At 46.1% G+C, this 61,799-nt stretch overlaps 1 protein-coding gene across 1 annotated transcript; it reads left to right on the top strand.

Annotated features, from left to right (window-relative positions):
• The first annotated feature begins 14,156 nt into the window (after positions 1 to 14,156).
• LOC142741672 (speriolin-like) lies at positions 14,157 to 24,750 on the top strand. Its single transcript, XM_075851016.1, has 3 exons — positions 14,157 to 14,457; positions 22,432 to 22,574; positions 24,360 to 24,750. Exons 1-3 carry the CDS (start codon positions 14,166 to 14,168, stop codon positions 24,687 to 24,689), a joined length of 765 nt encoding a protein of 254 aa, XP_075707131.1. The 5' UTR covers positions 14,157 to 14,165; the 3' UTR covers positions 24,690 to 24,750.
• Positions 24,751 to 61,799: the final 37,049 nt, after the last annotated feature.

The raw sequence follows: 61,799 nt of genomic DNA, 5'->3' as shown, positions 1-61,799 counted from the left end.
ACCCTCAAGAAAACTATACAGATACGGTGCGCACCCTCAAGAAAACTATACAGACATGGTGCGCACCCTCAAGAAAACTATACAGACACGGTGCGCACCCTCAAGAAAACTATACAGACACGGTGCGCACCCTCAAGAAAACTATACAGATACGGTGCGCACCCTCAAGAAAACTATACAGACATGGTGCGCACCCTCAAGAAAACTATACAGACACGGTGCGCACCCTCAAGAAAACTATACAGACAGACACGGTGCGCACGCTCAAGAAAACTATACAGACACGGTGCGCACCCTCAAGAAAACTATACAGATACGGTGCGCACCCTCAAGAAAACTATACAGACATGGTGCGCACCCTCAAGAAAACTATACAGACACGGTGCGCACCCTCAAGAAAACTATACAGACACGGTGCGCACCCTCAAGAAAACTATACAGATACGGTGTGCGCGCTCAAGAAAACTATACAGACACGGTGCGCACGCTCAAGAAAACTATACAGATACGGTGCGCACGCTCAAGAAAACTGTACAGACACGGTGCGCACGCTCAAGAAAACTATACAGACACGGTGCGCACCCTCAAGAAAACTATACAGACACGGTAGCACCCTCAAGAAAACTATACAGACACGGCGCGCACCCTCAAGAAAACTATACAGACACGGTGCGCACGATCAAGAAAATTCCCTCATGAGTTTCGCCAGAACATAATAAATGCTTTGATAGTATTTCCTATCTCCATAAAATAATCCACTAACGTATGAAGTATTAATCTCAATTTAACCCACTTGTACCTATCACTAATCCTCCCTTTGATGACCATCCCCAATACTTTCAATAGAAGGGAGTGTGAAAGAAGACACTATCGCCTATGTAAAACTCAGAGTGACAGGATAATGGAACCCCACATCTCTATGTGACTTTTTTTAAATTTATTTTTCATTTTTTTTTTTTCTTCTCCTTCCCCTTCTTTTATCTCCTTTCTCATAAATTGGACGTTGTTAGTTTCAGACCTAATATAAGTTCATTTGGGAGACTATGTACCTATGGAATAGATACACACTACATAAGTGTAGACGGGCATCCTCCACAGGGCACGCCCGTCACCTCCCTCGCCATTTAGGAAAGGGAAAAGTATTTAAGCGTAGAACAGAAAGTCGCCATCATTCACTCCGGCCCCCCCATTCACGCTCCTATACTCACTGCCACCTCTTCCTCCCTTCTCCCCCCGGTCCCGTGAGCAACGAGGAGCAACGCAATAAAAACCAAAACAAACAAAAACAAACAATTTTACAAAAAAATATTTTTTAATTTTTGAATTTATTTTTCCCCTATTTTTTTATTTTTTTTTTTCTCTTTTTACAGAGGGGACTCATTACTCATCCTTTATCCCAAACTTCTATCAACACTTTTAATTAGGACTCAAACTTATCAACGCAAGGTTTCCATGAAGCAAAAAAATCGATCATCTTTGCCTTTTTTTAAGCCATAAGTAATCGCCTACTGAGCTTTCCACATTGCAAAACAGATCGGGGGGACCTTTAACATCCACAATTATGTAAAAAAAATTTTGCCACAAAAATAATTTTCATTGTTGCCGAGTTATAAATACATCGATGTGGAAGCAGAGATTGGTCATGTGGACAAATTCTAGAATCTAGGGGAATTTCAACCTTAAAAATAGACCCTATCGAGTTCAAAAAGTTCCTCTAAAATTGTAATAAATGTCATGTCATATGAAGCTAGCCGCCGGGCACTCATCGGAAGGTGTTCTACCTCTTTTTTTTTTTTTTTAATTCAGGAGTTAGATATTTCCCATGTATAATCAAATCATTTGGTTATTATGATAAAAAAAAAATTAGGAATAGAATTCGATTTTTTTCTGATAAGAAATATGACCAATGAAAGTGAAGAGAATTCGATTCAGAATCCAATAGAGCTTGATATAAAGTAGACGTAACACCCTTTACTCTATTGGGGGTCGTTATCAATATAACGGGGGTCTCATCTGTTACTGAGAAGCGAGTTTTGTCCTGTTTTTATTTCTAGTAATCATAAATACATGTTTGAGTTGATAATAAAAAAATATAAAATTTTCTGGAAAAATTTAATAATTCACGATTTTTGGAAGAAGCGTCATTTTAATAAGTGGATCCAGGGGGAAGAGGATCTGAATTAATATCAATTTGTACTATGAGCGTGTGTTAAGATTTTCTTTCTCTTTTCATTTTTTTTAGGTTAGACATTATTGTAGTTTATGTTTATATTCTATCAAGTAATAAAAATGTAAAATTCTACAAACAAACAAACAAACAAACAAACAAACAAACAAACAAACAATTCAGTTGGAATGTCACAAAAAAAAAAGTTCCATATCGTGCAACACAATGCCGATGAAGTAGAGCTGTGTTTGTCATTGCGCACAAGTCATGGGGATATCATGATACGTTACGTTCAAGTTAAACCTACTTTGTTAAATTTGCTACGTTAGTTATCAAAGTGCACAAACTATGCAGAGGGAAATGATAAATCCAGCCCTGCTACATCTGCACCAGCTAAACGGTACAAACATTCTGTGGAATTAAAGTTTGGCAACTCGGTCCGTGGGGAGCACAGCATTGCTGACAGTCTCCTTACCTGTGACTAGCAGAATACACAGGAGCGTGCTTATCCGGAGGGCAGGCGCGGGTGGCATGCTGCCGCATTGCTCGGTGACACGGAGCACAGTACAGAGGACGCTCACACTATCACAATCTCTACACAGATAAGAGAGGAAGTGGTTTTGTGTCAAAAACATTTTCTCCGCTACCTACACGTTATCGAGAAATTGAAGGGCGGTTGTTCTAGATTTGCTTTTGCAACTATTTCCACAGGGGAATTGAAGACAGCACCAACCAGTGTCTCCCAGCTCCCGGGTGATTGTGGATCGTTATGATTCCCGTTGGGCAGTCCGACAATGTTCTACTATAGAAAGGTCACGTCGCTGCTCTGGGGCCCATTGTTAGGGGGGCCCAGCACTGAATGCTCCTTCTGCATACCCTCAGATAGTCACAGTGTTACAGAGGACCTCTTCTCCTGACTTGTCTGGTTTAGTTTATACTTGTATTCTTCATGAAATAACTATTCTGGAACATTTTTTCTTAGAACTCTGCGTTGTGTCGTTCCCCTGTTATTCCTCCTAGAAATGTCTTAATAAATTGACAACTGGGTGTTACAAATTGGGGGTGTGTCCCTACACAGACTGACACTGTCCAATCAGTAAGAGAATAGAAACACCCAGTAGGTCCCTCTACTGGTGGCTGCAGGTAGCAGAATCTTATAATGTAACTTTATGGGAGCTGTATATATCTGTATGTAGTGAGCTCCCTCTAGTGGTGGCTACAGGTAGCAGAATCTTATAATGTAACTTTATGGGAGCTGTATATATCTGTATGTAGTGAGCTCCCTCTAGTGGTGGCTAAAGGCAGCAGAATCTTATAATGTAACTCTATAGGAGCTGTATATATCTGTATGTAGTGAGCTCCCTCTAGTGGTAGCTGTAGGAAGCAGAATCTTATAATGTAACTCTATGGGAGCTGTATATACAGTGAAGGAAATAAGTATTTGATCCCTTGCTGATTTTGTAAGTTTGCCCACTGTCAAAGACATGAACAGTCTAGAATTTTTAGACTAGGTTAATTTTACCAGTGAGAGATCGATTATATAAAAAAAAACTGAAAATCACAGTGTCAAAATGATATATATTTATTTGCATTGTGCACAGAGAAATAAGTATGTGACCCCCTACCAACCATTAAGAGTTCAGCCTCCTCCAGACCAGTTACACGCTCCAAATCAACTTGGTGCCTGCATTATAGACAGCTCTTACATGGTCACCTGTATAAAAGACTCCTGTCCACAGACTCAATGAATCAGTCTGACTCTAACCTCTACAACATGGGCAAGACCAAAGAGCTTTCTAAGGATGTCAGGGACAAGATCATAGACCGGCACAAGGCTGGAATGGGCTACAAAACCATAAGTAAGACGCTGGGTGAGAAGGAGACAACTGTTGGTGCAATAGTAAGAAAATGGAAGACATACAAAATGACTGTCAATCGACATCGATCTGGGGCTCCATGCAAAATCTCACCTCGTGGGGTATCCTTGATCCTGAGGAAGGTGAGAGCTCAGCCGAAAACTACACGGGGGAACTTGTTAATGATCTCAAGGCAGCTGGGACCACAGTCACCAAGAAAACCATTGGTAACACATTACGCCGTAATGGATTAAAATCCTGCAGTGCCCGCAAGGTCCCCCTGCTCAAGAAGGCACATGTACAGGCCCGTCTGAAGTTTGCAAATGAACATCTGGATGATTCTGAGAGTGATTGGGAGAAGGTGCTGTGGTCAGATGAGACAAAAATTGAGCTCTTTGGAATTAACTCAACTCGCCGTGTTTGGAGGAAGAGAAATGCTGCCTATGACCCAAAGAACACCGTCCCCACTGTCAAGCATGGAGGTGGAAACATTATGTTTTGGGGGTGTTTCTCTGCTAAGGGCACAGGACTACTTCACCGCATCAATGGGAGAATGGATGGAGCAATGTACCGTCAAATCCTGAGTGACAACCTCCTTCCCTCCACCAGGACATTAAAAATGGCTCGTGGCTGGGTCTTCCAGCACGACAATGACCCGAAACATACAGCCAAGGCAACAAAGGAGTGGCTCAAAAAGAAGCACATTAAGGTCATGGAGTGGCCTAGCCAGTCTCCAGACCTTAATCCCATCGAAAACTTATGGAGGGAGCTGAAGATCCGAGTTGCCAAGCGACAGCCTCGAAATCTTAATGATTTACAGAAGATCTGCAAAGAGGACTGGGCCAAAATTCCATCTAACATGTGTGCAAACCTCATCATCAACTACAAAAAACGTCTGACTGCTGTGCTTGCCAACAAGGGTTTTGCCACCAAGTATTAAGTCTTGTTTGCCAAAGGGATCAAATACTTATTTCTCTGTGCACAATGCAAATACATATATATAATTTTGACAATGTGATTTTCTGTTTTTTTAAAAAATATAATCAATCTCTCACTGGTAAAATTAACCTAGCCTAAAAATTCTAGACTGTTCATGTCTTTGACAGTGGGCAAACTTACAAAATCAGCAAGGGATCAAATACTTATTTCCTTCACTGTATATACAGCTCCCATAGAGTTACATTATAAGATTCTGCTGCCTACAGCTACCACTAGAGGGAGCTCAGTACATACAGATATATACAGCTCTCATAGAGTTACATTATAAGATTCTGCTACCTGCTGCTACCACTAGAGGGAGCTCACTACATACAGATATATACAGCTCCCCATAGACTTACATTATAAGATTCTGCTGCCTTTAGCCACCACTAGAGGGAGCTCACTATATACAGATATATACAGCTCCCATAGAGTTACATTATAAGATTCTGCTGCCTTTAGCCACCACTAGAGGGAGCTCACTACATACAGATATATACAGCTCCCATAAAGTTACATTATAAGATTCTGCTACCTGCAGCCACCAGTAGAGGGAGCTCACTACATACAGATATATACAGCTCCCATAAAGTTACATTATAAGATTCTGCTACCTGCAGCCACCAGTAGAGGGACCTCACTACATACAGATATATACAGCTCCTCCAGATTTATAAAGGTCCTCAAGAATTCTGATGTGCTGGATTGTTAAAGGAACAGTGTCATCACAATTTTTTTTTTAATATGTTAAAGATGTTAGTGCTTTATTAAAAACGTTTATATTTATTTGTGTGTTTGTGTTTTACTTTTTCTTATTTTTACACTTTTTCTTCCCTATGGGGGCTGCCATTTTTTTTTCCATTTCTGTATGTGTCGATTAACGACGCATACAGACATGGAATACGGCAGCCACAGTCCCATAGGGACTGCGAATGGGGCCCGTTCCATCCACTAACATGTACGCTGTCTGTGTGGGAACTGCGCATGCGCCGCTCCCACACAGTCCAATTTGAAATGCGCGCCGTCCGGCGCCATTTTCCTGTGGACCGGAAGTCGCGGCCGGACAGTAAGATTACTACTTCCGGTCGCGGCTTCCGGACTTGTGCACTTGGACCAGCGGCAGCAGACGGAGCGGACGGGCCGGAGGGAGCCGCGGCGGCAGGAGCAGGTAAGAGATTTCTATGTATGTTCGTGTTTGTGTACGTTTACTACTGTATGTAAACCTACTACACTGTGTGTTAGCTCAAAAAATGGCGACACACAGTGTAGGAGGTTAGACCGTTCAAACCCCTCGTTTATCCCGGCACTAGCCAGGATAAAGGAGGGGGGGATGCTGAGAGCTCACTTTTGCAATTTTGGGAATAGCTCCATCTAGTGACCAGCAATGGGAAATATTATAAATTAGAATTAATTTATAATATTTCCTGACTCGTGAAAAAAATAAAAAAAATTTGAACAATGTTTAATCACCCACACACTAAATGTTTAATTAAAAAAAAAAACACATGTTTTTCTGGCAACACAATGCCTTTAAGTAAACATATATAAATAGTCATCCAAACATATACAGACACATTACAATCAATGTCCCATGTCCGCTGTTTACAGCAGAGAAATGTTCGCACATGCACGGCCACCCCTCAGTATAGTATTTGGAAGTACAGTATAGTCTATGGTAGTACAGCAAACATAGAATGGTGACAGCACCCTGCGACACTAATGCCACCTAAACCACTAAATATAAATAAATATGCACTAAAGCTAAATCTACTTACAAATAGGGAGGTTCTTAGTGCACATTTTGATCAAAAAGTGTTAGCCCACCTGCCACGACAAGGCGACCTCTGTAAGGTGGGAACCTACGCTGCACATACACCCAGAACTGGGACTAAGCCTACATATATACCTGGGGATGGTAGGATCCAGCATTGAACTGATTAAAATCACCCAGGGCAGAATGGGAGGAGTGCAAGAACAACAAGTGGAGGCAGTCACTAACCCCACATATATGGATCACATAAACACAACAAAAAGTTGAACAGCACATTCCAACTAAATGATACAAAATGTATGCAGGTGCAAGAACACCCATGACTGCAGATATACAGCAAACATAGAATGGTGACAGCACCCTGCGACACTAATGCCACCTAAACCACTAAATATAAATAAATATGCACTAAAGCTAAATCTACTTACAAATAGGGAGGTTCTTAGTGCACATTTTGATCAAAAAGTGTTAGCCCACCTGCCACGACAAGGCGACCTCTGTAAGGTGGGAACCTACGCTGCACATACACCCAGAACTGGGACTAAGCCTACATATATACCTGGGGATGGTAGGATCCAGCATTGAACTGATTAAAATCACCCAGGGCAGAATGGGAGGAGTGCAAGAACAACAAGTGGAGGCAGTCACTAACCCCACATATATGGATCACATAAACACAACAAAAAGTTGAACAGCACATTCCAACTAAATGATACAAAATGTATGCAGGTGCAAGAACACCCATGACTGCAGATATACAGCAAACATAGAATGGTGACAGCACCCTGCGACACTAATGCCACCTAAACCACTAAATATAAATAAATATGCACTAAAGCTAAATCTACTTACAAATAGGGAGGTTCTTAGTGCACATTTTGATCAAAAAGTGTTAGCCCACCTGCCACGACAAGGCGACCTCTGTAAGGTGGGAACCTACGCTGCACATACACCCAGAACTGGGACTAAGCCTACATATATACCTGGGGATGGTAGGATCCAGCATTGAACTGATTAAAATCACCCAGGGCAGAATGGGAGGAGTGCAAGAACAACAAGTGGAGGCAGTCACTAACCCCACATATATGGATCACATAAACACAACAAAAAGTTGAACAGCACATTCCAACTAAATGATACAAAATGTATGCAGGTGCAAGAACACCCATGACTGCAGATATACAGTCTATGGTAGTACAGTGTAATATATGAGAAGGCAGTATATGGAAGGACAGTATAGTTTATGGAAGGACAGTATATGTTTTTTTCCCACTGTTAAAAATGATTGAAGTTCTACAACTCATTACATGCATCCCAAAACACCAGTGAAAAATTCAACTCGCCCAGCAAAAAACACCGACAGAAAATGAAAAAAGTTATGACTCTCTGGGAGGAAAAAACAAAAAATATCCCCGCGTCATTACGGCCAAAGCTGCCAATGGGTTAAATATGCTGTGAATTTATGCATTACTAAAATCAGAACCTAAAATCCCAGGAAAAACATTCAATGAACCTCTTAGTGACCACCAATACGCCTTTTCACGGCGGCCCAGTCTAAGCCCTGCTCGGGTGTCCCGTGCAGGCTGGATAGGGTGCTCGGACTTCTGCTCCAACGGTAGCGATCAAAGTTTACTTCGATCGCGGCCGTTTAACACGTTAAATGGCGCAGTCAATAGCGACCGCGGCATTTAACTTGTTTATAGAGGGAGGGAGCGCCCTCTGTTACCCATCGGTGGCCCGCAAATGCAATCGCGGGACTCCGATGGGGTGTCATGGCATCTGAAGATCACAGTGAAGTCCCCGAGTGGGACTATTAAAACAAGTAACAAATGTCAAATAAAAATTATTAATAAAAATGACAATAAAAAAATAAATAAAACTATTTTTTCCATAAATACACATATAAGGTATCGACCCAAACAATAAATTAAATATGGCAAAGAAGAAAATTGGGTCCAGCGCTGGTATGGATAAAATAGAAACTTTTTCCAAGTTTTATTGAGTCATAGTTAAAAAGGATCAATAGAATGATATCCTGGCGTGCAAGGAGAGGGTTCAACCCCATGGGGAGCCCACGCGTTTCAGACGTGCCGCAGAAATACTCTCGTCATTCTAGTTATGCTGGATGTTGCGGTGAATTAGGCAGTCAGTATTGCGTTTTGGGTTGAGGCCTAGTAAAAGTAAAGAGTGCAAGAAAGGAAAGATAGATGGCTAAAAGACTTATACATGTCAAAAAACATATAGTATACATGTCATCTTGGTTTAAAATTGGTGATAAAGCATGGAGAAACTATTTCTGTGGATATAAACATTGATGATACTATTTGTATGAGGATGTCCTAGAATTTCCTATGACAGGAGAAAGAAAACGATATTGAATGTATTTCTTTTTGGCTGCATATGTTAGTACGCTGGGAAGAATGTTTGTCATATTTTATTAGTTATTTTGATACATCTTGGACGTACTCATGTTCCTAATGACACACAATCACTTTCAGTTTGATGGAAAATTCTACTTGCAGTTGAAAAGTGTCTCGATGGGAGCCAAATTCTCCCCCTCGATAGCAAATCTAGTCATGGCATGGTGGGAGGAATCTTTTATTTTCTCCACCAACAATCCCTTCGGAGATGACATAGAATGGTACGGGAGATATATCGATGACCTCTTACTTATATGGAGTGGAGACATCTCGACCATCCCCACATTTGCAGAATTCTTGAATCATAATCCATATCGTCTCAAATTTACATACAGTTTTGATAGAACTAATATCATATTCCTTGACTTAGAATTGAAAGGAATAGAAGGGACAATCATAGAAACGAAAACACATCGTAAACCCAAAACTGTAAATACTATACTACATCATGTCCATCCCCATCGGGGAAATGTACCGAGCCAAAAGAAACTGTAACTCACATAACCAATACACCATAGAGCAAAAACAAATACAAACAAGGCTCCAAAATAGAGGATACCCTAATCGGTCACTCAACAGAGCAAATAACATCACTGCTAAGACATCCGGAGCTAATTTACTCAAAAAATCGAACAAGGTGAATAAATCTGATCCCAACCAACCCACTTTGGTTCTACAACAAAGTAACCAATTTTCTGAAATCAAACAAATTGTAAATAAATACTTACCCATCCTAATGGAAGATGATAGTTTACGATCCATTCTTAAGGGGGGGGTGCAGAGTAGTGGCCCGGAAGGCACCCTCACTCGGTAGTCTCCTTTCTCCGTCCTTCTTCACCTCAAATGAAATCAAAACTACCTGGTTAGAAAACAAAAGGTTTCTTCAAATGCGGACAACACCCATGCAAAGTCTGTTCCTACGCCTATCCCACAAAAACTTTTTCTAACTCAACCAATTCCGATACATTTACAATACAAAACTATATAAACTGTAACACCGAATCCGTCATCGACATAATTGAATGCACAGAATGTTATCTAAAATATGTGGGGTGTACTAGTCGAAAACTTAAGACCGGAATATTAGAACATCTGAGTTATATCAGAAACCCCAATATTAGTAACATCTCAAACGCGGCCAAACATTTCATTCATCACCACAACAGAACCGTAAAAAGACAAAAATGTTATGCCATAGAAAAAAATGCAAAACACAAGATCCATCTACGAGAAGCGTACTGGATCTACAGACTCAAAACTCGAGTCCCCGATGGTCTCAACTTAAAAAAGGAACTGATGTTCCAGTATTAAATACATTAACTGTCGGTTCTCCTCCTTCTCATCTATATAATGAAATAGTTCAAACATATTTGCCGCAATAAACACATCATACAAATCGCAAATGTTACCAGACATTTTGTGTCAAAAGTCTTCTTGTTTTCACTCTTCCCCCCCCTTTTTTACGGTATCAAAATAACGAATAAAATATGACAAACATTCTTCCCAGCGTACTAACATATGCAGCCAAAAAGACATACATACAATATCGTTTTCTTTCTCCTGTCATAGGAAATTCTAGGACATCCTCATACAAATAGTATCATCAATGTTTATATCCACAGAAATTGTCTCTCCACGCTTTATCACCAATTTTAAACCAAGATGACATGTATACTGTAATGATGGGGGTAGGGAAACGGACAAGTGAGCCCTAATCTACCCGCCACTCTGTCCCTGCCTACTTGCAACGACCCGTCCTAGGCGACGGGGTACAACTGGTCGGCGGTCCCTACGCTCAGTAAGTGCACGACAGACAAACAGACAAGGGTACACAGAAGCAAGGGAAATGGGGCAGTTGCCCACGGCAACACCGTGAGCAACAAGAGTAGTGAACGAGCCGAGTCAAACCAGGAGTGTACGAGGTACCAAACGCAGAGCAGGAGAGTAGTCAGTAAGCCAGGGTCAGTATGAAGCAAGGACAATAGTACAAGAAGCTGCAGCAGGGCCAGGAAACCAACAGAGAAGAATCACAAGCAAAGGAGGAACAGGAAAGGCAGGTATAAATAGACAGAGGGCGGGAGCTAGCTGAGTCTGGCCAGGCTGCGATAGGCTCTCCCACTCCTAAGCCTGCCATCCTGAGTGGTGGAAGATGGAGTCAGTCTCACAGACATAGAAGCAGGTGCAGACTGATTACCTATGGGCGTGGATACAGAAGCTGTGCCTGGCAGATCCTTTACACATACTATATGTTTTTTGACATGTATAAGTCTTTTAGCCATCTATCTTTCCTTTCTTGCACTCTTTACTTTTACTAGGCCTCAACCCCAAAACGCAATACTGACTGCCTAATTCACCGCAACATCCAGCATAACTAGAATGACGAGAGTATATCTGCGGCACGTGTAAAATGGTCCGTCGAAAAATAACAATAATATTTACTCTTTTCCAAATATATTAACCCCTTAATGACCAGGCTATTTTTTACGTTTTTTCATCGTCTCATTCCAAGAGCTATAACTCTTTTATTTTTGCGTGGACATAGCTGTATAAGGTCTTGTTTTTTGCGGGACAAGTTGTATTTTTTAATAGCACCGTTTTGGGGGACATATTATTTATTGATTAACTTTTATTAACTTTTTTTTGGGGGGAATAGAAAAAAATCTGACATTTCGCCACTCTTTTTTGCACCCTAAATCTACGCCGTTTACCATGTGGTATATATAACACAATAACTTTATTCAGCGGGTTGTTATGATTGCAACGATACCAAATTTGTATCGTTTTTGTATGTTTTACTACTTTTACACAGTAAAAACGCTTTTTTTTCAAAATTATTTGTTTTTGTGTCTCCATATTTGAAGAGCCGTAACGTTTTTATTTTTTCGCCGATGCAGTTGTATGAGGGCTTTTTTTTGCGGGACGACTTGTAGTTTTTATTGGTACCATTTTGGAGTAGATGCGACTTTTTGATCACATTTTTTTAAAGTCAGGATTCACAGAAGAGTTTTTTATTTAATTTTTTACGGCGTTCACCGTGCGGGTTAAATAATGTAATAGCTTTATGGTCGGGGTCGTTACGGACGCGGCGATACCAAATATGTGTAACTTTTTTACTTTATTTTGTTTTTTTAATAGTAAAGCATTGTGTAAGGGGAAAAAGTGGGTTTTTCTTATTTTTTTCACATTTTTTTTTAATTAACTTTATTAAACTTTTTTTTCACTTTTTTACTAGTCCCACTAGGGGACTATAATATGCGATTCTGCAATCGCTATTATAATACATTGCAATACTTTTGTATTGCAGTGTATTACTGCCTGTCCGTTTAACACGGACAGGCATCTGCTAGGTCATGCCTGCGGCATGATCTAGCAGCCATTCACTCCAGGCAGACCTGGGGGCCTTTATTAGGCCCCCGGCTGCCATTAGAGACACAGACACTCGGCGATCTTATCGCCGGGTGTCGGTGGGAGAGAGAGGGAGCTCCCTCCCTCTCTCCAAAACCACTCAGATGCGGTGCTCGCTATTGAGCACCGCATCTGAGGGGTTAAACGGGTGAGTTCGATACTAATATCGATCTCACCCGGCAGAGCAGGGACGCCCCCAGCCCTCAGCTACGTCTAGCAGCCAAGAGCAGGGAGATTTGACAGCTCCCTGCTGTTTACTTATTCCGATGCCGCGACGTAAAAAGTCTATTGCATCGGAATAAGGCCCGTTAGTGACCGACGTAGAAACACGATGGGCTGGTCACTAACGGGTTAAAAAACACAATTCTGTCATTCAAAATGACCTGACAATCGCTGTCACACAAAATAATATCATTTTACTTACCAACTATATCAGGACGCATCACACGTTCACAGCACAGCTCACATCGGACTTCATTTCCTGTTTGCGTTCCAGGGGATTACACGTGTTATATCGGATATAAAATCCAGAAAGGCATGTCAGTCAATCAGCATAAGCCATGACTAAGGACGCAGGAGGCGTCTGAAACGCGTGGGCTCCCCATGGGGTTGAACCCTCTCCTTGCACCCCAGGATATCATTCTATTGATCCTTTTTAACTATGACTCAATAGAACTTGGAAAAAGTTTCTATTTTATCCATACCAGCGCTGGACCCAATTTTCTTCTTTGCTGTCTACCAATCGTGTGCCGACACGAGGATCCGTGAGCGGTCAACGGTACAAAACTACATACAAGGTGAGCTGGAGGTTTCCTCTTTTTTCTCCAATAAATTGAATATGTAATTTAAACCGCAAAGGTGAAAACAAAAAAAAACACAAAAAACAATGGCGAAATTGCTATTTTTTTCCATTGCCCCCAAAATAAGTCATAATAAAAGTTAATCAATAAGTCCCAGGTACCCAAGAACAGCACCAATCAAAACTACGTCTCGTCCCGCAAAAAATAAGCCCAAAAAATCACCACATTGACGGAAAAATAAAAAAATGGCGGCTCTTGTAAAGCGACGATGCAAAAACAAATATTTTAGTAAAAAAGTGATTTTATTGTACAGAAGTCGTAAAACATAAAAAACGAAACATATGGGGTATCGCCGTAATCGTACCGACCCATAGAATTAGGGAACGGCGTGAATTAAAAACGCCCAGAACAATGGCAGAATTTCAGGGTCAGTTAATAGAAGTTAATTTAAAAAAATTATATGTACCCCAAAATTGTGCCATTAAAAAGTACAACTACAAAGTCCTCATACAGCGATGTCAACAGACAAATAAGAAAGTTATAGCTCTTTGAATGCGACTATAGAAAAACAACAAAAAAATTGCTTGGTCATTAGGGTCTAAAATAGGCCGGTCATGAAGGGGTTAACTTCTTACATTTCTGAGCCACGTAGACAGGAGATGCTTCCAAACGGGGAACTGCCACTGGCTGCCAGTTGTGACCAGGTGATTGTGACGGTCGATGACATCACGGAGTCTAGAACCTCAGGTTGATGAATGTTCCAGCATGGGCAGTAGATGTTTGCACCAGGCAGGGGAGGTTCAACCACAGCCTGGTAAGATGTCTACAGGAGGGTCCGCAAATAAAACCGCCGACAAAACCCTTCATGATCTGAATGCAAGTGACGATAAAGACGCCTTAACTGCCGAGAGTGCGCGGCTACTGACGGAGAACGCCGAACTGCGCAAACTCATGGGTCTAATGCAGGAGAACCTGGAGCTTCGCAGAACCTTAGGAGACCATGAGAAGAGGACTCGAAACCTGTCCCCCCCACGACAACCAAGGAAAGACTCAAAGGGTAAGACCCAGAACACACACAATGTATACACACCCCGTCCAGCCGGAGCGTTAACCCCTTCAGGACCCAGGATTCCCCTTCGTTTTTGCGTTGCGGCTTCCGTCAGATACAGCTGTTTTGTTTTTCCATCCCTGGAGCAGGATGAGGATTTGATATTTGCGGGACAAGTATTTATAATTTATTGATTAACTTTTGTTAACTTTTCTGGGGTGATGGAAAAATGACAGCGATTCTTCATTGTATTTTTTATGTTATAAATTTTCCGCTGTTCACGGTGTAAGACAAATAACATGATCCTTTATTCTATGGGTCGGTACGATTACAAATATCCTATAAGATCCTGTCAGTTCTGTAAGGTGTGAGGTGCGGCCTCCGGGGATAGGCCTTGTTTCTCCAGCGCATCCCACAGATGATCGGATTTTGGAGACATCTTGAAGTCTTCATCATGTTCCTCATCATCATTCCTGGACAATGTCCTGCAGTGTGGCGGGGGCATTATCCTGCAGTGTGGCGGGGGTGTTATCCTGCAGTGTGGCGGGGGCGTTATCCTGCAGTGTGGCGGGGGTGTTATCCTGCAGTGTGGCGGGGGCGTTATCCTGCAGTGTGGCGGGGGCCTTATCCTGCAGTGTGGCGGGGGGCATTATCCTGCAGTGTGGCGGGGGCATTATCCTGCAGTGTGGCGGGGGCATTATCCTGCAGTGTGGTAGGGGCATTATCCTGCAGTGTGGCGGGGGCATTATCCTGCAGTGTGGCGGGGGCATTATCCTGCAGTGTGGTGGGGGCATTATCCTGCAGTGTGGCGGGGGCGTTATCCTGCAGTGTGGCGGGGGCGTTATCCTGCAGTGTGGCGGGGGCATTATCCTGCAGTGTGGCGGGGGCGTTATCCTGCAGTGTGGCGGGGGCATTATCCTGCAGTGTGGCGGGGGCATTATCCTGCAGTGTGGTAGGGGCATTATCCTGCAGTGTGGCGGGGGCATTATCCTGCAGTGTGGCGGGGGCATTATCCTGCAGTGTGGTGGGGGCATTATCCTGCAGTGTGACGGGGGCATTATCCTGCAGTGTGGTGGAGGCGCTATCCTGCAGTGTGGCGGGGGCATTATCCTGCAGTGTGGTGGAGGCATTATCCTGCAGTGTGGCGGGGGCATTATCCTGCAGTGTGGCGGGGGCATTATCCTGCAGTGTGGTGGAGGCATTATCCTGCAGTGTGGCGGGGGCATTATCCTGCAGTGTGGTGGGGGCATTATCCTGCAGTGTGGCGGGGGCGTTATCCTGCAGTGTGGCGGGGGCGTTATCCTGCAGTGTGGCGGGGGTGTTATCCTGCAGTGTGGCGGGGGTGTTATCCTGCAGTGTGGCGGGGGCATTATCCTGCAGTGTGGTGGGGGCATTATCCTGCAGTGTGGCGGGGGTATTATCCTGCAGTGTGGCGGGGGCATTATCCTGCAGTGTGGCGGGGGTGTTATCCTGCAGTGTGGCGGGGGTGTTATCCTGCAGCGTGGCGGGGGCATTATCCTGCAGTGTGGTGGGGGCGTTATCCTGCAGTGTGGCGGGGGCATTATCCTGCAGTGTGGCGGGGGCATTATCCTGCAGTGTGGCTGAGGTGTTATCCTGCAGTGTGGCGGGGGCATTATCCTGCAGTGTGGTGGGGGCGTTATCCTGCAGTGTGGCGGGGGCATTATCCTGCAGTGTGGCGGGGGCGTTATCCTGCAGTGTGGCGGGGGTGTTATCCTGCAGTGTGGCGGGGGCATTATCCTGCAGTGTGGCGGGGGCATTATCCTGCAGTGTGGTGGGGGCGTTATCCTGCAGTGTGGCGGGGGCATTATCCTGCAGTGTGGCGGGGGCGTTATCCTGCAGTGTGGCGGGGGTATTATCCTGCAGTGTGGCGGGGGCATTATCCTGCAGGGTGGTGGGGGCATTATCCTGCAGTGTGGCTGGGGCATTATCCTGCAGTGTGGCTGGGGCATTATCCTGCAGCGTGGCGGGGGCATTATCCTGCAGTGTGGTAGGGGCATTATCCTGCAGTGTGGCGGGGGCATTATCCTGCAGTGTGGCGGGGGCATTATCCTGCAGTGTGGTGGGGGCATTATCCTGCAGTGTGGCGGGGGTGTTATCCTGCAGTGTGGCGGGGGCGTTATCCTGCAGTGTGGCGGGGGCATTATCCTGCAGTGTGGCGGGGGCGTTATCCTGCAGTGTGGCGGGGGCATTATCCTGCAGTGTGGCGGGGGCATTATCCTGCAGTGTGGTAGGGGCATTATCCTGCAGTGTAGCGGGGGCATTATCCTGCAGTGTGGCGGGGGCATTATCCTGCAGTGTGGTGGGGGCATTATCCTGCAGTGTGACGGGGGCATTATCCTGCAGTGTGGTGGAGGCGCTATCCTGCAGTGTGGCGGGGGCATTATCCTGCAGTGTGGTGGAGGCATTATCCTGCAGTGTGGCGGGGGCATTATCCTGCAGTGTGGTGGAGGCATTATCCTGCAGTGTGGCGGGGGCATTATCCTGCAGTGTGGTGGGGGCATTATCCTGCAGTGTGGCGGGGGCGTTATCCTGCAGTGTGGCGGGGGCATTATCCTGCAGTGTGGCGGGGGTGTTATCCTGCAGTGTGGCGGGGGTGTTATCCTGCAGTGTGGCGGGGGCATTATCCTGCAGTGTGGTGGGGGCATTATCCTGCAGTGTGGCGGGGGTATTATCCTGCAGTGTGGCGGGGGCATTATCCTGCAGTGTGGCGGGGGTGTTATCCTGCAGTGTGGCGGGGGTGTTATCCTGCAGCGTGGCGGGGGCGTTATCCTGCAGTGTGGTGGGGGCGTTATCCTGCAGTGTGGCGGGGGCATTATCCTGCAGTGTGGCGGGGGCATTATCCTGCAGTGTGGCTGAGGTGTTATCCTGCAGTGTGGCGGGGGCATTATCCTGCAGTGTGGTGGGGGCGTTATCCTGCAGTGTGGCGGGGGCATTATCCTGCAGTGTGGCGGGGGTGTTATCCTGCAGTGTGGCGGGGGTGTTATCCTGCAGTGTGGCGGGGGCATTATCCTGCAGTGTGGCGGGGGCATTATCCTGCAGTGTGGCGGGGGTGTTATCCTGCAGTGTGGCGGGGACGTTATCCTGCAGGGTGGTGGGGGCATTATCCTGCAGTGTGGCTGGGGCATTATCCTGCAGTGTGGCTGGGGCATTATCCTGCAGCGTGGCGGGGGCATTATCCTGCAGTGTGGTGGGGGCATTATCCTGCAGGGTGGTGGGGGCATTATCCTGCAGTGTGGCGGGGGCGTTATCCTGCAGTGTGGCGGGGGCGTTATCCTGCAGTGTGGCGGGGGCATTATCCTGCAGCGTGGCGGGGGCATTATCCTGCAGCGTGGCGGGGGTGTTATCCAGCAGTGTGGCGGGGGTATTATCCTGCAGTGTGGCGGGGGCATTATACTAAAGTGTGGCGGGGGCATTATCCTGCAGTGTTGCGGGGCATTATCCTGCAGTGTGGCGGGGGCATTATCCTGCAGTGTGGCGGGGGGGCATTATCCTGCAGAGTGGCGGGGGCATTATCCTGCAGCGTGGCGGGGGCATTATCCTGCAGCGTGGCGGGGGTGTTATCCTGCAGTGTGGCGGGGGTATTATCCTGCAGTGTGGCGGGGGCATTATCCTGCAGCGTGGCAAGGGCATTATCCTGCAGTGTGGCGGGGGCATTATCCTGCAGAGTGGCGTGGGCATTATCCTGCAGTGTTGTGGGGGCATTATCCTGCAGTGTGGCGGGGGCATTATCCTGCAGTGTGGCGGGGGCATTATCCTGCAGTGTGGCGGGGGCATTATCCTGCAGAGTGGCGTGGGCATTATCCTGCAGCGTGGCGGGGGCATTATCCTGCAGCGTGGCGGGGGTGTTATCCTGCAGTGTGGCGGGGGCATTATCCTGCAGTGTTGCGGGGCATTATCCTGCAGTGTGGCGGGGGCATTATCCTGCAGTGTGGCGGGGGCATTATTCTGCTGACAGAGGGCACTGCCACTAGGGAATAGCGCTGCCATGAAGGGGGTACTTGTCTGCAGCAATGTTTAGGTCGTGGGTACATGTTACTTCCACATGAACGTCAGGACACAAGGTTTCCCAGCAGAACATTGTCCAGATAGTCATCCTGCCCCCTCTGGCTCGTCTTCTTCCCATAATGCATCCTGGTGCCATCTCTTCTCCAGGTAAGTGCCGCACTCGGCCGTCCACATGATGTAACACGTGATTCATCAGACCAGGCGTCTTCTTCCATTACTCCAGTTCTGATGATCGTGTGCCCATTGTTGGCACTTTTGGAGGTAGACAGGGGTCAGGATGTGCGCTGTGGGTACACCGCCCCATATACAGCGAGCTGCAATGTTCTGCGTGTTCTGACGCCTTTCTACCATCGCCAGAAGTAACTTTATCAGTCATTTGTGGTACAGTGGATTTTCTGTGGGATCGGACCAGACGGGCTAGACTTCCCTCCCCCGCACATCAATGAGACTTGTGCGCCCATGACCCTGTACCCGGTAACCGATTGTCCTTCCTGGGAACACTTTTGTACGGTACTAACCACTACATACCGGGAACACCCCACAAGACCGGGAACAATCAGGGTGAGTAAGGAAAAATATCAAATAACTTTTTTAGACTCGTTCGATCTACGGAAAGGAGCTGATGGGGATTGGTCTTCCATCCTCACTAACAAATGAAGAAAAACCTTCCCAAACAAAGTAAAAGTATTTTCAAGAAAACTCATTCATACTTCTGTCCAGGAAATATAAGACCCCAAAACTTCTTCACCACCTAAATTTATCAGATAATAAACATTGTAGGAGATTCAACACCCAAACGTGGGACTTATCGATTAACTTTTATTATGGATTATTTGGGGGGCAATGAAAAAAAATAGCAATTTCGCCATTGTTTTTTGCGGGTTTTTTTTACGGTGTTCATCTTGCGGATTAAATTACATATTCAATTTATTGTTTGGGTCATTACGGTCGCGGCGATACCTTATCTGTGTACTTTTATTAATGTTTTTACACTTTTTCTAAATAAAACCACTTTTTATGGAAAAAAAATGGTTTTATTTCTTTTTTTACTGTCATTTTTATTAATAATTTTTATTTCACATTTATTACTTATTTTTTTAGTCCCACTCGGGGACTTCACTGTGATCTTCCCATCGCTGCTATAATGCTTTGGTATACTTAGTATACCAAAATGGTACCAGTATAAACTGCAGGTCGCCCCGCAAACAATAATCCCTCACGGCGCTCAATCGGCGGAAAAATTAAAAAGTTCCGGCTCTCAGAATGTGGCGACAAAACACTAATTTTATTTTTTAACCGCAAAACACAAGACCTCATACGGCGATATTGATGGAAAAATAAAAAAGTTACGGCTTTTGGAACCTGGGGAGGAAAAAAGGGAAGTGAAAATCCGAGAAATGGTTAAAGGAAAATCCGAGAAATGGTTAAAGACGAAGAACATTCTCTTCTCATTTTATCTTCCTTATATTACTCCATATTTGGGATAAACTTTTAGAAAATTGCGTTAGACGCCACCTCTGTCCTGATTCCAATGCCTATGAGGAATGATCAAAAATCCACGGAGCCAGGAGAAAATGGAAGGAATTTATTAAGATTGGCGTTACATACGCCAGTATTAATCCAAACAGTGCTGGAGTGCGATGCGACGCATTTATGAACGCTCTTAATACATTAGATGCATCTCTGGCCGTCCTTGTGCTAGAAAATCGAATGTCTTCCATCTGTGAGCTGCGCGCCACTGAGGCTAATGCGAGGACCGCATCAAGAAAGGACATAGCGCTTTTTTGTATGTATATAATATCCTTATTCCAGAATCTTTGGTGACGTATAATCTGAATGTGCAGTAATAATAATCATCTTATATATATTCGATATCGTCTTTTTAATAACTTTTGTTACCATTATACCTTCTAACCCAACGTGGCGATTTACCCCAAGGCTACGTTTTTGTTGTGTGCTAAAAAGAAATGTGTCTTAACCCGTAAGTGACCGCCCATAGGTGTTTTTATGGCGGCCACTAACTATTCTGATGCAGTAGCCTTTTTACGGAGCCGCATTAGAATAAATAATCGCCGCCGGGAGCAGTTAAATCTCCCTGCTCTCCGCTACCTCGAAACATGCTCGAAACGGCCGGATGGAAATCAGTATCAATCCCGCCCATTTAACCCCTCAGATGCGGCGTTTAATAGCGAGCGCCGCATTACAGTGTTTTTAGAGCAAGGGGGCTCGCTCTCTCACCCCAACGGCACCCAGCAATGCCATCGCAGGGTGCCGGTGTCTTCTATGGCAGCCGGGGGCCTAATAAAGGCCCCCAGGTCTGCCTCTTGTTAATGCCTGCTAGGCCATGCCGGAGGATACACAGACAGGCAGTAATGAACTGCAATATAGAAGTATTGCAGTGTATTATAAAAGCGATCAGATGATCGCCGAGCGAGACTAAAAAAATAAGTTAAAGAAAGTTTAGAATAAATAAAAATCACAAGTAAAAAAAATTAAAAACCCAATTTTTCCCCTTACAAAATGTTTTATGAAAAAAAAAGTTACACATATTTGGTATCGCCGCATCCGTAACAACACCAACTATAAAGCTATTACATTATTTAACCCACACGGTGAATGCCGTAAAAAATAGAATAAAAAGCAATGCCAGACAATGAATTGCTGTTTTCTGTTCATCCTGCCGTCAAAAAAGGTTGCTAAAAAGTGATCAAAAAGTCGCATGTAGTCCAAAATGGTACCAATAAAAACTACAAGTCATCCCGCATACAGCTGCATCGGCAGAAAAATTAAAAAAAGTTATGGTCCCTGAAATATGGGGACACAAAAACAAATACTTTTTAAAAAAAAAAGTGTTTTTACGGTGTAAAAGTAGTAAACCATAAAAAAAATATACATTTGGTATCATAACGACCCGCTAAATAAAGTTATTATGTTATTTATAGCATTTAGGACGAAGAAAAAAAAAAAGTGGTGAGATTGCCGGGTCTTTATCTACCCCCCCCCCCCCCCAAAAAAAGTTAATAAAAGTTAATCAAGAAATTACATGTACCCCAAAATGGTGCTATTAAAAAATAATAATAATTGTCCCGCAATAAACAAGACCTTTTACAGTCGATGGAAAAATAAAAAAATTCCGCAACATTTATAGTGGCAGCGAAGTCAACAAATCCCAGGAAAAAATCTGCTGCAAAAACATTCGTAAATTGGTTTTTAAAACCTTATCCACGTGTACTGCAAATTGCTGCAAATGTTCATTGCCAAATCTGCAGCGATTCCACAATTCAGCCGGTGTCATAGTGAAGCAGATCATAAGATATTCGCACAGAAAAGTATACAAAAAAAACATAACAAATAAAAATAAATAAATATGTAAAACAGTAAAACCTCAATGGGGTTAAAAAAAGAGTAATAAAAAAAGAAAAATATTAAAAAATACAAAAAAAAAAAATTACAAAAATTTGATTATTTTGAATAAAATACATTTTCTTGCGAATACATTGAATAAAAATGAATAACCTTCACTGATCAGGTATCCGCACAACTGTTAAAACCGGAAGAATTCATTTACTGGAGTTTGTGTGAATTGTATAAAAAAAAAATAAGCCAAAAAAACTTTTTGTAAAATAAAAGAGGGTATAAATGACACTAATTTATACGTATCCCCAAACAGCGCCTAAATAAGATACAATGTCTCCCACATAAGACCGGATCTCATACAGCCCCATCATTAAAAAAAAAACAAAAAACGTATGGCTGCTGAAATGTGGCAAAACGAAAAAATGAAGTGCGTCATTAAGGTCCAAACAGGCTTGGTCATTAAGGGGTTAAGGTCGACGACTTCCCGGACGTTGTTATATACTGACCAGTGGCCCAGGAACGGAGGGAGGGACACTTAGTGCCGTTTTAATTTGCAACAATTGTTTCATTTTTAAGCCTTCGCCTGATTTTACTTTGCAGATCCGGAAAAAGTGAAGCAGTGTCAGCGCATTGCCGGGGAGATCGCTTTTCAGCTGGACCGCCGTATTCTGTGCGCCGTCTTCCTGGAACGACAACGACTTTATGGCTACCGAGTGGCTAATATAAAAGAGAAGATTTTACAGGTTAGAAACGAACACTATCGGCCCATATTTATCATGCAGTTTACGTCAAGTTTTGGCGTAAATTGTGAAGAAAAAAATCACAGCGTGCGACAAATTTGCGGCTTTTCTCGTCACTCATCAAATTTGGAACGTGACGAGAAAATTGGGAGAGGTCTACAAGGGGATGTAGTTTTAGTTAAATTTATGTATGAAGCCTGAAAATGGCGCAAATTTTGTTGCAAATCTACTCTTGCTCAGAGCAGGCAAAGAGTGGAATTTAATTAGAATGGCGTTTCATACAGTCTTACACTGAGTTGCGCTAGAGTGAAACGTGCAGAATTTATTTGGCGCAACTTCTCATGCTGTTGCGGCAAAATATAAAATATACGCCTGTCATGAGCAAGCGTAGATTTACGTTATAAATTATCCCAATTTCTGGAGTAAATTATAGCAAATCTGCCAAATATGCCAGTCTTCGTAAATGTGGGCCGCAATGCTTTATTATATTAAAAAAATGTAAAGGTTAAAGGTCACCGCAGGTCCTCCGACTGGTAAAGTTGATGATGTATATGGTATATGTCCACGAGCAAAAATACAGTTTACTTATATTGGTTCACTTTCTGTATACAGAATTCTGCAGCTTTCAGAGCTGAAATCTCCCAGCATCCCCTGCTTGTTCAGTTTCTGTACAGAACTTGCACTCATTTTCCAGGTATAGTCCTTACACCAGGCTCTGTACAGTCATCTGATAAAGGAAAAACGAACTGTCCCCCGGCATCATAGAAGCTCAGCTAAGCTGTTAGGGGTGTGTCTGACGACAAGCTTGTCGACTGTCACCAATTGGCAACTAGCAGAATTGTGAATACAGCTCTGGACTGTAATGCAGACTGTAACTTGGGACAAGATAAATAATGCAACGTATTTACAACGTTTCTCAACTACTCCTGTAGATTATGTCTAAATGAACTTTATAATCATGTTCAAAGGTGGAGAAACCCTTTAAAGTACAAGCACATGATTCCCCTTCTAGTCCCAGCTCATCCAGTAGATGATCTGTGGGGGTCCGACACCCAGACCCTGCACCGTTAAGCCATTCCATCTGGATCCGGGCACCGGACGTACATCCGGTGGATAGGTCATCAGTTGTCCGGTAGTTGAGAACCCCTTTAAATATGAGAACCTAAAAGGGCATATGGAATAGGGTCACTGTATGAGACAGCGCCTCTACAAAGATACCACCGAGATACACCTTGCTATGGGACCGAAGGCTTTGAAGAGGATCTGTCACCTCTCCCGACATGTCTATTTTACTAAATACTCATATTCCGCATGAAATAACAATTCTGGAACAAATTCTCTTAGGACTTTGCTTTGTGCAGTCCCTCTGTCATTCCTCCTGGAAATGTATGAATAAATTAACAACTGGCTGTTGTCATTCCCCTTGTCAAGGGGGCGTGTCCCTACACAGTCTCACTCTGTCAGCACTGATTGGACGTTGTCAGTCTGTGTAGGGACACACCCACAACTGGTAACAACCAGTTGTCAATTTTTTGCATACATTTCTAGGAGGAATAACAGAGGAACGACACAACATAGAGTTCTAAAAAAAAAAGGTGCACTAGAATTGTTATTTCATAGGGAATACAAGTATTTAGAAAAAAAAGAAGTCAGGAGAGATGAGAGGTCCTCTTTAAATCTACATCCCCCCGGGGGCGAATTCTACCCTGTTCACAACTGTGCTGTTATATAACCTAAAAAAAATCATGTATGTAAAATGTACATTTAAGTTTTATTTTGTAAATCCAGGTAACCACATGTCCACTGACCGGTAAAATAGATGAAAATTTAAGATCTGAGTTGACCCTGCGCTACCATCACACAATGGATCAGTTGAAGAAGTTGGGCTACGACCCCACCGTGCACCCCTACCTTACAGAATATCTGGTCAACACCTATGGGATCAAGAGGGAGAGAACTCCGACCACTGAAGATCCGTCCTCCGTCAATGACCCACAATTCCTGGGCAAGATGATAGCCGAGTATATGGCAAGTGATAACGTGGAAGACATCCTGGTCGCCCTCAAGTGTCTGGCATACCTCGCCAAACAAGACGGAAAGTGCCTGTTCATCTGGTGACGGGAGGATTCATTCAGAAGTATTGCCCAATCACAAATAAATGTTTCCAACTCAAATTAAATTTAAGAAAAAGTCATAAATGTATCTTGTGATAACAATGGAAAATAAGGTAATTCTGCCCATGATGCATCGCTCACCCCACAAAGCTGGCGCCGGGTTTCACAACCCAGGCCAAAAGGATCGGGTGTTTGTTTTCTCTTTCAATGACCCCTGGGCCACTACCCCACAGTACCCGCATGATCTTCTACTATGGTATATACGCCTGAGAAGACCCAGGAAGATAAATAACCATCAATAATCATTTAAAAAAATGTTTAAATTACCTAAAGGCAATCAAAACATCAAAAAAACATCTAAAACATCACACGTCAGACCACCACAAAACAATTCACACACAGGACAGGGGAAGTCCTTGGAGATACAAAATATTGAGGCGCCAATTTACCTACACTAATTTTAGCCCCAGCCGTAGCCAGACTCAGAGGCCCCGAAAGCATAATATAAACAGTCACCGTCCTAAGGAGTCTCCCAACGTCAAGCTGGACAGTGTAAGTCACACCTTTAAATTCTGGGAGATACGGACCCAGGAGACGTCCCCCCCCCCAATCTTTTTCCATCAACTCCAAAAACGTCCCCCCGCCACAGCAAACAGGCCTTGACTCCCTCAAGTTTTTGAGTTACGCCACACCAACACAGCACGTTCAATGCCATCCTGCAAAGCCAACCACCAAATGTCCATGCCCACATCTATCAAGTGCACCCCATCATCTATCCAGAAACCGCCATCACTTGCTTCTAAGTCCCAGTGCCGTACACAGATAACGTCATTACGGGCGACAAAACCGGAAACAGCACTATTTACTTTTTTGCGAGCCTAATTGAGCAAGCGGGCAAGTCTCCAGCTCTTCCGGGGCACAATATCAGACCAAATCATGACCATGCCAGGGTACATGGTCCATAACTGCAGCACATCATGCTTTACGTCCCTGAAATGCCCACCGAATGGGCAGGACCCCGAGATCATTGCCCCTGACGTGGAGGACTAAGTTGTCGAGGGCTCGGTCCAGTTGAGTGTAGACCTGGATTTCCGGCAAAACCCGACCCCAAGTCATACCACAGAACCCAATGAACCGCGGCAGCGCAACATGGAAAACCCAGCTGATGCCCGTTAGGCCCAACATCCGCCCTCAGGACATTACAATACACATAAAACTAAGGCCTCCCGCTCCCTGGAAAGACATGACCTGATTTCACTGGGGCAGTGACCTTCAAACATAAGGCAATACCCCAATGTTTATTAGGTCTCACTCCCTGCTGCTGTTGGAACTTCTCATCGTACCGAAGCCAAGCCTGACCCCGTAAATACGATGAGCTTTCCCAATAGCATCCATGCAGCAAAAAAGGACTGAACAATGTTCAGGCGACTTTTTGTCTATCACGCTGTCAAGGATCGCAAAGTGCTGCAACCAGCTCACAAAAGTTTGTGGAATTAGCTGATACCTCCGCCTCTCCTATTCCTCTTTCCTACTTTCATCCCGTTTGCCCTTATCCAACTTAAACTTCCCAAGGGGCAGCAGGGAAAAAATTCTCCTCATACTCATCAGTCCAAATCTTATCTTTAACCTGCTCCCAACGGACCCTCGAAACATACATAGGCTACATTCACACGTCTGTTTTCAGAACAATGCAGTTCTATGGGTGTATTCACACGGCCGTGGATATGGTCTCTCAAAAAATAGGACATGTCTTATTTTTGGCCGTTTTCATGGCCAGACGGCTCCCATAGAACACAATAGATCAGTTTTTACCGGCCGTTTTTCAGGAATCAATCCTTGTAGCGGACGGTAAAAACTGATCCTGGCCGAGGACTTCCTGGACAATGCGCTACTTTGAGCCCTTAGCCCGGGGAAGCCCCTGACATCACTGTCCAGATATGTCGGGCTTTCAACAATGGAATCCCCGGCCAGAGCATCACAAGATCTCTGGCCGGGGACTCCTGTCTTGGGAAAGCCCTTAACGTCACTGTCAGTGGTATAGAGGTCGCAGCAGTCACAATTGCGACTGGGCCCCGAAGCCAGGCGGGCCCGTGGGCTCCCACACCACATCAATAAAAAGTTACTATAGTAACTGGGGCTTAAGTAATAAACTACAGTAACTGACAGTACTTACCCTCCTCGTTCCAGAGCACTACAGATGGTCGGGTACTGGATCATACCTGGCTTTTCCCGGCACCCCTGGTGGCAGTGGGTATTGGGGTAATAATGGGGGTTAGTGTTGGCCCCTGCACCCACTAACACTAAGCCCCACCTTAGTAATGGACTCTGTCAATCAGCCAGCGGCCATCACTAAGGAGGTAGCAATAAAGTTTTAAAAAAAATACAAGGACATGGAAAAAATATTTTATTAAAATTAAAAAAAAACACACATAACCCTCATTATCCATTTTATTGAAAATAAAAAAGCCGTCATGGAAGTCGTCCTCGAATCCGACGCAGTCCAACAACCGATCCTGTAAAAAAACACAAACACACAAAAATAATTAGTAACACATAAAAAAAGCAAAACAATTATTATTCTTACCTTTCCTGGGTCCTGCGCTGGAGCCGCAATGTCAGCGAGCTGAGTCCTGTATCTAATCCTATCATGTGTGATACTGTCTGCTGAGCTATGTATCTAATCCTATCATGTGTGATACTGTCTGCTGAGCCACTGTATCTAATCCTATCATGTGTGATACTGTCTGCTGAGCCGTGTATCTAATCCTATCATGTGTGATACTGTCTGCTGAGCTGTGTATCTAATCCTATCATGTGTGATACTGTCTGCTGAGCTATGTATCTAATCCTATCATGTGTGATACTGTCTGCTGAGCCACTGTATCTAATCCTATCATTAGCTATAGGGTCGTAGTGCTATAGTTATGCTGTCTCATATATATATATATATATATACAGTGAAGGAAATAAGTATTTGATCCCTTGCTGATTTTGTACGTTTGCCCACTGTCAAAGTCATGAACAGTCTAGAATTTTTAGGCTAGGTTAATTTTACCAGTGAGAGATAGATTATATTAAAAAAAAAAGAAAATCACATTGTCAGAATGATATATATTTATTTGCATTGTGCACAGAGAAATAAGTATTGACCCCCGACCAACCATTAAGAGTTCAGCCTCCTCCAGACCAGTAAGGCTGGGTTCACACGCAGTGGCGGATTATCATATGGGCGTTTCGGGCGGCCGCCCGGGGCCCGAGGCTCCCAGGGGGCCCATGGCAGCCCGAACCGCACATCATCTGCTAAATCTATTCAGCGCGCTAGCGCTGCTAAGTGCCGAAGATGAAGAGGAGCAGGGAATTGGCCGGGAAAGGGGTAGGACACGCCTCCCTGACAAGTGCGGGCCGCCGCCATTGAGTAACAGAACAGCGACGGACGGCTGTTCTGTTACTCCAAAGCAGCAGGAGGGAGAAGAGCCGGGCGGGCGGTCACCGGCGCTGAGGTCAGTATAGGCTTATCCTCCTGCCCAACTGGTTCCTGACCGCTGGCTGTATTTTTACGGCCAGCGGTCAGGGACGGGTCCTTAAAACCCGAGCCATAGACTTTCTACGGCTCGGGTTTTAACTTGCTGCCCGCGCGATCGGGCAGCTAAATGTCGGGTCTCCGGCTGTCAGTGACTGCCGGGGACCCTGAGGAGAAGATAGGAGCAGCTTTCGCTGCTTCTGTCTTCTCTGATCTCTTTTACACAGCGCTCAATGAACGCTGTGTAAAGGAATAGAGACAGCAGCAGCGGCGCTGTCTCTATTCCTCCCGGTGATCATGTGACTGGTCACATGATCGCCGGGTGCCGTTAGTGGCAGACTGTTGCTGGGTCTTACTAGACCCAGCACAGCCCTATTAGTGACAATCGTCACTATGAGAGGGCTGATTTCCCCTGTAACTGGGGCTGCTGTGCAGCTCCAGTTACAGTGGAAAAGATGGTGTAAAACAAAGAAAAAAAATATATAAAGTTCCCCAAAGGTCTTTTTTGACCTTTGGGAGACAGACCATAGTAATAAAAAATAATAAAGTAAAGTGCAAAAAAAAATGTAATAATAAATACACATAAAATACCCACCCCAATAAAAACGTCGCCCTCCCCCCCCCGCCAATCATTGTTGTAACGCTAGCGCTGACCCAATTACCCTAATATAGACATGTAATATATTAAAATTTACGGTAGACAATGACGATTACAAATAAAAGGTCTATTTTAGGGTAAAACTATGTTATTACCAAAAAAAAAAATAGCTGAAACGTAAAAAAGCTTATTTTTTTACTATTATTTTCAAACTTTATGAATAAAAATTCTAAAATAGCAAAAAAGGTGTGTATAAAAACGATAAAAAACGAAACCTGCATTATCTACGGAAAAAACGTCGCAAAAATCACGTCGGTTTTATTTTTTTTTAATAAAAATGTGTGTTTGGGGCAACTTTGTAATTACGTTTTATTAAAAAATATTTTAACTTCTTGAGATACAGCTGCTTTGTATCCTGTATCCGTCAGGTCAGCAGGACTGACGGGATCAGTGAAACGGGCCCTGCGCTAAATTATAATCTTAAATGTGATAGATTTGAGGTGGATCCTGCGTGTCACTGATCCTGTCAGTCCTGCTGACCTGACGGATACAGGATACAAAGCAGCTGTATCTCAAAAAGTAAAAATATTTTTTCATAAATCACACTGATACACACACATACACTATATATATATATATATATATATATATATATATATATATATATATATATATAATTATAATATAAAGTTTTTAAATGTGTACATAACCTTGTGGCACTATATACAAGGGGGAGCGCTGTGAGGCACTATATACAAGGGGGAGCGCTGTGAGGCACTATATACAAGAGTGAGCGCTGTGAGGTACTATATACAAGGAGGAGCGCTGTGAGGCACTATATACAAGTGGGAGCGCTGGGAGGCACTATATACAAGGGGGAGCGCTGTGAGGCACTATATACAAGGGGGAGCGCTGTGAGGCACTATATACAAGGGGGAGCGCTGTGTGGCACTATATACAAGGGGGAGCGCTGTGAGGCACTATATACAAGGGGGAGCGCTGTGAGGCACTATATACAAGAGTGAGCGCTGTGAGGTACTATATACAAGGAGGAGCGCTGTGAGGCACTATATACAAGAGTGAGCGCTGTGAGGTACTATATACAAGGAGGAGCGCTGTGAGGCACTATATACAAGTGGGAGCGCTGGGAGGCACTATATACAAGGGGGAGCGCTGTGAGGCACTATATACAAGGGGGAGCGCTGTGAGGCACTATATACAAGGGGGAGCGCTGTGTGGCACTATATACAAGGGGGAGCGCTGTGAGGCACTATATACAAGGGGGAGCGCTGTGAGGCACTATATACAAGAGTGAGCGCTGTGAGGTACTATATACAAGGAGGAGCGCTGTGAGGCACTATATACAAGTGGGAGCGCTGGGAGGCACTATATACAAGGGGGAGCGCTGTGTGGCACTATATACAAGGGGGAGAGCTGTGTGGCACTATATACAAGGGGGGCTGTGTAGTGCTATCCACAGTGGTATGTGTGTGGCGCTCTTTATAGGGGGGGCTTTTTGGTGCTATTTACAAGAGGGGGAGGGCTGTGTGGCGCTCTCTACAGGGGGGCTGTACGGCACTATCTATAGGGGGCTGTGTGTAACGCTCTCTACGAGGGGGATGTGTGATATATAGAGGGGGCTGTGTATGGCGATATCTATGGGGGTGTGTAATATCTACAGGGGCTGTGTGTGGCACTATGTACAGGGGGCTGTGTGTATGTGGTGTTTTACAGTGTGTGGTATTATTATATGCAGTGTTTGGTGCTATTATATTTAGGGGCACAGTATGTGGCACCATGATAACTTTATTTTCGTTTATAGGTGTGGAAATGTTGGAAAAGTGAGGAGACGTCTGAGTGGCAAATTCTGCAGAAATGAGTCATGGCCGGGAGAAGTCGTCATGAGCGCTGGACCGGATGGAGAAGAAAAGAGGAAAAAAACTACTAGAATCTGAGACGTCGTCACCTGTGAGTCACTAGATTTAAAGAGAATCTGTCACCTTTCCTGACATGTTTATTATAGGAATCCTTGTATTTAACAAAAAGTCTTTCTGCAGTCCAGGACTGATAGACAATTCCCCTTGTCAGGAGGTTGTGTCCCTGCACAGTGTGATACTCTCAGTATGTAGGGACACCGCGCTGTGACAAGGGAAATCGTAACACTGTTAATGCTTGCCCAAAAAGGTAGTGTTAAAAATAGTTACGGCGCGGCAGGGCGGCGGTGAGGAAGGGGGGCCCAAGTTTGGGTAACAGCCCAGGGCCCATGGTCTACTTAATCCGCCACTGTTCACACGAGCACATTAACGTCCGTAATGGACGGACGTATTTTGGCCGGAAGTCCTAGGAGTCCTAGTCCTAGTCCTCGTAGTTATGTACGACGCTAGGAGTCCCTGCCTCTCCGTGGAACTACTGTCCCGTACTGAAAACATGATTACAGTACGGGACAGTTGTCCTGCAGAGAGGCAGGGACTCCTAGCATCGTACATAACTATGATGCTAGGAGCCCGGCTCCCTGCACTGAGTTCGGTCCGGGACTTCCGGCCGAAATACGTCCGTCCATTACGGACGTTAATGTGCTCGTGTGAACCCAGCCTAACACGCTCCAAATCAACTTGGTGCCTGCATTATAGACAGCTCTTAAATGGTCACCTGTATAACAGACTCCTGTCCACAGACTCAATTATCAGTCTGACTCTAACCTCTACAACATGGGCAAGACCAAAGAGCTTTCTAAGGATGTCAGGGACAAGATCATAGACCTGCACAAGGCTGGAATGGGCTACAAAACCATAAGTAAGACGCTGGGTGAGAAGGAGACAACTGTTGGTGCAATAGTAAGAAAATGGAAGACATACAAAATGACTGTCAATCGACATCGATCTGGGGCTCCATGCAAAATCTCACCTCGTGGGGTATCCTTGATCCTGAGGAAGGTGAGAGCTCAGCCGAATACTACACGGGGGGAACTTGTTAATGATCTCAAGGCAGCTGGGACCACAGTCACCAAGAAAACCATTGGTAACACATTACGCCGTAATGGATTAAAATCCTGCAGTGCCCGCAAGGTCCCCCTGCTCAAGAAGGCACATGTACAGGCCCGTCTGAAGTTTGCAAATGAACATCTGGATGATTCTAAGAGTGATTGGGAGAAGGTGCTGTGGTCAGATGAGACTAAAATTGAGCTCTTTGGCATTAACTCAACTCGCCGTGTTTGGAGGAAGAGAAATGCTGCCTATGACCCAAAGAACACCGTCCCCACTGTCAAGCATGGAGGTGGAAACATTATGTTTTGGGGGTGTTTCTCTGCTAAGGGCACAGGACTACTTCACCGCATCAATGGGAGAATGGATGGAGCCATGTACCATCAAATCCTGAGTGACAACCTCCTTCCCTCCACCAGGACATTAAAAATGGCTCGTGGCTAGGTCTTCCAGCACGACAATGACCCGAAACATACAGCCAAGGCAACAAAGGAGTGGCTCAAAAAGAAGCACATTAAGGTCATGGAGTGGCCTAGCCAGTCTCCAGACCTTAATCCCATCGAAAACTTATGGAGGGAGCTGAAGATCCGAGTTGCCAAGCGACAGCCTCGAAATCTTAATGATTTACAGATGATCTGCAAAGAGGAGTGGGCCAAAATTCCATCTAACATGTGTGCAAACCTCATCATCAACTACAAAAAACGTCTGACTGCTGTGGTTGCCAACAAAGGTTTTGCCACCAAGTATTAAGTCTTGTTTGCCAAAGGGATCAAATACTTATTTCTCTGTGCACAATGCAAATAAATATATATAATTTTGACTATGTGATTTTCTGTTTTTTTTAAATATAATCTATCTCTCACTGGTAAAATTAACCTAGCCTAAAAATTCTAGACTGTTCATGTCTTTGACAGTGGGCAAACTTACAAAATCAGCAAGGGATCAAATACTTATTTCCTCCACTGTATATATATATATATATATATATATATATATATATATATACACACACATATACATACACGCATATTTTCTTGGGGGGGGGGGCATATGTATTGGGGCTATTTCCCCTGAGGTTTTAAGACCTTAGTGACACCCCCGGCTGCTAATGCTGCATCGTTGGGTCACTTAGGAGACGTTTGGGGGGCCCAAGAAGAACTTTTGCATCGGGGGCACGTGAGCCTTTAGCTACGCCCCTGGTCACTACGCCCATGTGGTGCTATCTACTGGGGGGTTGATGCTATCTGCAGGGGGTGGTGCTTTCTATATGGTGGGGGGTGCTATCAACAGGGGAAGTCAGAGGGAGCCCCTGACATCACTGTCCATATATGGACAGTGGTCCATATATGGACAGTGGTGTCAGGGGCTCCCTCTTACTTCCACTGTTAATAGCACCCCTCACCATATTGAAAGGACCACCCCCTGCAGATAGCATCAACCCCCCAGTAGATAGCATCCCCCTGTAGATGGCACCCCCCCCCTGTAGATAGCACCACTGTAGCTCCCTGTAGGAGTGGAATCCCCGGCGGCCAGACCCCGCTCTGTCCGGGAATCCAATCCTGGAGAAGCCCCCGGTGTCACTATCCATATATGGACAGTGCTGTCAGGGGCTACTCCTGGAGCGGAATTCCCGGCAAGAGCGCTGCCGATGCTCTGGCAGGGGATTCCGCTCTTATAGGAACAGAGATGTCAGGGGCTCCATCTATAAGCATAATCCCCGGCCAGAGGGATTCTGTTTTTACATGGAGCTACAATGGCACTGCTAACAACAGGGGGTGTGTTGCTATCTACAGGAGGTGCTATCTACAAGGTTGGGTCCTATATACAGGGAAGTGTGGCGCTATCTACATGGGTACTGTGGCACTATATGGGGTGGTGTCACTATCTACAGGGTACACTGTGGCACTATCTACATGGGCACTGTGGCACTATGTGGGCTCTAGCACTTTGTATGTGAGCACTATTTCACTTTATATGTGGGCACTGTGGTACTGTGTGGGTACTGTGGCACTATCTACAATAGGCACTGTGGCACTATGTGGGCACTGGCACTTTATATATGGGCACTATGGCACTATCTCACATTATATGTGGACACTGTGGCACTATCTACAGTATTCACTGTGGCACTATGTGGGCACTGTGGTACTTTGTGGGCCTTAGCTACAATGGGCACTGTGGCACTATCTACATGGACATTGCGTCACTATCTACATGGACATTGCGTCACAATCTATATGGACATTGCGTCACTATCTACATGGACATTGCGTCCCTATCTACATGGACACTGTGGTGTTTTGAGGGGGTTGGGGAAATAAGCCCTGACTAATGAAATCCATCCTTTTTTTTAACCATGAAAAACGGATGACAAACGGCTATTAAAAATGGACAGACAGGGGGCGTGGCCAGCTATGGGAGAGTGAAGACGTGCTTTCTCCAGCTCCTCTAACAGCGTGTCCAAAATCGGCTGACATCCACTCCCAGATATGGGGAAGAATTCCAAAAAAACAAAGGCAGCAGCCCCTTCATGCCCCTCATCACCCCAGCGCGATATCGGGGATTATTTTGGGCGACAGCCCCAGATGCAGCTGCGAGCGGCGACGCGGGCCGAGGCCGGGGGTCAAGATGGCCGCCAGACCTCTTCAGCTTCAACAGCCCAGTGTTCTGAGGCGCCGGAGATGATAGCAGGACAAGTCCACTTACCTTCTGAGGTGCAGCCCTTGATGGTCCCCGGTCCTCTGTCTCCTTCCCGGGCGGTGATAGTTCCTGCGGCACGGCCGACAACGCCTGCCGATTTCCAAGATGGCCGCCGGGACCATGAGGCGGGCGGATGCGGGCCTGCTCTGGAGAGCACGGCCCTTCTTTCAGCTGATCCGGAAGGGAGAGAACCAGCACAGAAGGTACCGGACCCAGAAGCACCAGATCCCCGGTCTAGCTGGGAGGCAGTGGGGGCCCCTGCAGCGGCGGATGTCGATCCCCTGTCGCAAGACCATGAGGCCTCTCAAGATGGCTCTCTGGAGGGCCTGCGCATCCCGGGACGCCACCCTCCCCCGACATTGCTCTCATGGCCTGTGGGCCCTCTCCTGCCGAGACCCGACAGCGGCCTACTTCCATCCCCGGGAATGAGGGTCACCACACCTGCCCAGCCTGCAGTTCTGCAACTGGAGGAGCTAGCTAGGAGGCACAGTGAGTACCTAGGCCCTGAGCCTCCCATCACCCAGCTCACCTCACACCCTAGGGGACTGACAGCTCCAGTGCTTCCCCTCCCGCCCAGAGACCCTGGGCTGGTGGTGGCCTCTCCCTCGTGTTCCTCTGGCTCCGCATGGCACAGCTTCCCCAATGCCCCAACAACCACAGCCTTGACCCTGCCTGTGGGGTCTCCCAAGCACCCTGGGAATATGCCTGCATTACATGCAAATGGCCAAGGTCCTCAAGTACACCCACTCCCGTCCCCTGAAGCGGACACGACAGCCAGTAGTGGATTAAGTTTTACCGACCCGTCGTCTGGATCTATGTGTGAAAATCGGCCGGCGACTCTCTCAGATATCCGCCAACTTGTTCAATTGTTGCCTACTAGGGCTGATATGACTTCATTTGCCAGACAGATTGTTGAAGAATGCAAGATGGAGTTTACACAGTTTCGTGCTGAACTTTCCTCACTTTCTACGAGGGTGGACACTCTTACGCAGGACAGGGTTGCTGATAATGCCGCTATTGCAGATATCCAATCCACTATCCAGCAGCACGCAGCTCAGTTGTTCACTTTGCAGCAGCACCTTGATGATATTGAAAACCGCAATAGGAGGAACAACCTACGTGTTCGAGGATTGCCCGAATCTGTTCCTGCGTCTGATCTGTTTTCGACTCTCTCCACCATCTTCAATACTTTACTGGGCCGTCCGCCGAATACCCATATAGAGATCGACCGGGCGCATAGAGCTCTCCGCCCTGTAAGTGTTGATGATCCTCGGCCGAGGGATGTCATCTGCCGAATCCATTTCTACGCAATCAAGGACTCTATCCTCCAAAAAATCCGACGGCAGCCCATCATTCTCCACCAAGGCACGCAGTTACGTATTTTGCCGGATTTGTCTCGACATACGCTGGCGCAAAGAGCTGCTCTCAAACCCCTGCTGGAGGTGCTTCGGAATCGGGACATCATCTACAGGTGGGGCTTCCCGTTTGCCCTGATGGTCCGACAGGAGGGCCGTACCTACACTGTGCGATCCCCGGCCGACCTGCCTGGTTTCTTGCGGGACTTGAACCTTCCTCATGTTGCACTACCGGAGTGGCCCTCGTTGTTATCCTCTGCTGGTGGGGGATCGCGGGGGAGACGCCCGTTCTCTGGGCCCCTGGCTGTGGTGGAGGGTCGCCCTCCGCGTGGGCCTCGCAGGCGATCTTGGCGCCGACAAGAACGGGATCCTACTCCACCCATGGAATCCGCCCGGTCGGCGTGATGACCCGGACTGCCGCTCCTGGAATTCCTCCTTTTACGTACTTGCGGTCTGATTACAAGATTACTTGCTGCTCTTGTATTTCCTTCAGATGCCTTCCAATGTCTTCCTCTCTCGTTATTTAAAATGTGTAAATGATGTTAAGCTGTTAATACTTATATTATTGTACGCTAAGGAGTGCGGATAACTCTTATGCGTAGTTGTCACCTTCCCCCTGTAGGTTTTGGACCGAATTTTTGGTCCTTCGTAATTGTGCGCTTAGCTTGTGCGGCAGTGGTTTTCGTACTGCCTTTTTGGTTTGATTTTATGTCTGTGTTTTTTTCTAATGCTATGTTCTTTACTCCTAGCTTGTTTCCCTCCTCTGCTTCCCTCCTGGCGATCCTGGACTCCGAGCCTTTGTGTGCTACCCGGCATACCTCAGCGAGCCGTTTAGTCTGCATCCATGGCTGACCTTACTATTGCCTCCTTCAACGTGAAGGGGCTGAATGTTCCTGAAAAGCGGGCGCAAATCTTACACCATCTACACAAGCGTAAGGTACACATCGCATGCTTCCAGGAAACACATTTTAAGGAGGGACATACCCCTACTATCAAGCACAAACATTACACTACGTGGCATTTCAGTAATAATCCCCTTTCCAGATCGTGTGGAGTTGCCATAGCCCTCCACAAGTCTCTCCCCCATCAGGTTGTCAATCTTGTTGCGGATCCCGATGCGAGATACCTCATCTTAGTGCTTAATATTGGTGGGAGGGAATTCACGGTGATTAACGCTTATGCTCCTAACCAGGGTCAGGTGCCCTTCATTCTTCATCTTATAGAAACCGCCCTTCCGGTGGTCCGGGGGACTGTGGTGCTGTGTGGAGACTTTAATCTTACTCTGGATCCGACGGTGGATAATTCTACTGGTCGCTCTAGTGTTGCATATGGTGCTATTAGGCGGGCGAAACGAGCTCTCCTACAACTGCAACTGTGTGATGCATGGCGTATTCAACATCCCACGGATAAGGATTATAGTTTTTACTCCCATCCGCATGGCACCTACAGTCGCTTGGATTACATTTTCCTTCAGCAACATGCCCTCCCCTGGGTAGCCTCTACGTCCATTGGCAGTATCCTGTGGTCTGACCATGCCCCGGTATATTGTACCTTACATCTCCCCTTCATTACTAAAGGCCCCTGGACTTGGAGACTGAATGAGTCCCTGCTCCTGGATGGGGTGTGCCAGGCTGATTTGCTTCAAACGGTGGAACATTTCACACTTGATCATGCCCAGGATGACACGTCCCCATTGGTTCGGTGGGAAGCCCTTAAATGCGTTCTCAGGGGAGTCCTCATAAAACACGGGGCGCGGCTTAAAAGAGAAAGGGCCCACTCCCTTAAAGTTGCTCTCCAAAAAATTAGCGCTCTTGAACTGGCTCACAAACGTGCGCTGTCTCTTCCGATTTTAAGGGAGTTACAGGTTGCCCGACAGGACGCTAGACGGCTGTTGGACTCTGCCCAGCAGCGCGCTCTCCAAGTCTGTCGCAGTAAATTCTACGAGTTTGGCAATAAGAGCGGACGTATGTTGGCCAGAGCTTTAAAAAATAGAATCGCCCAGTCACACATCCCAAATACTAAGGCTCCTTCTGGCCAAGTTGTCCACACGACCCCAGAGATAGCGGAGTGCTTCCATAGTTTTTTCTCTGATCTTTACAACCTTGACCCTCCCACCTCCGCCCCCTCCCATCCGCCGGACCGGGACTCTTTTCCATCTCCCTTCACACAGTTGTCGGGGGAGATAGCTGAGGAACTTGATATGGATTTCACTTCCTCGGAGCTCCTCATGGTTATAACCGAGCTTCCTGGGGGAAAGAGTCCTGGCCCGGATGGCTACACTGCCAAGTTTTACAAGGTGTTGGCGGACCGGTTGCTACCGCTGTTGTTGTTAGCGTTTAACTCTATTTCCCCGGAGGTCCTGTTTCCTTCTAGCTCCACCTTGGCTCATGTCGTGGTTATCCCTAAGCCGGGTAAGGACCCTCAACTATGTTCCAGTTATCGTCCCATCTCCTTGCTCAATGTAGACCTAAAAATTTACGCTAAAATGCTCGCCAATAGATTGAATAAATACCTGCCTGACCTAATCCACCCGGACCAGGTGGGGTTTGTGCCTGGTCGGGAGGCCCGTGACAACACCCTTAAAACTTTCGATATCATTCACCACGCCCAGACTAACCGAATCCCGCTCATGATCCTGTCCCTAGATGCTGAAAAGGCGTTTGACAGAATATCGTGGCCTGCCCTTTACCAAACCCTTCGGCATGTGGGAATAGGACCCTCTCTTTTGGGAAAAATTATGGCATTGTATCGCACGCCTTCGGCCCAAATTAAAATAAATGGCTCCCTCTCGGCACCTTTCCCTATTTACAATGGCACACGACAGGGCTGTCCCCTATCCCCCCTGTTGTATGTCCTGGTTATGGAACACCTCATGGCCTCCATTCGGAGCAACACGGATATTAAGGGTATTAATATTGGAGGGAAGGAATACAAGTGCTCAGCATTTGCTGATGACCTATTGGTCTATCTAACAGACCCTCATGTCTCTCTTCCTTCATTGATGTCCGAGTTGTCTCGTTTTGGAACATGGTCTAATTTCAAAATCAATTTCTCCAAGTCTGAGGCGTTAAATGTTTCTCTCCCAGGCCCGTTAGTATCGCTTCTCCAAAGTAATTTCCCCTTTTCATGGCCCTCCAGAGGTATTACATATTTGGGTGCCCGTATAAGTGGGGATCTTACACAATTGTTTACAAATAATTTTATCCCCCTACTGGCCAAGTTTCGCACTGATCTTAATTCCTGGCATAAGACTGAGTTTTCCTGGTTTGGTCGTATCAATATTATTAAGATGTCTCTCCTCCCCCGCTTACTTTATCTCCTGCAGACGATCCCCATCTCTATCCCATCCTCTTATTGGTTGCGGCTTCAGCGATGCTTCGGCTCCTTCATTTGGCCAACTGGTCATCCACGTTTGAGCCGGGCTCTGCTGACTCGTTCCAGGGGTACAGGTGGGGTTGGTCTGCCGGACTGTCGGCTCTACTATCTGGCGGCAACTCACGCACGGGTTTTAGATTTTTTTCATAACCGTGAATCAAAATTGTGGGTCCGTTTGGCTCAACAACTATGTCCCAGTACCCTATCATCCCAGCCGTGGATCCTGCCCGGGAATAGACCGACTCAAGCCTCCTTTGTTGTTTATCATACCCTCATGGCGTTGAGGTCCTTAGGGCCCGGAAGTACGCTTATAGACCCTCTGGGTCCTTTAACTCCTATCACAGATAATCCAGACTTTCCTGCTGGTAAAGCTGGTCGCTCCTTCCTAGGCAGGTCGTCCACCGACCCCATGTATTTTGCTCAGGTCATCTCCGCTTCCTCTCTTCTCCCTCTAACCTCCATCTATTCCGATGCCGTGCCCCTCACTCGCCATATATATGAATATGCCCAGTTAAAACATTTTTATGGAACAGTTAACCGACGCGCACATCTTCACAGGGTGTTGACGGACTTTGAGCGCCTATGTGTCTCCTCCCAGCCCCCTACCCATACCATATCCACAATATATAAATTGCTCCTTTCACAGCGTTCTCAACAACTGCCCTCCTTCGGTGGGGCCTGGGAGAGAGAATTACATACTACATTTACTGACGCACAATGGAAGAGGTGTTTCTCCCTCTCACAAAAAGCCTCTATAGCCATTAGGGCCCAGGAAACTAGCTACAAAATTGTATCTAGATGGTATAGGGTCCCGGCTGCGCTTCACAAATGGTATCCATCTGTGCCTGACAAATGTTGGCGCTGTGGTGCTGCGGGAGGATCCATGTCACATGTCTGGTGGAGTTGTCCCTTGTTGAGGAGTTTTTGGGATGCGGTACTTAAATTGATATTGGAGGTTACTGGAGTATGTGTCCCCAACTCCCCGGAAGCAGCTCTTTTATTCATGTTCCCGATGCCAATACACGTTTATAAAAGCTCCCTAACTAGACATCTTCTTCAGGCGGCAAAATCAGTGATCCCGCGCAGGTGGAAAACGGCCATACCCCCAACATTAGATGAGTGGTTTCGGGAAGTTGCCTTGATACAGCGAATGGAACACTTGGTGGCTCACTCCCCGGCGGCTGTGGTAAAATACACGTCTACATGGTCTCCCTGGATAGTCTTTCTTTCTTCTCCTTCCTATCTCACGGCTGTCACCTGAGTCGGCTTATACCCCTGTGAAATGTACTATGGCTTTTGCTCGCAGCTGATTTTCATTCATAAAACGCCGGAACTGGAGTCCAGGATCCCCTTGTCCTCTCCCCTCCCTCCCTCCTATCCCTCCCTCTCTTGGGGCCTTTCTCTATACTTTCTCTTCCCCTGTCTAGGGTAATGTGCCTCTTCTTCTCTGTTTGAATTAAGTGGTCTAGTTGTACCTCCTGTTATGCCTCTAGGATTACTCATGCTACTGTTGTACACCGACCATTTTTTTGCATGTTGAGATGTGATGCACATTAGTGATTTTCCCTTTGGTGTTTTGTTTGTTTTTGCTTTGGCACTGACCTTGTTTGTTTTTTATTTAAGGTGTGGAGGTCTCCCCTCCACTATGTTTTGTAACTTTTGTGTTCTGAAACTCAATAAAAATTTTGAATAAGAAAAAAAAAAAAATGGACAGACAGACTGGAAATGGATGAAAATTTGGAGACACTGATGTAAAACGGCCATGAAATACTGACAGATGATCAGTTTTTAACGGCCACTTTTTTTCACTGTCGTGTGAATGTAGCCTTACACATCCCCTCTTGCCCTATCATCCAAGCATACGCCATCCACTTCTTTAGGGGATTCTGTCTGCATCGGAACCGATACCGCCCCGCGACCAACCTGCTTGGCTACTGTCCCCACCACCGGACAGGGGAAAATCCAGCCCCCCCCCCCCAAAGAGGACAGCCCACGCCGTCAACGGGGAAGGAAAGGAAACCCTGGGGAACTGACCCTCCATCTAAACATTCAATTTGCTCCCGAACGCAACCCACTAAATTCTACAAGCTATCCCCCCTACCCCAACCGACGAAGACACGGACCCTACCCAGTGGCGGATTAAGTAGACCATAGGCCCTGGGCTGTTACACAAACTTGGGCCCCCTTCCCCACTGCCGCTCTGCCGTGTCTATAGTGAACACCATCTTTTTGTGCGAGCATTGACAAATGGGTATTACGTTTCCTCTTGTCAAAGGACTGTGTCCCTACATACTGACAATCTCCAACCATCTCTGACTGTATAACACTGTGTAGGACACATCCTCCTGACAATGGGAATGGTAAAACGCATTTGTCTATTAGTCCTGGGTACACAGAGACTTTATGTGGAATACAAGGATTTCCTATAACAGACGTGTGAGGAGAGGGGACAGATCCTCTATAGATCCAGTGACTCACAAGTGATGTATTTTCTGATTGGAGTCGTTCTCTTTTCTTCTCCATCTGACAGAGATCAGTATGGAGACTTCTCCTGATGAGACATCTTTGCTCATCACTTCTGTAGCCATTTCCAGACTCTATAGATACACACAAATTCAGACACCTAGGTCCAGGACCATAAATTAAAGGGGTTGTCCGGGCACGGACCGTTTTTTCATACTGATGACTTATCAATGTGCCCGGACAACCCTTTTTACTCAGACTAATAAATTAGAATGCATACAGACCCCAGACCTTCTAAACTATTGCCTCCCCCAAACCAGACCCCTCTAAGCAAATACAGACCTCAGAACAAGCACCCTAAACAAACACAGACCCCAGAACTAGCACCCTAAATACAGACCTCAGACCAGGCCCCCTAAATACAGACCCCATAAACTAATACAGACCCCAGACCAGACCCCCTAAATATACAGACCCCTTTATCTAATACAGACCCCCTAAATACAGACCCCTTAAACTAATACACACCCCAGACCTCCCAAATACAGACCCCAGACCAGACCCCTTGAATACAGACCCCAGACCTCCTAAATAACGATCCCAGACCAGACCCCCTAAATTCAGACCCCTTAAACTAATACATACCCCAGTCTAGACCACCTAAATACATACCCAGACCAGACCACCTAAATACAGACCTCAGACCACCTAAATGCAGACCTCAGACCAGACCACCTAAATGGAGACCCCTTAAATACAGACCCCATAAATACAGACCCCCTAAATACAGACTCCAGACCCCTTAAATAAATCCATGATCCCCTTATACTTACCTAGCACCTCACCTCACGGTCTCCTCTCTTGCTACTGTTGTAGGACCTGCGGTCATGAGACCAGCAGGTCTCTAATCAGTAACAAGAACTGCAGACATAAAGTCACATGACCTTTATGTCTGCAGGTCCTTTACAGGATCTACACAATGCCGTTTGGTCGTGTTTTTTTGCCGCCATTCGTGGCAAAATCGTGGCAAAAACGCATTGTACTTGGGGCGCCCAAAACGCCCAATGATGATCCGACATTGACCCTACCCCAGGGGAACCCACCCCAGGCATGTGCACATTAGAAACCCACTAGACAAAGGGGAAATAAGAATAGCTGGGCATGGTAGAGAAGATGATAAAAACTCACCAGGCTGCACAGGCGTTGGGAACCCATCAGCCGGAACATCTTCACTACACCGAGGTTCCACTATCTCACCGTCTTCAATCCCTGAGCCGCACTTGCCAGAACACACCAGACACCCGGAACCGCCTGGACGAGCAGAGGCACCATGAGGGCCAACATCATCTTGGTTCCAGGGGTTTCACATATGTTGAAGGGCCAGCCTCATGCCACCCACCATGGCCCTGCAGCACCACAATGCGTGGCCTGTTGTCCACAGCCGACGTCCTCCTCCCACAAGCACCATTAGACTCCTGTTGCGGGATGCTCCCCCTGACTGGCAAATCACTGTGGGTATTCGCAGTCCCCAGCATTCCCTGGGCCTCACAGGAGCAACGGAACCACAAGGGACCAGGGACAGATGGTCCAGAGAAGGGCTTTGGATGTGGCACCGGGATCAAGGGGCAATCTCAGGGCTAAGACGGACGAGAAAGCCAGATCTGGCAAGGATAACTAGCACTAGAGGCCGCAAGTTCACTCCCTAGAGCCTACACCTGCGCCTCCAGCCAGCCTGGGCCATGAGTAGAAGCAGCAGCACAAAGCTGCTCCAGCAGCACATCCACCGACGCCATAAATACAGTAGGCCACAGATCTACAGCAGGGAGCCGCACACAGATGCTTTTCCTGGACTGCCCACGCTGCCAAAGACCAGAAAATCCAGGAAGAGGGGTGAGTTTTATCAACTTGATCCCACCTACTCTCCACTGATCCCCTTCTTACCCCAGATCCCTCCCTAAATTGTGGCCAAGTACCCGCCCTCCTAGCTACGACATTTAGGCCTTCCTTTGACCAGGGGCATAGCTAGGGGGAGCAGGCGGGGCAGGTCCCCCCGGGCGCAACTGGGACAGAAGGGTTGCCGGGCCGGGCACAGATACAATTAAATACTCTTCCTGGAGCAGAACCTGACATCACTATCCATAAATGGAAAGTGACATCAGGAGCTCCTCCTCCAGGAGAGGAATCATACCTTCCAACAGTCCCGGACAGCGTGGGGTATATCCCGTAGTCAACTGTATCTGCGTCCTCAGTATGCAGATACAGTTGAACCTAATGCTGAAGCAAGGAGCTCCCTGCTTCAGAATTAGTTCAGAGCAGTAGAGCAGAGGTAGGTCCTCTGCTCGACGAGTACTCTCCAGGCACAGCGCTACTTTAAGCGCTGTGCCTGGGAAAGCCCTTGACGTCACTATCCATATATGGACAGTGATGTCAGTGGCTCCTCTGAAGCGGAATCCCTGTTGCGGATGCTCTGGCAGGGGATTCCACTCCAGGAGTAGCCCCTGATGTCACTGTCCAGATATGTGAACAGTAGCATCTAGGAGGGGATCCCACAGCCTATGCTCTGGCTGGAGGGAGTCCCAATGGTGCTATCTACAGGGGGTAGTGCTATCTATAAGGGGGGTGTGGCACTATCTACAAGGGGTGTGTGTGGCACTATTTACAAGGGGGGTGTGTGGCACTACCTACAAGGGTGGGGTGTGGCACTATCTACAAGAGGAGGCTGTTCATTATGTCACCATATGGTCTCATTAGCCTCAGTTATACAATCTCTGTTTTAGTCCAGTACAGACCTCTTTATTTATTTTCTTTTAATTTATTGTTATGTTACTTCCCTTATAGAACTATATTGCTTGTAAAATTTACAAAAGGTTTTATGCTCCAGCTAAATAAAAATAAAAATAAAAATACATCTATTGATTGGTAGAGAAAGAAAACATGGCAAGGGGGAAGAAGTGTCAGGAAAGAGGCTCGGGGGGGCGGGGGGGGGGGGGGAGGGCAAACTGAATCTTTGTCCCAGGAGCTGGAGAACCTAGCTACACCTCTGATTTGACTGTGCCAGTGGAGTCCGGCATGTTATTTTAACTGCAGTCCATTCTGCTATTGTAGCAACTTTGGTACAGATCCAAAACTCAAAATTGTAATTGTAATTTGCCCAAGGCACACCCCGCACACCCCGCACACCCCGCACGCCCTTGGAGGTGTCTAGAACCTCAGCTATATCCCTGGACTTGCAGAGGTGAAGCTCGTCCCTGAGCTCCATGCACAGGTCTGAATTGTTGCACAATGATAATAATTCCCCAGAACACGTGGTACGTCCGCATTGTGTTCACAGAAAATTCTATCACAAAAGAAGGAACATTAACAGGAAACCACAGAAAAAGTGACAGATCCAGGTTCCTGATTAGAATCGACCAGCCTGCAAGTCTCATCATCATGAGACCGCCAAACATCACTGCACATAACCCTGCACATAACCCTTCACAATGAGTTATTGGGGGTCATTGCACTAGGTGAGGGGTCTATACAGAAAAAAATGTAAATCTGTTTGTTTTTTTTTAAACATTTCTCTTTATTTAAAGTTTTAATGCATTACAAAGCATAAAATAAAGAATATCATGCCAGTAAAAAATACTAAAAAAGAACACATTACAAATTTGGACTGGATATAGTATTCCAGCCTGTTAGAATAGTAGGAAGCTCTCCAGTTTTCCTAACGTAGCATATGAGGTAGAGGTAAGATAGTGTTGACACAATTCTGGTCAAATATATATTAGACTGAAGTTTTAGGTCGGTGTGTCAACTGACGCCTGTCTCGTTACACCTGTTCAGATCCAAATAAATCCAATAGTTATAATGATATATCAGAGAGAAGTAAGAGACACAGAGACACTTATACCCAAATATCCTTATATTGATATATCGGAGAGAAGTAAGAGACACAGAGACACTTATACCCAAATATCCTTATATTGATATATCGGAGAGAAGTAATAGACACAGAGACACTGATACCCAAAAGACTTTTTAAATGTAAAAATATGATTTCCCAAAATATACCACGTCATCAACACCGCCCCCACCATTGTAATAAACAATTTGTTCCTCCCCGACAGTAGCAGATAGTAGACTCCTGTTCCCATAATAAAACAGGTAAATATATATCTATATTCTCCTTAGCAAGAAAGACTTAGGCCCTGTTCACACGGTGATTTTTGTCTGGAAATTTTGAGGCAGATTTTGACCTACCTGTACACCGTTTGCCGCTTTTTCCGTTGCGTTTTTCGGCCACGGCCATTGAGCGCTGCGGGCAAAAAACCGCTTTCTCTCCCTCTCATTGATGTCAATGGGAGGTCAGAGATGGAGATGCCCGAAGATAGGGCATGTTGCTTCTTTTTCCCGTTAAAAAGCTGTAAAAGCTGCTCGCGGGAAAAAAAAAACGCCTCCGTCTCCCATTGAAATCAATAGGAGGCGTTTTCGGATGTTTTTATGGCACGGTTTCCGATGCGGTTTTCCGTGTCATAAAACGTGCCAAAAAACTCAGTGTGAACACCCCTTTAGGCTTCATGCCCACTTCAGTTATTTTCTTGAAGGTGGTATCTGTTTTTTTAACGGATAGCTCCCTGACACATTCATTTCAATGGGGCCCTGCACACTGCCGTTGTTTTAACGGAACCGTGTGGCCGCTCCGAAAAAAAATAGGACAGGTCCTATTCCTGTCCGTTTTTGATGGAACAGGCTCGGCCTTTTCAATAATTTGGTCCGTTGAAACAACGGACAGCACACGGAAGCCATCTGTGTGCGGTCCGTGTTTCACAGATACATCATATGCGGCCGTACGACAGCCAACGGAAGTGTGAATGAGGCCTAAACATGCAGTTCAGGAACATGAAAAGAGAATTGTTTCAGACAAAGCTGACATGGCTTAAGGCAACAGATGACTTCTTAATCACAAAATGGATTATTTACGCTACAAGATGGATGCCAGATATACAAGATGGATGCCAGATATACAAGATGGATGCCAGATATACAAGATGGAGTCTACACAAAATGGAATCATTAAAAACACATTTTAATCACTTTCACATTTTCCACCTTTTGTTTATTTGAGGACATTTTATATCCAATCCCGGTACTTAAATGGGGCTTCTCCCCCCCTTGTGGGCTCACCTAACCTTTTCACCTCATCCCCGGGGGACGCCAACAAAATTCCTCTCTATACCCATCTCACTCATGGTGTACGCCCGATCAAAGGATCTAGGATGGTGGGTAATTATTGGAGCCTTTGCTGCAAAGCATTGAAAAAGTTTTGTCAGGCCCCAGAATATGAGGCGCAGAAGCAAATATAATGCAAGACATAATAATACAAGCGCAGGACACACTGGAGCAACCCATTATCCATCCCCCAATACCCCCAAACCAGTAAGAGGGGTCCAGCCACGACAACCAATCCGGCCACTCCAGGCTCCAATCATCTCTGGAATTATCTTTCCTGAATTCCTCCTTTATTTTATTTTCTATGTCATACTTGCCCAGCATAAGGCCTCTATATAATGGCAACATGCTGGGCCAACTACTTGGCACATGCCCCCGTGAGAAGCTGTGAAATAATCTCGCACTATTGTATGTTGGTTAGTTACTAATATTAATAGATTCGGCACTTTTGTGTGATGCAGGCGGTGCGATTACGTCATCACCCCACCTGCGTCATTCCGCTGGAGCAGGCCTGGTCACCAAACCTGCATCGCTGTAGGAGAGGACGGCGCTGGAACGGGGACAGGTATGCATGGCGCTATCTACAGGGCATTATCTAAAGGGGACATTGTGGCACTATCTACAGCGGGCATTGTGGAATTATCTACAGGGGAAATATCTACAGGGGGACTGTGGCACTATCTACAGGGGGCATTGTGGTATTATCTACAGGGGGACTGGCACTATCTAAAGGGGGCATTGTGGCATTATCTACAGTGGAATTATCTACAGGGGCACTGTGGCACTATCTACAGGGGGCATTTTGGCATTATCTACAGGGGCACTGTGGCACTATCTACAGGGGGCATTGGGGCATTATCTACAGGGGAATTATCTACAGGGGCACTGTGGCACTATCTACAGGGGGCACTGTGGCACTATCTACAGGGGGCACTGTGGCACTATCTACAAGGGCACTGTGGCACTATCTACAGGGGGCATTTTGGCACTATCTACAGGGGAATTATCTACAGGGGCACCATCTACAGGGGGCATTGTGGCACTATCTACAGGGGAAATATCTACAGGGGCACCGTGGCATTATCTACAGGGGGCATAGTGGCAATATCTACAGGGGAATTATCTACAGGGGCACTGTGGCACTATCTACAGGGGGCATTGTGGCACTAGCTACAGGGGAAATATCTTCTGGGTGACTGTGGCACTATCTACAGGGGGCATTGTGGCATTATCTACAGGGGGACAGTGGCACTATCTATATGGGAAGTGTGTAGCATTATCTATATTGTTTGTGGCGCAGCAACCAGAAGGATCTACGGAGATGCATGACAAGCCTGAACTAAGGGACTGGCGCAGCGCGGCAGGTTACGTGTTGGCGGATCAGGCTGTGGTTGGAAGGAGCTTCCCTGTGACCCATAGCGGCACGGAAGGAAACTGACAGTCACTTAGTCCATAACCCAACCTTGGTGGAGCATTCTGCGTATTTCACGGCCCCCGACCCCGGCTAGGATCAGCCAGATACATCTTCTGTCCACTATTTGTTATGCTGTGTGAAGAAAAAAAGATTATGTTCTGCTGCGATTATCTCACCTACATCTCTACACTTATATAACGAGGTATAAGACGGGGGCCCTCGTTACACCCGGCTCATCACATTCACTACCACTCACCCACAACTACCTCCGACTGTGAAGAACCACACAAAACAGTGACTTCCTTCAGCCGGGGAACAGATTGAGTCCGCCACCCCTCCCCCACACACTTATAACTTAGCGTGGTCAATAAATGCGATAAATGTAACTTATTGTTACACTGGAATCTTATTACCGTTACTGTCATTCTAATATGTAACACAATCGTTTTGTTTGGTGCCCGTTGCAGGGACATTCATCATTCTCATTGACTGCGCTGGGCCGTGTGGTGCCTCCGTTCTGTACCATATCTCCCCAGGAAGCAATGCATCTAGGGTGAATACCTCTGCTACATGACATGGAATAGCTGCAATTTTTACAAAGAACTTTATTCCATGTGAATCTGTGAGAAAAAACTGTGTAATACCAGGAGAACATGAAGGTTCAGTAGCGGCCCTAGGGACCATAAAAAACAGCGGCAACTGCACAACATAGCAGCACCAACAACACTTCACTGATGACGTATTGCCACAAAGTACAGTGATAACCCTTTTATTTTTGGGGTGCATTCCCCGTACATCGCAGACGTATTTATTTAATGGTAACTGTATAATTCTGTATGCCTTGAGCACCGTAGCTCCCTCTGGTGGTGGCTGCAGGCCTCATCACAACGCTCCCTCAATGACCCAATCCGGCAGAAGGACAGATAAAACCAACAAACAGCCCCCCATATCTCAGCGTCCCGTGACATAAAAGGGACAGAGATACATGTTTACACAAAGAAAGGCTGTCTGCAACAGCCAAGCCCAATTTCCCAGCCACCACAATATAGGTAAAATAAATAACTTTTATTCAGCTACGTATAGCTTAGACAGACCACATGAATAAATTTAAAATTGTCAGCAGCCGAGAACCGGGCACACATATGTGTTATCTGACTCAACAGACACATATAGTTTTAGGCATAGGAGTATCAGTGTTTTCCCTATCCAGTTAGAATTGTAAAGTAACTAGTAAACAACAGTAGGTCCGGTCGACGGCAGTGTTTAAAATATTAGCAGCCCCCCGACATGTTTCGCTACTAAGTAGCGTCCTCAGGGGTCCACGGGGCTAATGGCGGCGCAAAATGAAAAGGATCCTAATATAGACACGTCAGATGACACATCCGAAGGTGTGTCCGGCCGAATAGCCAATGGCAATGAGGGAGACACAGCGGCCTCTCAGCTGTATTTAGCCGACGTATGAACAGCAGAGTAAGATAGTCCAATCACAGACAGGAAGCGGCGCATGCGTATGGAAGTAAAAAGAGAACTTAGTGCACTCATCCTGGCTCGGATGGCGACTCCACAAGAGAGTCGCTAGCGCATGCGCAGATGAGCCAAATAACAACATAGTGCCAGAGAGATACGTTCTGGCTGCTCATGATTTAACGTTATGTACGATGGTGTTACTTGCCATCATCGTCAGATTGACGCTGCTTGGCATGTGTTCATCAATGGGATTGGCCGATACTGATGGTAATATGGTGATAGGGAGCCCATAATAGAAAAAGGCTATTGTTAAATAATTAAATTGGAGCCGATGACTTGCAGAGGTCAGAAGATGAACCCATAAGGAAGAGACCACTCGGTGTCCCGTCCCCACGCTACCCCGAGTGAACACCCGAAAAACGGCTAACTTACCGCGTTTGAGATCAAAGGCAGCAAATGTAGATCAAAGAGCTATTCATTATTACCAAAAAATTGGACGCATGCGCAATGTTATAAAAGCCATACTTGGAGTAAAGTACACAAAGGGGTCACCTCCCATATATAAATACATTGGATAGCACATTGGTTCCCTACGGAAAAAATGTCACTCACGGCTCGAGAATCCCCCAGAGGTCCCCGCTTCCGGTTGCGCCATATTTCCGAACGTTACTACAGGATCAAATAAGGAATATATATGATGTATAAGTGACAGTGAACCGCCGCCATCACATGGTCAACCATAATAAGAATAAATAAACACGTCAATTAGTCTAACCACTTGCTTCCAAATGGCTATCTATTTATCTGACGATGATGGCAAGTAACACCATCGTACATAACGTTAAATCATGAGCAGCCAGAACGTATCTCTCTGGCACTATGTTGTTATTTGGCTCATCTGCGCATGCGCTAGCGACTCTCTTGTAGAGTTGCGATCCGAGCCAGGATGAGTGCACTAAGTTCTCTTTTCACTTCCATACGCATGCGCCGCTTCCTGTCTGTGATTGGACTATCTTACTCTGCTGTTCATACGTCGGCTAAATACAGCTGAGAGGCCGCTGTGTCTCCCTCATTGCCATTGGCTATTCGGCCGGACACACCTTCGGATGTGTCATCTGACGTGTCTATATTAGGATCCTTTTCATTTCGCGCCGCCATTAGCCCCGTGGACCCCTGAGGACGCTACTTAGTAGCGAAACATGTCGGGGGGGCTGTTAATATTTTAAACACTGCCGTCGACCGGACCTACTGTTGTTTACTAGTTACTTTACAATTCTAACTGGATAGGGAAAACACTGATACTCCTATGCCTAAAACTATATGTGTCTGTTGAGTCAGATAACACATATGTGTGCCCGGTTCTCGGCTGCTGACAATTTTAAATTTATTCATGTGGTCTGTCTAAGCTATACGTAGCTGAATAAAAGTTATTTATTTTACCTATATTGTGGTGGCTGGGAAATTGGGCTTGGCTGTTGCAGACAGCCTTTCTTTGTGTAAATGTATATTGTGCCCGCCAGCCACTAAGGGTCACACTCTTTTTTGTTTCAGAGATACATGTTTGACTCTCGTTTCGTGTCCTGCTCCAGTAATCGAGCCCCTTGTGTTTACCAGACACCTGTGTACAGAACACGTATATAACTAGTCGCGTTCTCTTTCCACATTCACACATTGATGTATTATCCACCCACATGTGACCCTATGATCTTATAGGTTTCCTCTCAGGATGTAGCTTTTCTGTACCACCCATGTAGCAGAGAGCAGCTTGAGCTTCAGAAGAAGTAGAAGGTCATCTCTCTTGTGAAGGTCGTCTCAGCCCAATAATAAACTTTCCATGTGCTGATCAATGTTCCCCTTCTCTTACTTTCCAAAAATGTTTACTTGGTAGAGAAGCAGTTTGTGCTCCAGAGCTGCTCCATATGATGCAACCATATTCAGCCATTTTGGAGGCTATGAAGATCTGGCTTTGGTCACCCAGTCACCCAGCGCATACTCTTCCCTGCCCTCTTCTTCTTCTCTGTCCATGTCTCTCAGTCCTCCTGAAATAGCTCCTCCTCTGGTCGTCTGGCTGCCCTGCCTCTATGGAAAGTACAACACCGATAAGAGCTGTCATAATGATGTATGAGATGAATGATGGGATTATATATAAAGAAGTCCAGGGGGCTCAGACATTTTGGTTCTATAGGGCCTATACACTTGTTATAGCAGCTGCAGCACTTATTAATCTTGCACTCCAGCCTGAGTTCTCTGGTTCATGAATAGAATGTCAGAATAAGGGTATGTTCACACGGCCTATTTACGGACGTAATTCGGGCGTTTTTGCCCCGAATTACGTCCGAAAATAGCGCCTCAATAGCGCTGACAAACATCTGCCCATTGAAAGCAATGGGCTGACGTTTGTCTGTTCACACGAGGCGTATATTTACGCGCCGCTGTCAAATGACGGCGCGTAAATAGACGCCCGCGTCAAAGAAGTGACCTGTCACTTCTTTGGCCATAATTGGAGCCGTTATTCATTGACTCCAATGAATAGCAGCGCTAATTACGGCCGTAATGGACGCGGCGTTCAAGCGCCTGCACATGCCGGTACGGCTGAAATTACGGGGATGTTTTCAGGCTGAAACATCCCCGTAATTTCAGCCGTTACGGACCCCCGCCGTGTGAACATACCCTTACAGTGAAGACTGACACTAGCAGTGGCGTACGGAAGAGGAGGGTTACGCAGTTAAGACCACCCACATGCCTCCTCTTCAACTTTATCTTCGTCCTAACGCTGATACAGTTGAACACTATGAAAAGCAGGGAGCCGTCAGCTCCCTGCCCCGTATACACTTTTGTAGGCCACTTATGAGGTGCCAGGAACTTGACACATTCCGGCGTGATGCAGCAACGTCAACAAGTCTGTCTGCGCCAAACTGCTGACAAGGCAGGTCACAGGCCGGCAACCTGAGCAGCTCGGGTTATCGTGGGGACAGGGTTAGGTGAGTATTCATTTTATTATCTTTCAGGGGCATTTTTACTGTTTGGGGACACTAAGAGGGCACTTTAGTTGTGTGTGGGCATTAGAACTGTGTAGGGGCAGTAAGGGGGCACAATTACTGTGAGGAGGGCACTAAAGAGTCAGTATTACTATGAGAGTGACTCAGGGGCACCATCACTGTAAAGAAGACACTAAGGGGCAGGGGCGTTACTAGGAAACACTGGGCCCCATAGCAAACTTTTGATTGGGCCCCCCTCCCCTAGGTGCCACACAACCCCCCCCCCTTGTAGATAGCACCCCCCTGTAGAAAGTCATAAAGTGCCCTCCTGTAGATCGTGCCATACAGCCCCCCTGTAGACAGTGATATACAGCCCCCCCTGTAGACATTACTATACAGCCCCCCCCCATAGACAGTGCTATATAGCCCCCTGTAGACAGTGCTATACAGCCCCCCTGTAGACAGTGCTATACAGCCCCCCTGTAGACAGTGCTATACAGCCCCCCTGTAGACAGTGCTATACAGCCCCCTGTAGACAGTGCTATACAGCCCCTCTGTAGACAGTGCTATACAGCCCCCCCCTGGACACAGTGCTATACAGCCCCCCCCCTGGACACAGTGCTATACAGCCCCCCCCTGTAGACAGTGCTATACAGCCCCCCCCCCCCTGGACACAGTGCTATACAGCCCCCCCCTGGACACAGTGCTATACAGCCCCCCTGTAGACAGTGCTATACAGCCCCTCCCTGTAGACAAAGCTATACAGCCCCCCTGTAGACAGTGCTATACAGCCCCCCCTGTAGACAGAGCTATACAGCCCCCCTGTGGACAGTGCTATACAGCCCCCCTGTAGACAGTGCTATACAGCCTCCCCCCATACACAGTGTTATACAGCCCCCTGTAGACAGTGCTATACAGCCCCCCCATACACAGTGCTATACAGCCCCCCTCCCCCGTACACAGTGCTATACAGCCCCCCTGTACACAGTGCTATACAGCCCCCTGTAGACAGTGCTATACAGCCCCCCTATGCACATTGCTATACAGCCCCCCTGTAGACAGTGCTATACAGCCCCACCTCTAGACAGTGCTATACAGCCCCCCCCCCCCCCCCCCGTAGACAGTGCTATACAGCCCACCTGTAGACAGTGCTATACAGCCCCCCCGTAGACAGTACTGTACAGCCCCCCTGTAGACAGTGCTATACAGCCCCCCTGTAGACAGTGCTATACAGCCCCCCTGTAGACAGTGGTATACAGCCTCCCCCCTGTAGACAGTGCTATACAGCCTCCCCCCTGTAGCTAGTGCTATACAGCCTCCCCCCATACACAGTGTTATACAGCCCCCTGTAGACAGTGCTATACAGCCCCCCCATACACAGTGCTATACAGCCCCCCCCCCCCCCGTAGACAGTGCTATACAGCCCCCCGTAGACTGTGCTGTACAGCCCCCCCTGTAGACAGTGCTATACAGCCCCCCCTGTATACAGTGCTATACAGCCCCCCTGTATGCAGTGCTATACAGCCCCCCATGTAGACAGTGCTATACAGCCTCCCCCCGTAGACAATGCTATACACTCCCCCCCATACACAGTGCTATACAGCCCCCCTGTACACAGTGCTATACAGCCCCCTGTAGACAGTGCTATACAGCCCCCCTATGCACATTGCTATACAGCCCCCCTGTAGACAGTGCTATACAGCCCCACCTCTAGACAGTGCTATACAGCCCCCCCCCCCGTAGACAGTGCTATACAGCCCCACCTCTAGACAGTGCTATACAGCCCCCCCCCCCGTAGACAGTGCTGTACAGCCCCCCTGTAGACAGTGCTATACAGCCCCCCTGTAGACAGTGCTATACAGCCCCCCTGTAGACAGTGCTATACAGCCTCCCCCCATACACAGTGTTATACAGCCCCCTGTAGACAGTGCTATACAGCCCCCCATACACAGTGCTATACAGCCCCCCCCGTAGACAGTGCTATACAGCCCCCCGTAGACTGTGCTGTACAGCCCCCCCTGTAGACAGTGCTATACAGCCCCCCTGTATACAGTGCTATACAGCCCCCCCTGTAGACAGTGTTATACAGCCTCCCCCCGTAGACAATGCTATACACCCCCCCCCATACACAGTGCTATACAGCCCCCTCATACACAGTGCTATGCAGCCCCCATGTACACAGTGCTATACAGCGCCCCCTGTACACAGTGCTATACAGCCCCCTCATAGACAGTGCTATACAGCCCCCCTGTAGACAGTGCTATACAGCCCCCCTGTAGACAGTGCTATACAGCCCACCTGTAGACCGTGCAATACAGTCCCCCCTGTAGACAGTGCTATACAGCCCCCCTGTAGACCGTGCAATACAGTCCCCCCTGTAGACAGTGCTATACTTTCAAGTATCACAAAGAGGGACAACCGATGCAGTGCATAGCGCGTCACGGCAATTTTTTTTTAAGCCACACCTTTAATCCCACCCAATCCCCGCCCATACACACCTGATTCAGCCCACACAGTATCATGCTCCCATAGTGCCCCCACACAGTATAATGCCCTCTATCTGCCACTATACAGTATACTGACCCATAGATGCCCCATACAATATAAAGCTCACACAGATGCCTCAAACAGTATAATGCCCACAGATGCCCCCATACAGTATAATGCCCACACAGATGCACCCATGCAGTATAATGCCCAAACAAAGTCCCCCATACAACATAATGCCCCATAGCTGCCCCATGCAGCATAATGCCCCATAGCTGCCCCATACAGTATAATGCCCCCATAGCTGCCCCATACAGTATAATGCCCAATAGCTGCCCCATACAGTATAATGCCCAATAGCTGCCCCATACAGCTTAATGCCCCCAAAGCAGCCCCCATACAGCATAATTCCTGCTTAGCTGCCCCCTAGTGCTAGTGCCCTTGTAGATAGTGACACAGTGCCCATGTAGATAGTGCCCCTCCCCCTTGAAGATATCGCCACCCTCCCCTGTAGAAAGCACCATTGGGACTCTAGGAGCGGAATCTCCAGCCAGAGCATAAGCCGGGTATTGCCCTCCAGGAGGAGCCCCTGACATCAACGTCCATATATGGACAGTAACCTCAGGGGTTTCCTCTAGGAGCGGAATCTCCGGCCAGATCATTGGCAACAGGGATTCCGCTCTAGGAGTAGCCACTGATGTCACTGTCCATATATGGACAGTGATATCACGACTTCGCCGAGCACAGTGCTTAAAGTAGCGCTGTGCCCAGGGAGTCCTCGACGAGCAGAGGAGCTCCCTCTGCTCCTCCGCTCTGAACTCATTCTGAAGCAGGGAGCTGATAGTTCCCTGCTTCAGAATTGAGTTAGACAGCGAGACATACACCTGGCCACCCGGGACAGCGGGACACCGCCGGACAGTTGGGGGAGATATGTGTAACCTATGGCAGAGCAGGGAGATACCTCGATGCTCTGTTATAGCATTCAATAGTATCTGATCGTATCAGATCCTATTGAATGTGGCATTGGGCCCCGTGCTGCGGGCCCCGTAGCAGCCACTATGACTGCTACAGCGGTAGTTACACCACTGCTAAGGGTGCACTATTACTGTGTAGGGGCAGTAAGGGTTCATTAATGTTGTGAGAAGGGCATTAAGGGGGCAACTTTACTGTATGGGATGCCTATTACTGTGTTGGGGGCACTTTTAATTTGTACAGACACAAAGGCAAGCACTGTGACTGTGTATTGGCACTAAGGGGGCACTATTATTGTGTTGATGCCACTAAGCAAGCACAAGTGCTATGTGGGGTACAAAGTATAGCACTATTACTGCGCAGGGCTCAAAGGGGGGCACTATTGCCATCTAGAGCACTATCTGTTTGGAACTATTTTTTAGGTAGTTACTATAGTTATAGGTGCTCCTGAGGCAGCACCAGGCACAGAATTTGGAGAAGAAGCTTAATGGTACGACAGAATGGGAAGTTTGTGTAGAAGGTGGAGAATAGGTAGGGAGAGTGCTGGAAAAGCCAGGAGCTAAAGATATCTGGCCAGCAAATTCTACGGAGATAAGTTGTGGTCGGGAGAAGTCTTCATGGCGGTCTGAGTTGGATGAAAAAAAAAAATTGGAAAGCGAACACCTCCAATCTGAGAAAATGTCACCTGTGAGTGACTGGATATAACTGTACTGTATTTACTTATATGGTCTGCAGAGCGCCAGCGTAGATCTGGTATTACCACTATATGGTCACCGTGTGGAGGTAATATTGGTCTTGGTCTAGTGTTTTTTGTTGCAGCAAATTTCTAGTGGTAATATGTGGTCATGGTCCAGAGGTATTAGTCAGTTAGGCTGGGTTCACACGACCTATTTTCAGGCGTAAACGAGGCGTATTATGCCTCGTTTTACGCCTGAAAATAGGGCTACAATACGTCGGCAAACATCTGCCCATTCATTTGAATGGGTTTGCCGACGTACTGTGCAGACGACCTGTAATTTACGCGTCGTCGTTTGACAGCTGTCAAACGACGACGCGTAAATGGACTGCCTCGGCAAAGAAGTGCAGGGCACTTCTTTGGCACGTAATTTGAGCTGTTCTTCATTGAACTCAATGAAGCACAGCTCAAGATTTACGAGCGTCTCAGACGCCTCGTAAATTACGAGGTGGAGCATTTACGTGTGAAACGAGGCAGCTGTTAACAGTCTGTCTTTTCACACGTAAATGCCTCTCATCGTGTGAACATACCCTAACTGTAAAGGATCTGCCAGACACAGCTTCTGTGTCGACGCCCGTGGTTAATCAGTCTGCACCTGCTCCTAGGTCTGATAGAGTAACTCGATCTGCTACCACTCAGGCTGGTAGACTGAGGAGTGGGAGAACCTATCACAGCCTGGCCAGACGGTTCTAGCTCCCACCCTCGGTCTATGTATACCTTCATTTGCTTCTTGTCTTTGCCTGTTATTCTCACTTATTTCCTGGCTCTGCTGTTCTAGCTATTATTATTGACATCAGCTTCATTTTGACCCTGGCTTTACTGACTACTCTCCTGCTCTGCGTTTGGTACCTCATACACTCCTGGTTTGACTCTTCTCGTTCACTACTCCTGTTGCTCACGGTGTTGCCGTGGGCAACTGCCCCATATCCCTTAGCTTCAGTGTACCCTTGTCTGTTTGTCTCTCGTGCACATATTGAGCGTAGGGATCGTCGCCCAGTTGTATGCCGTCGCCTAGGACGGGTTGTCCAAGTAGGCAGGGACTGAGTGGCGGGTAGATTAGGGCTCACCTGTCTGTCTACTTACCCCGTCATTACAGTAACAGTATGGCATTTTTATTCAGTCACTTTGTGGTGGTAATATATAGTTATGGTGTGGTGGTATTATTCAGTAACAGTATAGTGGTATTATTCAGTCACTATGTGGTTATGGTGTGGTGGTATTAGTCAGTAACAGTATGGGGGTATTATTCAGTCACTATGTGGTTATGGTGTGGTGGTATTATTCAGTAACAGTATGGGGGTATTATTCAGTCACTATGTGGTTATGGTGTGGTGGTATTATTCAGTAACAGTATGGGGGTATTATTCAGTCACTATGTGGTGGTAATATGTGGTTATGGTGTGGCGGTATTATTCAGTAACAGTATGGCGGTATTATTCAGTCACTATGTGGTTAAGGTGTGGCGATATTATTCAGTAACAGTATGGAGGTATTATTCAGTCACTATGTGGTTATCGTGTGGTGGTATTATTCAGTAACAGTATGGGGGTATTATTCAGTCACTATGTGGTTAAGGTGTGGCGGTATTATTCAGTAACAGTATGGGGGTATTATTCAGTCACTATGTGGTTATGGTGTGGTGGTATTATTCAGTAACAGTATGGGGGTATTATTCAGTCACTATGTGGTTATGGTGCGTATGTATTATTCAGTAACAGTATGGGGGTATTATTCAGTCACTATGTGGTTATGGTGTGGTGGTATTAGTCAGTAACAGTATGGGGGTATTATTCAGTCACTATGTGGTTATGGTGTGGTGGTATTATTCAGTAACAGTATGGGGGTATTATTCAGTCACTATGTGGTTATGGTGTGGTGGTATTAGTCAGTAACAGTATGAGGGTATTATTCAGTCACTATGAGGTTATGGTGTGGCGGTATTATTCAGTAACAGTATGGGGGTATTATTCAGTCACTATGTGGTTATGGTGTGGTGGTATTATTCAGTAACAGTATGGGGGTATTATTCAGTCACTATGTGGTGGTAATATGTGGTTATGGTGTGGCGGTATTATTCAGTAACAGTATGGCGGTATCATTCAGTCACTATGTGGTTAAGGTGTGGCGATATTATTCAGTAACAGTATGGAGGTATTATTCAGTCACTATGTGGTTATCGTGTGGTGGTATTATTCAGTAACAGTATGGGGGTATTATTCAGTCACTATGTGGTTAAGGTGTGGCGGTATTATTCAGTAACAGTATGGGGGTATTATTCAGTCACTATGTGGCTAAGGTGTGGCGGTATTATTCAGTAACAGTATGGGGGTATTATTCAGTCACTATGTGGTTATGGTGTGGTGGTATTATTCAGTAACAGTATGGGGGTATTATTCAGTCACTATGTGGTTATGGTGCGTATGTATTATTCAGTAACAGTATGGGGGTATTATTCAGTCACTATGTGGTTATGGTGCGTATGTATTATTCAGTAACAGTATGGGGGTATTATTCAGTCACTATGTGGTTATGGTGTGGAGGTATTATTCAGTAACAGTATGGTGGTATTTTTCAGTCACTGTGTGGTTATGGTGTGGAGGTATTATTCAGTAACAGTATGGGGGTATTATTCAGTCACTATGTGGTTATGGTGTGGCGGTATTATTCAGTAACAGTATGGGGGTATTATTCAGTCATTATGTGGTTATGGTGTGGAGGTATTATTCAGTAACAGTATGGGAGTATTATTCAGTCACTATGTGGTTATGATGTGGAGGTATTATTCAGTAACAGTATGGGGGTATTATTCAGTCACTATGTGGTTATGATGTGGAGGTATTATTCAGTAACAGTATGGAGATATTATTCAGTCACTATGTGGTTATGGTGTGGAGGTATTATTCAGTAACAGTATGGGGGTATTATTCAGTCACTATGTGGTTATGGTGTGGAGGTATTATTCAGTAACAGTATGGGGGTATTATTCAGTCACTATGTGGTTACGGTGTGGAGGTATTATTCAGTAACAATATAGGGTTGTTATTTAGTCACTATGTGTGTATGGTGTGGAGTTATTATTCAGTAACAGTATGGGGGTATTATTCAGTCACTGTGGTTATGTTGTGGCGGTATTATTTAGTAACAGTATAGGGGTATTATTCAGTAACAGTATTGGGGGTATTATTCAGTAACAGTATGGGGGTATTATTTAGTCACTGTCATTATGGTGTGGAGGTATTATTCAGTAACAGTATGGGGGTATTATTCAGTAACAGTATGGGGGTATTATTCAGTCACTATGTGGTTATGGTGTGATGGTATTATTCAGTAACAGTATGGTGGTATTATTCAGTCACTATGTGGTTATGGTGTGGAGGTATTATTCAGTAACAGTATGGGGGTATTATTTAGTCACTGTCATTATGGTGTTGAGGTATTATTCAGTAAAAGTATGGGGGTATTATTCAGTCACTATGTTGTTATGGTGTGAGGTATTATTCAGTAACAGTATGGGGGTGTTATTTAGTCACTATGTGGTTATGGTATGGCGGTATTTATTCAGTAACAGTATGGGGGTATTATTCAGACACTATGTGGTTATGGTGTGGTGGTATTTATTCAGTAACTGTATGGGGGTATTATTCAGTCACTATGAGGTTATGATGTGGCAGCATTATCAGTAACAGTATGGCGGTATTATTCAGTAACAGTATGGTGGTATTATTCAGTCACTATGTGGTTATGGTGTGGCGGTATTATTCAGTCACTATGTGGTTATGGTGTGGTGGTATTTATTCAGTAACTGTATGGGGGAATTATTCAGTCATTATGTGGTTATGGTGTGGCGGGTATTATTCAGTAACAATATAGGGTTGTTATTTAGTCACTATGTGTGTATGGTGTGGAGGTATTATTCAGAAACTGTATGGGGGGTATTATTCAGTAACAGTATGGGGGTATTATTTAGTCACTATCATTATGGTGTGGAGGTATTATTCAGTAACAGTATGGGGGTATTATTCAGTAACAGTATGGGGGTATTATTTAGTAACAGTATGGGGGTATTATTTAGTCACTATCATTATGGTGTGGAGGTATTATTTAGTAACAGTATAGGGGTATTATTCAGTAACAGTATGGGGGTATTATTCAGTAACAGTATGGGGGTATTATTTAGTCACTATCATTATGGTGTGGAGGTATTATTCAGTAACAGTATGGGGGGTATTATTCAGTCACTATATGGTTATGGTGTGGATGTATTATTCAGTAACAGTATTGGGGTATTATTCAGTCACTGTGTGGTTATGGTGTGGTGGTATTATTCAGTAACAGTATGGGAGTATTATTCAGTCACTATGTGGTTATGGTGTGGATGTATTATTCAGTAACAGTATTGGGGTATTATTCAGTCACTGTGTGGTTATGGTGTGGTGGTATTATTTAGTAACAGTATTGGGGTATTATTCAGTCACTATGTGGTTATGGTGTGGTGGTATTATTCAGTAACAGTATGGGAGTATTATTTAGTCACTATGTGGTTATGGTGTGGAGGTATTATTCAGTAGCAGTATGGCGGTATTATTCAGTCACTATGTGGTTATGGTGTGGAGGTATTAATTCAGTAACAGTATGGGGATATTATTCAGTCACTATGTGGTTATAGTGTGGAGGTATTATTCAGTAACTGTATGAGGGTATTATTCAGTCCCTATGTGGTTATGGTGTGGTGTTATTATTCAGTAACAGTATGAAGGTATTATTCAGTCACTATGTGGTTATGGTGTGGTGGTATTATTCAGTAACAGTATGGGGATATTATTCAGTCACTATGTGGTTATGGTGTGCCGGTAT

This window comes from Rhinoderma darwinii, chromosome 2 (assembly GCF_050947455.1).
Source record: "Rhinoderma darwinii isolate aRhiDar2 chromosome 2, aRhiDar2.hap1, whole genome shotgun sequence".
Classification (NCBI taxonomy): Eukaryota; Metazoa; Chordata; class Amphibia; order Anura; family Rhinodermatidae; genus Rhinoderma; species Rhinoderma darwinii.
The sequence above is the reverse complement of the archived record's forward strand: the minus strand, read 5'-3'. Positions and strand labels throughout refer to the sequence as shown.

What these genes read in the sequence shown, in the direction of transcription:
- LOC142741672 (XM_075851016.1), top strand. Translation starts at nt 14,166, where the DNA reads ATGGGCAGTAGATGTTTGCACCAGGCAGGGGAGGTTCAACCACAGCCT. An exon ending in ACCAAGGAAAGACTCAAAGG is followed by an intron (nt 14,458 to 22,431) that starts GTAAGACCCAGA and finishes TTTACTTTGCAG; the next exon opens with ATCCGGAAAAAGTGAAGCAG. An exon ending in TAAAAGAGAAGATTTTACAG is followed by an intron (nt 22,575 to 24,359) that starts GTTAGAAACGAA and finishes TTGTAAATCCAG; the next exon opens with GTAACCACATGTCCACTGAC.